Source organism: Arachis hypogaea, chromosome 6 (genome assembly GCF_003086295.3).
Source record: "Arachis hypogaea cultivar Tifrunner chromosome 6, arahy.Tifrunner.gnm2.J5K5, whole genome shotgun sequence".
Classification (NCBI taxonomy): domain Eukaryota; kingdom Viridiplantae; phylum Streptophyta; class Magnoliopsida; order Fabales; family Fabaceae; genus Arachis; species Arachis hypogaea.
The window spans coordinates 85,233,430-85,305,518 of NC_092041.1; the positions used below are offsets into that span (position 1 = coordinate 85,233,430).

Here is a 72,089-nt window from a genome sequence, read left to right on the forward strand (position 1 = left end):
GTCACTGATTCTACAAGTAAAATAAAGGGGGAAAAATAATAGATAACAGTAATCTATTCATATGAGAGTAAGTCCAATTTTGTTAATGATGTTAATTATAAAAACGAGTAAATATTATGTTTTTATATGAAATCATCCGTGATATATAGTATATATGTATGTATTATTAGAATTATCAAGTAGTTTTATTGATAACAATGCGTGCCAAAGATAATTCATTAATTCACACTTGATTATGGGTCTCATATGTATGTTAGTCTCATCAACGTAAGTTCATTAAGAAGAGGTATTGGTGAAGTTTGAGCTCTAAAAAATAGAGTCAAAGATTTATTTTTTAGTAAGATAGTGGTGTTATAACTTGAGAGATTTAAGAGTTTTATCAAGTGGGAGTGTTTATTTATTTCATTGATAATTTGATTCTTCACACTGAGTGTTTCGATGAGGGGGAAAAAAGACATTGAGGAGCCTTATTTCTTTTTAGTTAAAAAGGAATGAAACATCGTTGTCGACATCCACCAGCAGCAAGAAATTAAAGGGTTCTCTTTTTCTGAGTCTCAAAGCATTTGCAATGCCTCATCTACTGGTGCAGGTCTCCAACTAAAGTGGCCACTGGCCACTGTTAATGACAGCAAATGCAACGAACCCTACAAGACCCATATTTTTCACTTTGAATGGAAGATCCTAACTCTATCAATTCGGCTTTGGTGCATGTGACACTGCCATTGTTTGTTGCGGGACAAGATTTCTCTTCGCTTCGACGCAAATGCCCTTATATACAGTTGCGCTTTTGCGTTTTCAAAAGTGATGTGTTTGTTGGATCTCGTCCCTATCTATGAATCTATCTACCATCATTACTTTGACGTTCAACTTTGATTCTTTTACTTAGTATCTCCTTTTTTTTTTCTAATTTAATATAAAAAATTATTGAACACAAAAAACTTATTCATCATATATTTATATATACAATATATTATAATTTATTTTTAATATATATTTTATATAAATAATTAATTTAGTGATTAATTTTTTATCTGTACTTATACCATGATGATTTTTATACTTACAAACTGTTACGGCCTGACCCAGGCCACTTGCGGGCCAACCCGACCCAAAGATGACCCGACCCGAACGGTCGGGCACATACAGTTCACTGCGCGACCCGGACACGTGTCCCTGGCAGCTCCCCACTACAGTTGGGAGGAAGCTTTGAGGAAGGTGGGCCTGTCCTTGAAGGGCCCACCTCTGACACGGTATAAATGGGGAAGGACCTGCCCTTCCCCCAAGGTACGTCACTTTGTCCACCTATCATATTCCCCGCCTGCACACTAGCTGACTAGAGCGTCGGAGTGTCTTTGCAGGTGGCATCCCCTCCTTCCTTCCACAACGAGAGCTCGGCTACCCGGCTGATCTAGACTTGGCACGACCGCGATTGAAGCGTTATCCCCCTCAAATAACCACCTGATCTGTCCGGCAACCGACCACCGAACATTGGCGCCGTCTGTGGGGACCGCCTAGATGGACGTTGTGCCGGGCCCCGGGGACCAAGGCCGAGGAGCCGGAGCAGAAGGGGCGGCCTCCGTCGCCTCACTAAGAGGACGGCGAAGGTCCCCCCGACAACACACTGAACCACACACAAGGACGCGACCCTTCGGGGGAACGGGCGGCGACAGCGCCATAATAATGCAGGAGCTACGTCACAGGGTCCAGAACCTGGAGCGGCAACTAGCCGACCAGGAGCGCGACGGACGAACCACTAATCCCAGCTACACCCCATCCCCTGAGAGCCAAGAGAGAGACTCCCACCGAAGCCATCTGCGACGCGCCTCCGCATCCCGAACGGAAGCGGAGAGCACCCGCGAAGAGTCCCCCATCCCGAGAAGACGAAATGACACGATCATCTACTCCCGAGGCAAAGAAACGTGCCGCAGAGCACGAGATCGGGAAGACAGGGAAGGGAGGTCCGAGAGGAAACGACAACCCGTGATAATGGGCGCCACTCCATTCCACCGGTCCATCCTCGAAGTCCGGTTGCCGAAGCACTTCGACAAACCAACGGACATGAGGTATGATGGAACTCAAGACTCTCTGGAACACCTCACGACATTCGAAGCAAGGATGAATTTAGAGGGAGTGGGGGACGAGGTGAGGTGCCGAGCCTTCCCGGTGACCCTGGCAGGACCCGCGATCAGATGGTTTAACGGCCTCCCGTAGGGGTCCATCTACGGGTTTTCGGACATCAGTCGTGCATTCTTGGCCCAGTTTACAACACGAATAGCAAAGGCAAAACACCCGATCAACCTCCTGGGGGTAACCCAGAGACAAGGAGAGCCGACCAGAAAATACCTGGATCGGTTCAACGACGAATGCTTGGAAATCGACGGCTTAACCGATTCGGTGGCCAGCCTTTGCCTGACGAACGGCCTCCTCAACGAGAACTTTCGAAAACACCTTACCACGAAACTAGTTTGGACGATGCACGAGATCCAAACGGTAGCCAAGGAGTATATAAACGATGAGGAAATCAGCCAAGTCGTGGCTGCCAATAAACGGCAGTCCGGCTACAGCCAACCTCGGCAACAAGGCAACGGAGAAAGACTAAAAGAACAATCCAGGGAAGGAGCTCCAAACAAGGCACCCAGGCCATTCCCCCGGGTCGGGAAATTCACCAACTACACTCCGCTCACTTTCCCCATCACGGAAGTTTATCAGCAAATAGCCGAGAAAGGAATCCTGCCGAAGCCCTGGCCACTCAAGGACCGTACGGGAGGAAACAAGAACTTCTATTGTGACTACCACAAAGGCTATGGTCACCAAACACAGGATTGCTTTGACCTGAAGGATGCACTAGAACAAGCAATAAGGGAAGGTAAACTAGCAGAATTCTCCCATCTTATCAGGGAGCCGAGGAGGCGTTATCGTGACCAAGACGAAGAAGGCAAAACCCGTTCGGCAAAGCGGCGACAAGAGCCAGAAGACAAAGATCACGGACTCACTGTGATCAACGTGGTGACGGCCAAAAACGCCGCGCCGAGGTCACGATCCGTGCACAAAAAAGACACTAAGGTCTTGGCGGTCTCCTCCTCGTTGGCGCGAAACTCTAGGAAGCCCCCCTCCATTTCTTTCGGCCCGGAAGACCAATGGTTCAACGACGCCCCAGAAAATCCACCCATGGTCATCACGGCCAGAGTGGGAACCGGTCTCATCAAACGAATCCTTGTCGACACGGGGGCTGACTCGAACATCATGTTTCGCAACGTATTCGACGCACTGGGGCTAAGGGACGCCGACCTGACGACTCACCAGCATGGGGTCATTGGGTTGGGCGACCACTTCATCAAACCTGATGGGGTAATATCCATGCCGATCTCAGTGGGACAGATTCAAGGCCGAAGATCGGCGATGGCCGAGTTCGTGATCCTCCGAGATTCCACCGCTTACAATATCATCTTGGGAAGGAAGACGATTAATGATGTTGAAGCAATAATCAACACGAAGCTGCTGGTCATGAAGTTCGTTACTGATGACGGCTCTATTGGGTCCATAAGAGGAGACCTTGAGACGGCAGTCGCTTGCGACAATGCCAGCCTCTCCTTAAGGAAGAAATCCAAAGAGGCGTCCGGCGTGTTCCTAGCTGACCTGGACGCCAGAATAGACGACAAAACTAGACCGAAACCAGAAGGGGACTTGGAAAAATTCAGGATCGGTGACACGGAGGAAAAATTCACGTTCATCAACAAGAACCTCCCGCATGAGTTGAAGGAGCCCTTGGTCGAAATGATAAGGGCCAATAGGGATTTGTTTGCCTGGACACCGGCCGACATGCCGGGCATAGACCCTAAAATTATGTCACACCACCTGGCCGTCAAGTCGGAAGCACGCCTAGTAGCCCAACGGAGGAGGAAGATGTCGCGCGAGAGGGCGGAGGAGGTGGCCAGGCAGACGGCCAGCCTCCTAGAGGCAGGTTTCATACAAGAAATAGACTACTCGACATAGCTCTCGAATGTAGTTCTAGTTAAAAAGCACAACGGCAAATGGAGAATGTGCGTAGATTACTCTGACCTTAACAAGGCATGCCCTAAGGACTGTTTCCCCCTCCCCAACATAGACGCGCTCGTCGATGCTGCGGCGGGCTACCGTTATCTGAGCTTCATGGACGCCTACTCCGGCTACAACCAGATACCGATGCACCGCCCAGACGAAGACAAGACGGCGTTCATAACGCCAGGAGGAACCTTCTGCTATAAGGTCATGCCATTCGGCCTAAAAAACACAGGGACAACATACCAAAGGCTGATGAATAGGATATTCCACGACCTCATAGGCAAAACAGTGGAAGTCTATGTGGACGACATCCTCGCGAAAACAACGCGACCCGACGACCTCCTAAATGACTTGGCAGGTGTATTCGCGTCTCTCCGACGACACGGCATGAGGCTGAATCCCCTCAAATGTGCCTTCGCCATGGAAGCTGGAAAGTTCCTAGGATTCATGATAACTCAGAGAGGGGTAGAAGCTAACCCAGAGAAATGCCAAGCAATACTCCAGATGAAGAGCCCAGGTTGTATCAAGGACGTCCAAAGGTTAGCGGGGTGGCTGACCTCGCTATCCCGGTTTCTCGGAGCGTCGGCAACAAAGGCCCTACCGTTCTTTAACCTCATGAGGAAAGGGATAGCATTTGAATGGACACCCGCATGCGAGGAAGCCTTTATGCACTTCAAGGAAATCCTGGCGGCACCCCCAGTGCTCGGGAAGCCAAAGGACGGGGAGCCGTTATATCTATACCTCGCCATAACAGGAGAAGCCCTGGCCGCAGTCCTGGTGCGAGAAGAAGGGAGGGCTCAACAACCAATCTACTTCGTTAGTAGAGCCCTCCAAGGGGCGGAATTAAGGTACAGCAAACTGGAAAAACTAGCTCGAGCACTCTTGACCTCCTCACGGAGGTTAAAGCAATACTTCCAAGGTCACCAGGTTGTCGTAAGAACGGACCAGGGAATCCGGCAAGTACTTCAAAAACCCGATTTGGCGGGAAGGATGATGACTTGGTCCATTGAACTTTCCCAATACGACATACAATACGAACCCCGGCAAGCCATCAAGGCACAAGCGATGGCAGATTTTCTAGTAGAAGTAACGGGAGATCCAACCGAGGAGACGAGCACACGGTGGAAGCTCCACGTGGACGAAGCCTCCAACCAGACTTCCGGGGGCGCCGGGATCATCCTGGAAAGCCCGGTTGGAGTCGTATACGAGTAGTCGATCAGGTTCGAATTCCCCGTTTCAAACAACCAAGCAGAATACAAAGCCCTCATAGGGGGCTTAACCCTAGCAGCAGAAGTCGGAGCAAGAAGGCTGGATATATGCAGCGATTCGTAGGTCATCACCTCCCAAGTAAACGGGAACTATCAAGCCAGAGACTCATTATTACAAAAGTACTTGGAAAAAGTCAAGAACTTAAGCCAAAAGTTTGAGGAGGTCACGGTCCACCACGTTTCCAGGGAGAGGAACACACGGGCAGATCTCCTATCGAAGTTGGCCAGCACAAAACCGGGAGAAGGCAACTGGTCCCTCATCCAAGGCATGACGAGGGAGTCGGCGGTCACCCTGCATCTGTCAAGGCTGGGCTCTTCATGGCTAGACCCCATCACAAGCTTCCTTGAAAATGGCAAACTCCCTGAAGACGAAAAGGACGCCGCGAAATTGAGAAGGGAAGCAGCCAAATACGCGGTCATTCAAGGACAGCTATTCAAGAAAGGGCTCAACCAGCCCCTACTGAAGTGTTTACACCCCGACCAAACGGACTACGTCCTCAGAGAAGTCCATGAAGGCTGCTGCAGACACCACATAGGAGGCAAAGCCCTAGCAAGAAAGTTAATCCGAGCTGGATACTATTGGCCGACAATGATGGCAGACTCTAAAGAATTTGTCAGAAAATGTGTCAAGTGTCAAGAGAACGCCAATTTCCACAGAGCACCGGCCTCCGAGTTAAGCCTGTTAACGTCCTCCCGACCATTCTCGCAGTGGGGAGTCGACCTCTTGGGGCCCTTCCCAGTCGGTCCCGGGCAAGTCAAGTATCTCATAGTTGCCATCGATTACTACACCAAATGGATAGAAGCCGAGCCGCTGGCCAGCATATCCTCATCCAATTGCAAGAAATTCATGTGGAGGCAGGTGATAACGCGATTCGGGATTCCAGAAGTCGTTATCTCGGACAATGGCACACAGTTTACCGACAAGAAGTTCACGGAATTCCTCATCGGCTTGGGTATAAGACAGAAGTTCTCCTCGGTAGAGCACCCCCAAACAAACGGACAGGTGGAATCCGCGAACAAGATTATCCTGTTAGGGCTAAAGAAGCGATTGGATAATAAAAAAGGTGCTTGGGCCGACGAACTAGCCTCGGTCCTATGGTCTTACCGAACAACCGAACAGTCTTCCACTAAGGAAACTCCTTTCTGACTGACATACGGGTTAGACGCGGTAATACCCGTGGAGATCGGGGAACCGAGCCCCCGTCTACTTTTGAAAGGAGTGGAAGAAGCCGTGGAGAAGGACCTAATAGATGAAGCAAGAGAAATGGCCCATTTGACGGAATCAGCGCTGAAACAAAGAATGGCCCTGCGCTACAACACCAAAGTGCTCAAAAGGGAGTTCGAGCCAAACGATCTCGTCCTAAGGCGTAACGACATCGGCTTACCGACCCCTGGAGTAGGCAAACTAGCGGCAAATTGGGAAGGTCCCTATAGAATCAAAAAAGTGATGGGCAAAGGCGCTTTCAAGTTAGAAAGGCTCAATGGCAAGGAAGTCCCATGAACATGGAACGCAGACAACCTGAGAAGATTCTACTCCTAGCACATGAGGCGACGTACCGACCAATCGAGCTAAGTATTAATTCGTGGATTTGCACTTTTCCTTATGTCCTATGGGCCTTTTATGCAATTACCAAATAAGATATACTTGTGCAAATTTCCTGTCTTTTGTTTCGTTCGCCTTTTCTGGACAACCCACTACGCAAGCGAATTCATCACAAACCGACAACGATGCGCGGCCCCGGGACTGATCACCCCGGGAGCCCATCAATAACAACAATAGTAAAACAGCTACACCAAAAAGCCACGACCCGGCCCAACCGGGATATCATCAATACGGCAAAACGAACAACAGCCACAAGTCAATAACGGTTAATATAAACGATAACACGACCAGGCAAATAAGAAAGTATTAACTACAATAGAACGCGCAAGCAACTCAAAGAGTCAATTGTTCACCAAAGCCAAAACAAAACGGCTAAACCAGAGTTATATAACAGAAAAAGAGAATTCACTTCTTGGGTACGTCAACAATTTTGCCATCCTTGATCACCTTGAAGACACCGATCGCAGACGTGTCAAAGTCAGGAGCAACAACTTTGACCTGAGCTTTAAGAGCCTCCTCGGTTGCTAGGATCGCACCTTTCCCCTGCTTGACGACGTCTTTATACTTTGTTTTTAACGCTGCCAACTCAGCCTCCACAGCTTGCTTTTCCTTCTCCATCTCGGCCACCCATTTTTGTGCTGCGCCGACCTGACTCTCTAAAGCCATTTCGCGATCGACAAGACGTGAAACCGTGGCGTCCGACTCCTCCAACTTCTTCACGGCGGTAGTGGCTTTCTTCTCGGCAGCAGTAGCTTTCTTCTCGACGGCATCAAGCTTCTCATTTGATTGGGTCAGCTACTCCCGGAGAGTCTCAACTTCACTTTTAAGCTCGTTGTTAGCCTTCCCAGCAGATTCCAACCTTCTACGGAGGGACTCCATCCCAGATAGCTCGAACTCGGCCTTCCGAGCTATCACTGCGCCGCGTAAAAGGGTACGGTACATCCACCTCGCCTGCCCGGCGAGGGATGACTCATGAAAATGCTCCTCAGTACCAGGAATCAGCTGGGAATCTATGAAGTTTCCGGCATCAAAATTCCTCTCCATGACAGTAAGAACCCCCTCAGGACTGGACGACGTCTTTCTTTTCCTCTTGAGGCTAGGAACCTCTTCCACCTCGTCGTCGGCATCCAGGTTAGATGTTGAACCCCCGGTGCCGATCACCTCACGGAAGGGAGAAACACGAACCGCCTTGTCACCTTGAGCCGAGGTGCCGGTCTCGCCGACCTCGACCCCTTGTTCCGAAGCGGCCTTGTCCTCTGGGGGAACGGCAGATTTCTCAGCAGCAGACTTCTCATTACCTCCCTCGTCGTCACTTGCACACAGGAAGGTTTGAAACAAGTTAGGGAGACCCGTTATCTCGGCAGACATTCCCACTGAAAAGAAAAAGAAGTCGGTTAGTGACAATAAGATATTAAGGAAAGCAAGAAGCTGACACAAGACAAGCAAAGGCTTCTCACAAATATAATTGCGACCGGCCTCCCGATCACCCATGAGGAGGTGAGGATTCACATGATTCCTCCCAAAGATTTCCATCAACACGTCGGCAATATTTCTATCCACCGCCGACATGCCCTTATAGGTTACTTTAACGAAAGCATTGGACCCTACCCCGAAGCTCCAATAGGTCGGGATAAGGTGTGCCCCCTCCAACGACAACCAAAAGGGATGACGACCTTTGACAGGGCGGACCTTGAAATATTTATCCTTAAATCCATGATAGGAGTCCTCAAATAAATCAAAAATCCTCCGACCTTGGGCAGACCGGAAGGACATGAACCCCTTTTTATGTTTCCCCTCCTTCGAAGGGTTTGTAAGATTGAAAAAGAAAAGAAAGACATCTACAGACACCGGCAGCTCAAGGTATTCACAAACCATCTCGAAACAGCGAATCGAAGCCCAGCTGTTCGGATGCAACTGCGACGGCGAAACAGAAACCCGACCTAGAAGCGCCATCTGAAAGGCGGAGAATGGAATACGAACCCCGACTTGGGTAAACATGGATTTATAGAACCAAATCCAATCGGCGACCCAGGGATGGTTGAAATTAAGCTCATATAAGCGCTCATGAGGAGCCGGGACGAAGACGTCATAATTGGCTTCCTCATCGGTCCCTCCGCATAAGTACTCGGCTTGACGGAACTCGGTGAGCTCTTCCTCGCCCATTTGGTTAGGAGAATCCCTTACGTCGGAAACGACCCAGGTGTAGGGATCATACGCCGTGGGAGAAGGGGAAGCCCGGGAGGTCGTGCGAGCCATACCTACATGGGGGGACCATCCAGTCAGTCTAAACGGTCGGGTGCTCGGGGCGAATACAGATACTAACCCCACTACTCCCCAACTAAGACCAAACGCAGTTAAAAATGTAAAAACCCCAAACAAATCCTATCCTGGAATGGTACTCCTCCCCTAACACGCCTAACCAACTTCGAGAGACCACATCACAATAAAAATCAAGCAGGACAACAGAAATGATAAACAAGCACAAACAACAAGCATGTAAGAACAAAGCAGAAAAGAGAAAGATCCAAGAACTACCTGAATTAGTCGAAAAAAGCTAAAAAAGATGAAGGGAGGATGCACAAGGGCACTGCAACAGCACTTTGAAACTTTTTGAAGAAGGGAACAGGAAAATAGGAAGAATGGGAGAGTGCAGAAGTATAAGAGATAAAGAAACAAAACCAACTGTTTAAAACTGCCTCCCAGAAAGCGCGAAAAACCTGGGGGCAAAATAGTCTTTGCAAACAGGGTTTTCCCCTCTTTTATGAGCATTCAATGCCCGGCGCGAAAGACGAGGCGACAGAACGGTTGTTGGGCAACCAAGAGACGCGCGCATAGGGGGCACGTCCCTCCCACGAGCGACCGACCTGACGAGGGGCGTGAACATTACACGCCATTGATAGCTCCCACGACTACCACTGGCGCGTGGGGGCACTGTTACGGCCTGGCCCAGGCTACTTGCGGGCCAACCCGACCCAAAGATGACCCGACCCGAACGGTTGGGCACATACGGTTCACTGCGTGACCCGGACACGCGTCCCTGGCAGCTCCCCACTACAGCTGGGAGGAAGCTTCGAGGAAGGTGGGCCTGTCCTTGAAGGGCCCACCTCTGACACGGTATAAATGGGGAAGGACCTGCCCTTCCCCCAAGGTACGTCACTTTGTCCACCTATCATATTCCCCGCCTGCACACTAGCTGACTAGAGCGTCGGAGTGTCTTTGCAGGTGGCATCCCCTCCTTCCTTCCACAACGAGAGCTCGGCTACTCGGCTGATCTAGACCTGGCACAACCGCGATTGAAGCGTTATTCCCCCTCAAATAACCACCTGATCTGTCCGGCAACCGACCATCGAACACAAACTTAGATTAAAAAAAAACTTAATTGATTAAATTTGAACAATATTATATTGAGAAAAAGTGTTCCTCTCTATCTCTCAATCTCTCTGTGTTAGTCTTTTCTTTTCATACTTTTTTTTGTTTAGTGTTAGGTTTGGCTTAGTAAAATTAGTAAAATTTTTTAGGTGTTTGATAAATTAAAAAGTTTATATATTTATTATGCTTTTAGTTTTAAAAATTAGGAATGTTTCTAAAAAAAATTAAGAGAGAATTTTTAAAAGTTGGCTTATACTTGTCAAAATTAAAAAGTTTAACATAACTTTGTACTTTAATCAATATCCAAATTTAATTTTTATATTAATGTCTATTATAGTATTTTTAAATTTAAAAATTACTCTACCAAAGACACTTGTCATTACTTGTGCTTATTAAAAGTTAATTTTAATTTAGTTTACCAAACATAAATACTACTGTTACGTGTATAAATAGAAGAACAGCACACATAGCAGGTCACGCAAAACAAAAGCGAGATGGAATGGTGAATGCAAGCATTTCAATTGAGAAAAAGTTAGTTACGAAAAAGGTACATGTGGAGAATGACCCGCTGCATCAAGGACCAATAAGAAGTGAGAGAATTAGAATTACAAATACTCGCTTGGAAGGCCATGAGAGGGCATTGTGATGTGGTACTCTTTTTTCCTTGATATTTTTATTGTGTGTTGCTCTCTCTCAACTCCTTTTCTCTTCGTAATTATATTCCTTCTTTTTTATTCTCTTCATATATCTAGCACTCACAATTGACTTTATGACTTGACTTCACAACTATTCCCTTAGTTCTACAATTTCTGTTAATATATTTTTCTTATTCTGTTTTTTTCTCCAATTACTTCTCAATTATATGTTACTGTTACTTTGACTGAGAATTTTGAATATTCATTATACCACATTACCAATTCACATTAATATATATACGTATATTTCATCCTCCTTACAATTGGTGCTTTCATTCCACATGGCTGTCGCGATAACACTCGCATGAAGAGTTTGGAGGCTGAGGTCAAGAATTTGTTTCACATGATCGAAGCGACACGCGATGAGAATAGAGCCGAACGTGCTCTCGCTAATGAGGTGGCGAAAATCAAATTTGATGAGATCCCGTTATCATTGACTCAGCTTCTACAGGATCGGGCTTACAACCGTTCCCTTTCGCAAGAGCACACCTATGGTTTGAACTCGGAGGCTGACTGGCAACCTCGTGTGGGGTTGAATCAGAGGGTGAATTTTGATCTTCCCAAATTTGATGGCTCAAATGCATTGGGGTGGATCTTCTCCATAGATCAGTACTTCAATTTTTTTAGGATACTAGAGGAAGAGCAAATTGGCATCACTGCATATCACATGGTGGGACTAGCGATCCCTTGGTTCCAAATGTCTCAGCGCACAGTTCAGTTACGTTCATGGAATCAACTGAAGAGAGCTCTAAAGCTGAAATTTGGGTCTTTTCTCTTTGAGTCACTCAGGGAACTCTTATTCAAATGACAACAAACGACTACAGTAGGCGAGTACTATGTTGAATTTGTCTCTGGCCAATCGTACTAGTATACAGCCACCTGAGGCCTTGGGCAATTGTTTCATTAGTGGATTACGACAGGAGATTCACCATGAGGTTAAGGCTCAGTGCCCGCGATTATTGATGCTCGCACTCACCTTAGCCCGCCTCTACGAGGATAAGTTTGTGACAGTGTGGTACACGAAATTGTGATCATCAACAATGGCGCCAAAGACTTGGTAGCGCTCTTAAACGTGAATCACACTTTGTCACAACTTCGCACAACTAACCAGCAAGTACACTGGGTCGTCCAAGTAATACCTTACGTGAGTAAAGGTCGATCCCACGGAGATTGTTGGTATGAAGAAAGCTATGGTCATCTTGTAAATCTCAGTTAGGCAGATTCAAATGGTTATAATGGTTTTTGAATTTAATAATAAAATAAAGCATAAAATAAAGGTAAAAATACTTATATAATTCATTGGTGGGAATTTCAGATAAGTGTATGAAGATGCTGTGTTCCTTCTGAATCTCTGCTTTCTTACTGCTTTCATCCAATCCTTCCTGCTCCTTTCCATGGCAAGCTGTATGTAGGGCATCACCGTTGTCAATGGCTACATCTCATCCTCTCAGTGAAAATGGTCCAAATGCTCTGTCATAGCACGGCTAATCATCTGTTGGTTCTCGATCATGTCAGAATAGAATCCATTGATTCTTTTGCGTTTGTCATCACGCCCAACAATCGCGAGTTTGAAGCTTGTCACAGTCATTCAATCCCTGAATCCTACTCGGAATACCACAGACAAGGTTTAGACTTTCCAGATTCTCATGAATGCCGCCAACAATTCTAGCTTATTCTACGAAGATTTTGATTAAGGAATCCAAGAGATATGCGCCCGGTCTAAGGTAGAACGGAAGTGGTTGTCAAACACGCGTTCATAAGGACGGATGATGATGAGTGTCACGGATCATCACATCCATCAGGTTGAAGTGCAGCGAATATCTTAGAATAAGAATAAGCATGAATTGAATAGAAGATTGTAGTAATTGCATTAAAACATGAGGTACAGCAAAGCTCTACACCCTTAATCTATGGTGTGTAGAAACTCCACCGTTGAAAATACATAAGTGATGGTCCAGGCATGGCCAAATGGCCAGCCCTCAAAATGTGATCAAAAGACCGAATGGTCAAAAGACTAGACAATAAAAAAGGAGGACCCCTTGTACAATAGTAAAATGTCCTATTTATACTAGACTAGCTACTAGGGTTTACAAAATTAAGTAATTGATGCAGAAATCCACTTCCGGGGCCCACTTGGTGTGTGCTTGGACTGAGCTTGAGCTTTACACGTGTAGAGGCTTCTCTTGGAGTTAAATGCCAAGTTGTAACGTGTTTTTGGCGTTTAACTCTAGTTCGTGACGTGTTTCTGGTGTTTGACTCCAGAATGCAGCATGGAACTGGCGTTGAGCGCCAGTTTGCATCGTCTAATCTCGAATAAAGTATGGACTATTATATATTGCTGGAAATCTCTGGATGTCTACTTTCTAACGCTGTTGAGAGCGCACCATTTGGAGTTCTGTAGCTCTAGAAAATTTATTTCGAGTGTAGGGAGGTCAGAATCTAACAGCATCAGCAGTCCTTTGTCAGCCTTCTATCAGAGTTTTGCTCAGGTCCCTCAATTTCAGCCAAAAAATATCTGAAATCACAGAAAAACACACAAACTCATAGTAAAGTCTAGAAATGTGAATTTAGCATAAAAACTAATGAAAACATCCCTAAAAGTAGCTAGATCCTACTAAAAACTACCTAAAAACAATGCCAAAAAGTGTATAAATTATGCGCTCATCACAACACCAAACTTAAATTGTTGCTTGTCCCCAAGCAACTGAAAATCAATTAGGATAAAAAGAAGAGAATACACTATAAATCTCAAAATATCAATGAAAATTAGTTCTAATTAGATGAGCGGGACTTGTAGCTTTTTGCTTCTGAACAGTTTTGGCATCTCACTTTTTCCTTTGAAGTTTAGAATGATTGACATCTATAGGAACTTAGAATTTCAGATAGTGTTATTGATTCTCCTAGTTAAGTATGTTGATTCTTGAACACAGCTACTTTTATGAGTCTTGGCCGTGGCCCTAAGCACTTTGTTTTCTAGTATTACCACCGAATACATAAATGTCACAGACACATGACTGGGTGAACCTTTTCAGATTGTGACTCAGCTTTGCTAAAGTCCCCAGTTAGAGGTGTCTAGAGCTCTTAAGCACACTCTTTTTGCTTTGGATCACGACTTTAACCACTCAGTCTCAAGCTTTTTACTTGGACCTGCATGCCACAAGCACATGGTTAGGGACAGCTTGATTTAGCCGCTTAGGCCTGGATTTATTTCCTTGGGCCCTCCTATCCATTGATGCTCAAAGCCTTAGATCCTTTTTACCCTTGCCTTTTGGTTTTAAGGGCTATTGGCTTTTTCTGCTTGCTTTTTCTTTTTCTTTCTATTTTTTTTCCGCCACTTTTTTTTTCGCAAGCTTTGTTCTTTACTGCTTTTTCTTGCTTCAAGAATCAATTTTATGATTTTTCAGATCATCAATAACATTTCTCTTTGTTCATCATTCTTTCAAGAGCCAACAATTTTAACATTTATAAACAACAAGATAAAAAATATGCACTGTTCAAGCATTCATCCAAAAAACAAAAAGTATTGTCACCACATCAATATAATTAAACTAATTTCAAGGACAATTTCGAAATTCATGTACTTCTTGTTCTTTTGAATTTAGAAACATTTTTCATTTAAGAGGGGTGAAGGATTTATGGAATTATTCATAGCCTTAAGACATAGTTACTAGACACTAATGATCATGTAATAAAGACACAAACATAGACAAACTTATAGCATAAAAATCGAAAAACAGAGAAATAAGAACAAGAAATGAGTCCACCTTAGTGATGGTGGTGTCTTCTTCTTGATGGACCAATGATGTCCTTGAGCTCTTCTATGTCTCTTCCTTGCCTTTGTTGCTCCTCCCTCATTGCTCTTTGATCTTCTCTAATCTCATGGAGAATGATGGAGTGCTCTTGATTTTCCACCCTTAATTGATCCATGTTATAACTCAAGTCTTCTAGAGAAGTGTTGAGTTGTTCCCGATAGTTATTTGGAGGAAAATACATCCCTTGAGGCATCTCAAGGATTTCTTGATGATGAGCTTCTTCATGCATCTCTTGAGATCCATGGATGGCCTCTTTTGTTTGCTCCATCATTTTCTTAGTGATGGGCTTAACCTCTTCAATGAGGATGTCTCCTTCTATGATAACTCTAGATGAGTAGCATAGATGGCAAATAAGATGAGGAAAAGCTAGCCTTGCCATGGTGGAGGACTTTTTGGCTATTTTGTAGAATTCAAGAGAGATGACTTCATGAACTTCTACTTCCTCTCCAATCATGATGCTATGGATCATGATGGCCCGACCCACAGTAACTTCAGATCGGTTGCTAGTGGGGATGATGGAGCGTTGGATGAACTCCAACCATCCTCTAGCCATAGGCTTAAAGTCCAGTCTTCTCAATTGAACCGGCTTGCCTCTTGAGTCTCTTTTCCATTGAGCTCCTTCCACACATATGTCCATAAGGACTTGGTCCAACCTTTGATCAAAGTTGACCCTTCTAGTGTAGGGGCGTGCATTTTCTTGCATCATAGGCAAGTTGAACGCCAACCTTATATTTTCCAGACTGAAATCTAAGTGTTTCTCCCGAACCATTGTAAGATAATTCTTTGGATTCGGGTTCACACTTTGATCATGGTTCCTAGTGATCCATGCATTGGCATAGAACTCTTGAACCATTAAGATTCTGACTTGTTGAATGGGGTTGGTCAGAACTTCCCAACCTCTTCTTTGGATCTCATGTCGGATCTCCGATACTCATTTTTCTTGAGCTTGAAAGGGACCTCAGGGATCACCTTTTTCTTGGCCACAACATCATAGAAGTGGTCTTGATGGGCTTTAGAGATGAATCTCTCCATCTCCCATGACTCGGAGGTGGAAGCTTTTGTCTTCCCTTTCCCTTTTCTAGAGGTTTCTCCGGCCTTAGGTGCCATAAGTGGTTATGGAAAAAAAAGCTATGCTTTTGCCACACCAAGCTTAGAATATTGCTCGCCCTCGAGCAAAAGAAGAAAGAAAGGAAGAAGAAGAAGAAAATATGGAAAAAAGGGAGAAGTGTGTGGTTTCGGCTAAGGTGAAGAAGAGAAGGTTGTGGTGTGTGAAAATGAAGAAGGATAGATGGGTTTATATAGTGAAGGGAGAGGGAGTGGGTTCGGCCATTTAGGTTGGGTTTGGGTGGGAAAGAGATTTTGAATTTTGAAGGTAGGTGGGGTTTATGGGGAAGAGTGGATGGATGTGAGTGGTGAAGAGGTGATGGGGAAGAGAGATTGAGGTGATTGGTGAAGGGTTTTGGGGAAGAGTATTTGTTGGATTGTGTGAAAAAGAGAGAGAGGGTGAGTTGAGGTAGGTAGAGATCCTGTGGGGTCCACAAATCCTGAGGTGATCCTGTGGAGTCCACAGATCCTGAGGTGCCAAGGATTTACATCCCTGCACCAATGAGGCGTGTAAAATGCCATCTGCATGCAATCCTGACATTTAACGCCAGATTGATGCTTGTTTCTGGCATTAAACGCCAGCTCTATGCTTGTTTTGGGCGTTCAACGCCAGTCTGCAGCATGTTTCTGGCGTTGAACGCCAGCTTTCCTCAGTGTGCAATCCTGCCGTTTAAACACCAGATTGCTGCATGTTTCTGGCGTTCAATGCCAGAAACATGCTCTGTTCTGACGTTGAACGCCAGCCAAATGCTCCTTACTGGCGTTTAAACGCCAGTAAGCCTTTCCTCCAGGGTATGCTGTTTCTTCTGCTGTTTTTGATTTTGTTTTTAATTTTAGTATTGGTTTTGTGACTCCACATGATCATGAACCCAATAAAACATAAAAGAACAATAAAAATAAAAATAAAATTAGATAAATAAAAATTGGGTTGCCTCCCAATAAGTGCTTCTTTAATGTTAATAGCTTGACAGTGTGCTCCCATGGAGCTTCACAGGTGATCAAGTCAATGTTGTAGACTCCCAACACCAAACTTAGAGTTTGGATGTGGGGGTTTCTCAACACCAAACTTAGAGTTTGGTTGTGGCCTCCCAACACCAAACTTAGAGTTTGATTGTGGGGGCTTTGTTTGACTCTGTACTGAGAGAAACTTTTTATGCTTCCTCTCCATGGTTGCAGAAGAAGATCCTTGAGTTTTAAACACAAGGTAGTCCCCATTTAATTGAAGGACTAGGTCTCCTCTGTCAACATCAATCACAGTTCCTGCTGTGGCTAAGAAGGGTCTTCCAAGGATGATGCATTCATCCCCCTCCTTCCTAGTGTCTAAGATTATGAAATCAGCAGGGATGTAAAGGCCTTTAACCTTTACTAACACGTCCTCTACTAATCCATAAGCTTGTCTTACTGACTTATCTGCCATCTGTAATGAGAATGTGGCAGCCTGTACCTCAATGATTCCCAACTTCTCCATTACAGAGAGTGGCATAAGATTTATCCCTGACCCCAGGTCACAAAGAGCCTTGTTAAAGGTCATGGTGCCTATCGTACAGGATATTAAGAATTTACCAGGATCTTATTACATTTGAGGTAAAGTTTGCTGAACTCATGTATCTAGTTCACTAATGAGCAAGGGAGGTTCATCTCCCCAAGTCTCATTACCAAATAACTTGGCATTCAGCTTCATGATAGCTCCTAGATATTGAGCAACTTGCTCTCCAGTTACATCTTCATCCTCTTCAGAGGAAGAATAGTCTTCAGAGCTTATGAATGGCAGAAGGAGGTTTAATGGGATTTCTATGGTCTCTGTATGAGCCTCAGATTCCCTTAGGTCCTCAATAAGGAACTTCTTCTTGTCTGGGAGACGTCCCATGAGGTCTTTCTCATTGGGATTCACGTCCTCCCCTTCCTCCTTGGATTCGGCCATATTGACAATAACAATGGCCTTGCACTCTCTTTTTGGATTCTCTTCTATATTGCTTGGAAAAGTACTAGGAGTATTCAATGACTTTCTTACTCAGCTGGCCCACTTGTGCCTCCAGGTTTCTAATGGAGGACCTTGTTTCACTCATGAAACTTAAAGTGGCCTTAGACAGATCAGAGACTATGTTTGCTAAGCTAGAGGTATTTTGCTTAGAATTCTCTGTCTGTTACTGAGAAGATGATGGAAAAGGCTTGCTATTGCTGAGCCTGTTTTTTCCACCATTATTAAAGCCTTGTTGGGGCTTTTGTTGATCCTTCCATGAGAAATTTGGATGATTTCTCCATGAAGAATTATAGGTGTTTCCATAAGGTTCACCCATGTAATTTACCTTTGCCATTGCAGGGTTCTCAGGATCATAAGCTTCTTCTTCAGAAGATGCCTCTTTAGTACTATTGGATGCATTTTGCCATCCATTCAGACTTTGAGAAATTATGTTAACTTGCTGAGTCAACATTTTGTTCTGAGGCAATATGGCATTCAGAGCATCAATCTCAAGAACTCCCTTCCTCTGAGGCATCCCATTATTCACAGAATTCCTCTCAGAAGTGTACATGAACTGGTTATTTGCAACCATGTCAATAAGTTCTTAAGCTTCTGCAGGAATTTTCTTTAGGTGAATGGATCCACCTACAGAATGGTCCAGTGACATCTTGGAGAACTTAGATAGACCATAATAGAATATATCCAGAATGGTCCACTCTGAAAGCATGTCAGAAGGACACCTTTTGGTCATCTATTTGTATCTTTCCCAAGCTTCATAGAGGGATTCACCATCTTTTGTTTGAAGGTCTGAACATCTACTCTAAGCTTGCTCAACTTTTGAGGAGGAAAGAACTTAGCCAAGAAGGCCGTGACCAGCTTGTCCCAAGAGTCCAGGCTATCTTTAGGTTGTGAATCCAACCATGTTCTAGCTTTGTCTCTTATAGTAAAAGGGAAAAGCATGAGCCTGTAGACTTCAGGATCTACTCCATTGGTCTTAACAGTCTCACAGATCTGCAAGAATTCAGTTAAAAACTGATAGGGATCTTCTGATGAAAGTCCATGAAACTTGCAGTTCTGTTGCATTAGAACAACTAGTTGAGGTTTCAGCTCAAAATTTTTTGCTCCAATGGAAGGAATTGAGATGCTTCTTCCATCAAATTTGGAAGTAGGTGTAGTATAGTCACCAAGCATCCTCCTTGCATTATTGTTGTTGGTTTCGGCTGCCATATCCTTTTCTTGTTCGAAAATTTCAGTAAGGATGTCTCTGGATTGTTGTATTTTAGCTTCTCTTAGTTTCCTCTTCAGAGTCCTTTCAGGTTCAGGGTCAGCTTCAACAAGAATGTCTTTTTCCTTGTTCCTGCTCATATGAGAAATAAGAGAACAGAAAAGGAAGAGGAATCCTCTATGTCACAGTATAGAGATTCCTTTATGTTAGTAGAAGAAGGAAGGAATAGAAGAAGGAAAAGGTAAGAATCCAAACACAAGGGGGAGGATAGGTTCAAATTTTTGAGTAGAGGAGAAGTGTTAGTAGATGAATAAATAAATAGAAGGAGATGAGAGGGAGTGAATTTCGAAAATAAATTTTGAAAAAGGGTTAGTGATTTTCGAAAATTAAGATAAGAAATAAAATTAAAATTAAAATTTTGAAACAATTAGTTAATTAAAAAGAATTTTGAAAAAGAGGGAGGTATTTTCAAAAATTAGAGATGAAAAAGTAGTTAGGTGGTTTTTGAAAAAGATAAGAAACAAACAAAAAAGTTAATTAGTTAGTTGAAAAAGATTTGAAAATCAATTTTGAAAAGATAAGAAGTTAGAAAAGATATTTTGAAATCAAATTTTTGAAAAAGATATTTTAAAAAGATATGATTGAAAAAGATATTTTGAAAAAGGTTTGATTTTTAAGATTAAAATTGATTACTTGACTAACAAGAAACTAAAAGATATGACTCTAGAATTTAAAGATTGAACCTTTCTTAACAAGAAAGTAACAAACTTCAAATTTTCGAATCAATCACATTAATTGTTAGCAAAGTTTTCAATTTTTGAAATAAAGATAAGAAAAATATTTTGAAAATAATTTTAAATTTTTTTCGAAAAATAATAAGAAAAATGAAAAAGATTTGATTTTTTTGAAAAAGTTTTTGAGAAGATAAGATTTTTAAAATTGAAATCTTGACTTGACTAACAAGGAACAACTAATTTTAAAAATTTTTGACTAAGTCAACTCAAAGATTTCGAATTTTTTGAGTAAAATAAAGAAAAGATATTTTTTATTTTTGAATTTTTAATGAGGAGAGAGAAAAACACAAATATGACCCAAAACATGAAAATTTTGGATCAAAACACTTAATGCATGCAAGAACACTATGAATGTCAAGATGAACACCAAGAACACTTTGAAGATCAAGATGAATATCAAGACTTATTTTTGAAAATTTTCAAGGAAAGAAAAACATGCAAGACATCAAACTTAGAAATTTTCAATGCTTAGACACTATGAATGCAAAAATGCATATGAGAAACAGCAAAAAACACCAAACAAGAAAATATCAAGATCAAACAAGAAGACTTATCAAGAACAACTTGAAGATCATGAACAACACATGCATGAATTTTCGAAAAATGCATAGATTTTAAAAATATGCAATTGACACCAAACTTAAAAATTGACACTAGACTCAAACAAGAAGCACAAAATATTTTTTATTTTTATGATTTTATGATTTTTTGGATTTTTTGTAATTTTTCGAAAATTATTTTTTTGGAAAAACGAAAAAGAAGAAAAAAATTGAAAGATTTTTGAAAACTTTTTGAAAAGAAAATTACCTAATCTGAGCAACAAGATGAACCGTTAGTTGTCCAAACTCGAACAATCCCCGGCAACGGCGACAAAAACTTGGTGCACGAAATTGTGATCATCAACAATGGCGCCAAAGACTTGGTAGCGCTCTCAAACGTGAATCACACTTTGTCACAACTTCACACAACTAACCAGCAAGTGCACTGGGTCATCCAAGTAATACCTTACGTGAGTAAGGGTCGATCCCACGGAGATTGTTGGTATGAAGCAAGCTATGGTCATCTTGTAAATCTCAGTTAGGCGGATTCAAATGGTTATAATGGTTTTCGAATTTAATAATAAAATAAAGCATAAAATAAAGGTAAAAATACTTATGTAATTCATTGGTGAAAATTTCAGATAAGTGTATGAAGATGCTGTGTTCCTTCTGAATCTCTGCTTTCCTACTGCTTTCATCCAATCCTTCCTTCTCCTTTCCATGGCAAGCTGTATGTAGGGCATCACCGTTGTCAATGGCTACATCCCATCCTCTCAGTGAAAATGGTCCAAATGCTCTGTCATAGCACGGCTAATCATCTGTCGATTCTCGATCATGTCGGAATAGAATCCATTGATTCTTTTGCGTTTGTCATCACGCCCAACAATCGCGAGTTTGAAGCTCGTCACAGTCATTCAATCCCTGAATCCTACTCAGAATACCACAGACAAGGTTTAGACTTTCCAGATTCTCATGAATGCCGCCAACAATTCTAGCTTATACCACGAAGATTCTGATTAAGGAATCCAAGAGATATGCGCCCGGTCTAAGGTAGAACGGAAGTGGTTGTCAAACACGCGTTTATAAGGACGGATGATGATGAGTGTCACGGATTATCACATCCATCAGGTTGAAGATCAGCGAATATCTTAGAATAAGAATAAGCATGAATTGAATATAAAATAGTAGTAATTGCATTAAAACTCGAGGTACAGCAAAGCTCCACACCCTTAATTGATGGTGTGTAGAAACTCCACCGTTGAAAATACATAAGTGATGGTCCAGGCATGGCCGAATGGCCAGCCCCCAAAATGTGATCAAAAGACCGAATGGTCAAAAGACTAGACAATCAAAAAGGAGGACCCCTTGTACAATAGTAAAATGCCCTATTTATACTAGACTAGCTACTAGGGTTTACAAAATTAAGTAATTGATGCAGAAATCCACTTTCGGGGCCCACTTGGCATGTGCTTGGGCTGAGCTTGAGCTTTACACGTGTAGAGGCTTCTCTTGGAGTTAAACGCCAAGTTGTAACGTGTTTTGGCGTTTAACTCTGGTTCGTGACGTGTTTCTGGCATTTGACTCCAAAATGTAGCATGGAACTGGCGTTGAGCGCCAGTTTGCGTCATCTAATCTCGAATAAAGTATGGACTATTATATATTGCTGGAAAGCTCTGGATGTCTACTTTCCAACGCCGTTAAGAGCGCGCCATTTGGTGTTCTGTAGCTCCATAAAATCCATTTTTAGTGTAGAGAGGTCAGAATCCAACAACATCAGCAGTCCTTTGTCAGCGTTCTATCAGAGTTTTGCTCAGGTCCCTTAATTTCAGCCAGCAGAAAAATACACAAACTCATAGTAAAGTCCAGAAATGTGAATTTAGCATAAAAACTAATGAAAACATCTCTAAAAGTAGCTAGATCCTACTAAAAACTACCTAAAAATAATGCCAAAAAGCGTATAAATTATCTGCTCATCACAGTGCCGAGAGCCACTACGGGACATGCCAACTATCACGCATCCATGGCAGCTCCAACTCTGGCTTTGTCTTGGGCTTCAGCACGTAGTACCTTGTCACTGCTGTTACCATCTCCGCCGTAGCATCCGATATAATCACCTACCAAATCCCCTATTCTCCATCTAAGTCTCGCAGAGATGCAGAGTAAGCGTGACAAAGGGTTATGTTACTATTGCAATGAAAGGTTTTCGACTTCTCATCGTTGCTCAAATCGTCAGCTCATGATTTTATAATTGGAGCAAGATGAGGATCCTCCAGCTGCAAACATGCTGGTAGAGGTTCCAACTTTCGATGATACTATGGCGTAGTTGGAACAACAAGTATTGGAGCATCACCTTTCCTATAATGCTATGCACAACACTACTGACCCTGCTACTATTAGAATGATAGCTTCAATTAATGGACTTTTGATTCATGTGCTTTTAGATGGGGGGAAGCTCTGATAGCTTTATTCAACCCCGAATAGCAAACTTTCTGAACCTGGTTGTCGAACCTGCTTCAGGATTTAAGGTGATCGTGGGTAACTTCGACATCAAGACAGTGGAGGGGCGAATCCCTTCCTTGGAGGTGGATTTTCGCGGCTATACAATACTAGAAAATTAGTTATTACAGACAGATATTTTTGACGGATTTTATCCCATGAAAATACAGACGGAATTTTAGAGAGATTTTTTTGTCGGCAAACAAAAAAATGAATTAGCATAAATGACAGACAGAAAATAAAATCCGTCGATAATTCTGTCGGAAAAATTAATTTTTTTGTGGGAAATGGTTACAGACGAAAAATACGTCTGTAATTAAATGGACAAAAATGCTGCGTTTTATTAAATTATTACAAACAAAAAATCCATCTGTAATTTAAAATTTTTCGTCGAAAATATTGAGTTAAACGTCCCCGCCCTATCAAGCTCTATTCACACCACACATTATCAAATGAGCTTCTCCTCTCTTCGTCAAGGCGTCAATGAGTTACTTCTTCTCTCCGCCACTGTCGCCGCCGCTCGCATAGCACGAGCTCCTCCGGCGCCGTTCGCATCGCATGAGCCCCTCCAGCGCTGCTCGCATCGCACGAGCCCCTTTGGCGCCACTCGCATCGCGTTGCCCCCTTTGTCACCATAGTCGCAGAGCCCTCTCCACCGCTCTCGTCGCGCGTCTGCTCCCTTCATCGCCATCGTCGCAGTGCTCTCTCCGCCACACAGGTTATCTTTTCAACAACTATTGTATCCATGTATTCAAGTATCCATGTTTTCTGTGACATACATTCCTAGCTAGGTTTTCCGATCTGTGATAGCTTGATCTGATCTATGAATTTCTTTTTCTTTTTCTTTTGACATAATCTTTTCTTATTCCAACTCATAAACCAATTCAAGTTTTCCTAAATCACAAAAAACTACCTACCAAAATCTGAACTAGAATTAACCCATAGAAGGTGGAATCAGAGCCTAACAGCAGTGGTGCAGGTTCTTGTAGTGATGGTACAGGTTCATGAGTTTATATTCTAGTAGTGGTGGTGCATCTTCTAGTAGTGGTGATCATCAACATCAACATCAACATCATCATCATCAAGTAGTTGAAGAGGTTTCAGTGCAAAGGGTGAAGAAGGAGGAGGTTAATGCAAAGATATCAGCATGGCAGAACAACAAGATTGCAAAGATTAACAACAGATTCAAGAGAGAAGATGTTGTCATCGAAGGCTGTGAGAGTGAGCAAGTTTAGAAGGCTACTTCTTGCATGAAGGAAGTTGAGGTAATTAACTTTTTTCTCAAGGTCTTATTTGCATGTTGATGCGCTTCTTTTTCCTTTTTTATCTTTTGTTTTTTTTTTCCATAAAAATCAGTTCTTTAAATTATCATCAAATTATATAATAATATTCCATCTTTTCAGAAAGGTCTCTTGTTTCTTGAAGCTTCGCTATGGAATATGCCAGGGAATTTTCCTGTTGCAGCATCCAGGTGATGCCACAATTACGAAGCTGTGTTTTGAGACGTTGTATGTTGACGTTAGGATTTTTGCTAGTAAAGAATTTTATAAAATCGCGTTATAGATATAGTTTCTAAACCAACAAAAATCCCTTTGTGCAAACGTTTTGGTTGTCACAAGTAACAAACCTCTAAATAAATTGATAACCGAAGTATTTAAACCTCGGGTCATCTTCTCAAAGAATTGCAGTGAGGTATGACTTATTATTGGCTATGAAAAAGGTAAAATTTTGGGGGTTTTGAGAATGAGGAGCAGATATGATAAATGGCAAGTAAAATAAACAAATGACTATAAAATAAACTCTTGGCAAGGTATGAGAAATTGGAAGTCTTATCCTAGTTATCCTTATCAATGATGACGAAAATTGAATCTTAACTCCACTTAGTTAACCTCTGCTGTTGCACAGGAAAGTCAAGTGGCTAATTAGTTTGATCTCCAAATCCTAGTTAATTCCTAGAAAAAGATTGGGATTATAGAAGTTCAAGCTAATTGGCAAAGATAGCGATTATCGATCACGTTGAGTTTGATAACTCAAGAGTTACTGATTTCCAACCCAAGCCAAGAATGTAAAAAGCTGAATTAAAATCATAAATCTGAAAACATCTCAATAATGTATAATCCTAACATGAAAAGTTCATAAGCCAATTGGGCAACATAAATCCAATACCAATAAAAGGATTAAAGTATCTCAAAGTAGAAGAGAAACATAAATTAAAGAACATTGAACCTGTGATGAAGAAGTAATATTCCTAATTTCTAAAAATCCTAATCCTAAATTTCTAAGAGAGAGGAGAGAACCTCTCTCTCTAAAAACTACATCTAAAACTATGAAAAGTGAATTATAAAAACTTGATTATGAATGAATGGATTCCCCCACTTTATAGCCTCTAATCTATGTTTTCTGGGCCGCAAACTGGGTCGAAAACAGCCCAGAAATCGCTGGAGAAGAAATCTGCCACGCTTATTTTCGTAACTGCGACGCGTCCGCGTGGATGACGCGTTCGTGTCGCCTAGCGTCAGGGAAACTATGGCATATTATATATCAAATCGAAGCCCCGGATGTTAGCTTTCCAACGCAACTAGAACCGTGTCGTTTGGACCTCTATAGCTCAAGTTATGACCGTTTTAGTGCGAGAGGGTCAGGCTGACAACTTTGCAGTTCCTTCAATTTCTTGTATTCCTTCCGCTTTTGCATGCTTCCTTTCCATCCTCCAAGTCATTCCTGCCCTATAATCCCTGAAATTACTGAACACACATATCACGGCATCTAATGGTAATAAGAGAGGATTAATATTAGCAAATATAAGACCAAAGAAGCATGTTTTCAATCATAGCACAAATTCCGGAAGGAAAACGTAAAACATGCGATTAGTATGAATAGATGGGTAAAGAGTTGATAAAACCACTCAATTGAGCACAAGATGAACCATGAAATAATGGTTTATCATATGTCCTGAAGAATGAGTTCAATTTCCTAGATTCGAGTCTTTTCCTTTACTACTTGAAGTAATTGAAGACAATCGGCTTCTACTATAATGGTGGCACTCTCCATCTCACTGGTAAGCTATTTTTCCTTTTAGTTTCTATTACTTGGTGGTTCTTTTTCTCATATATGTTGTTATAGTCATATTTATCTTTGTGCACTTAAGTCTTTGTAGTAAGTTAAATTTAAGAGGTGAATTTTTCTTTGATAGTGATTTGGATACGAGTTAAAATATACTAGTACTACAATAAATTTATCAAAGCTTACATTGTCTTGAAGTACACCATTGATTGCTATATAGTTAAGTTTGACAGCAAGATGGACTTGTTTTGCCTAAAATGTTTCCACGCTTGGCTACATGCCTCTTTGAAACTTGTGATAAATATTGTGTAGGAGGGATTGACTAATAATCTAGTTAGACTAGATATGCTATTTCAAAAGGGAGTGGAGTCTGAAATTGAGATACAGATATTTTTTACTGGATCCCTTCAATTTCAGTTTTAAGAGAATTTCTGTGATTCACTCCTATTGGAGAAGAAAAGAAGTTTTAGGATCATTTATTTCTATTAATAGTTTATTGTTATACTTAGATTTTAACAAGAACTAATTGAATGGTGGAAAATTAGTTGCACTTTTAATAAGAATAAGTTTATCACAAAAAAAAGAATAAAAAATAAAGTTGTGTGTTCTGCCAGATTTGTTGGACTTGAGGAAACTAACAATTAGATACATTTGATTCACTAGCAACTTTGTCATTTATTTATAATATTTAGTCATAAAACCTTTCCAACGGTCCTTGTATTATTGAATATTTGAATTGTAAGATATGTTCAATGATGTGTTATTTATTTTGGTCTCTTCAAAGATTTATCCCAGCTGAATTTCAAGCAGACCCTACCAAGATTCAAATATATGACCTGAGGATGGCTGCAATTTATACGCACCCAAACTCAGAATTTGCCAGATGGTTAAGGCCGAACGTATTCTATATACCTGCATTTGCTGTAATTTCTTCTTGAAGATTTTGTTCCCTTCTCTTGTTCAGTCAGGCTTAAATGCTCCTCCTAGTGACAAGGTTACCATATTTGGTGATGGGAACACAAAAGGTCTGTTTGATCGAAGACGATTGCTAATTTCTTATCACGTAATTTTTATTCTTTCTGTTTGATGCTTATTCATGAAGGGTTTCTTTTTAGGCATATTTGTTAAGGAAAATGATGTCGCTGCCTTCACTATTAGCACAGTTGATGAACCCCGTACCTTGAACAAAGTGTTGTACTTGAAACCCTTAGAAAATGTTTATTCTCTGAATGAACTAGTCGAGATGTGGGAAACTAAAATTAGGAAGAAGCTTCAGAAATCACACGTCTTAGAAGAAGAGCTGATCAAGAAAATTGAAGGTAATACTTTGACTTCAGATTGATTGTGACTATGTTGCTGCTTCTTGTCACTTTTGTCAATTAAGCATCAAGATTCTAGATGGCATGAAAAATCATCTCATGTTAAGACTGACAGATATGAAGTTTCTACTTAGATATAGAGAAATGTAAGGAAAACTTCTAATTCAATGCATTAGGTGAGTGTTTGATGTGTCTTGCAACCCTAGTTCAATTTCTCTTGACTAGTTTTGCTAGTTTTATGAGTACCAAAATGGCAAAACAAAAATATTTAGTAGTGCTTTGTGTTTGTTGGAATATGATTAGATGCTTGGTATCTATTTGATGTATAGCTCATGATCCTTTTTGAGAACTAACCTTTCTCGTACATGTTAATAGATCTAAAATCTACACTTCATAGATAAATATTTTTATTACCCTTTTTTCTTGTATGTTTTCTTCTCTCTATCTTAATAATATTCTTTGATCCTAAAAAAGTAAAATCCAACTAAAAATTGTGCAAATTATTTTGTTTCGCAGGTACTTCTTATCCTGCCAACTTTGAACAACTTTTCATATATTCTGCTTTCATAAAGAGAGATCACACATACTGAGTCTTGTGAATGGCACAAAACTGTATCCACAACTGAAATATACCACAATCAGTGAATTCTTAGACACACTAGTTTAGTTTGAGGCATTTTTTATTGTAGATTTTTTTCTAATCCTGTGTTATTGATTTGATCTGATTTCGTTTGGTTATATTTGCAGCTCTGATTTTTTGGCATAGATTGTTCTAGAGGTACCTTTATGAGTGAAGTTATCTTTTGATTCAGGTGAACATTGTTGCAAAAAGTTATTGGGGTGATGCAAGTTATTTTGTGTTTTGTGTACCTTTATGAATAAAGATTAATGTACCTCCAGATACCCTATAGTAGTGCTTTGTGTTTGTTGAAGAGAAGGTTATATATATAGATATTAGATTAGATAGGAACAATGAAAAAGTACATGCTTTTACAATAAAAACAAGTTATTGGTACTTAAACAAAGTATGTCAGGAATTGCATATTAAATAATAGGCATTTGGGAATGTATTATACCAGGGGAAATATAAATAAATAAATAAATAAATAAAGAAAAAAGAGGCTAGCTAGTATAATACTAGTATGCTTTTCATATAAATGCTAAAGTTAAATTCAACTTTTCACTTCAAAGTTGAAAAAAAAATTAATGGAGTTGATGATTCAAGTCTCTGATTTTTACTTAGTATATATGACTCATAAGCATCTAAGCTCTGCTTTTCATATAAATGCTTTGTGAGTTGTATATATTAAGGGATAAGGACCCCAATTTCTTCTTCTTTAGTGTATGTACATATCTCTATTCTCTTTACCAATATATATATAATAAGAAGCAAAGTGTACACTACTTGTAGTACATGAAAACTTGATAAAAAGGATGTTACTAAAAAATATGTTATCATAGGATAATAATAATTTCTATTAAGAAATATATAGTAGTGGAACATTGAAACGTGTTGGCAGGCTAGCAAATTAAGAGATCCAGATTAGTGGATAGAGAAATGAACAAAGAAAGTTGCTTTTACAAATTTGTCTCATCACAAATTTAGTTTTTTATTAGGAGCAATTGTTGTTGTTGTTGCATTATATTGCTCTCACGGGGATACAGAAATTGTTGAGTTCTGATCAGTGCATATAGGTAGCTAATTTCATATCTACACCGTGATGTCATACAAATCATATAAATCATTGAGAAACTGTGTTGATCTTTTTCTCCACATCTATTGCAGTGCTCAAATATATTCTCGACAAAAGATAAGATATACGGTAATTGATTCTTTTGACTTCACATGGCATTTGGAACAGTCAATCACTATGTGCAGGACTTATTTTTATCCCATCAAGAATACCTATTTTTTTTTCAAAAATCATGATCTTTAATATTATTCATTTTTCTTATAAATAAATAGTATCTTTGATGAAAGAAAACTGATGTTGAGGTATTGAAGAAGATCGTTGAATTCTTGAAGTTGTAATTTCTATATCCATATGATGTAATTTTGGTTAATCTGTAATTTCTGTTGATCCTTCTTGGTGCTGTGGTGGTTGTGATTGAGATCTGGAATTTAATTCTTCGAGTGCTGGAGTGTTGCAAGGGCTTCGAGAAGCCGTCGCTGATTCAGTTACGTGCAAGGCCTTTCTTGTTAGATGGTCGTGATCTCATCGGAATCACTGCAACTAGTTCAGGTGTGTTGTTTTGAATGACTTGTGATGAAAATTTAATGAATTTGGAGTGTGATTTTGATGAGCTTACTTCATTGTACATATACTAAATGCTATTGTTGGAGTTCCCCGAAGTTGAATTTAGACATAATTTGTGTATCATCTAATTCTTGTTGGCTCTGCTTTATATAACCCCCATTTTTAGTGTGACAACTATCATTTCACTTTCCTTTTGTATTTGTGTATTTCTATAATGCTTCTATTCTTATGTTAAGTAGATGCTTATATTATTGTTTGTTTGTCTAAGGTGCTTGTTGAAGCAGATCATATGCTTGACATGGGTTTCGAACAAGTAGTCCGCTCTATACTGGGTTAGACATGCTCTGGTATGAGGCTTACAGTTTAATTGTTCCTAGTTTTCTTAATATTAACTTTCTTCTTTCAATTTTAGTTTTTGAACTTTACCTTAAATTTTGTCACTTGATGCACTAGATTTAGAGTTTCAAAATTTTCTTCAACAATGAGTTGTGTAAATGTATTTTATTACCACAATTTGTTCCCAGCTTATTTATTGAAGGAATTCTAATAATTTGCAGTTCGCCAAATGGTGATGTTTAGCACTACTTGGCCCTTACCATTTCATCAGTTAGCACAGGAGTTTATGGATCCCAACCCTGTAAAGGTCTGTATCTAGATTTTAGAAGTGGCTTTCAACTAGTTTTTTATTTAGTTGTTGTGGAAACTGATTTTTGAACTTGTGACAGGTTGTTATAGGTTCAGAAGACTTAGCTGCGAATCATGATGTCATGCAGATAGTTGAGGTCTGTATTGACCAAATCTAGTCTACATTTGTTTGTTTTAAATGCCTTTGTTGACTAGTGGAAAAATCTTGTTGCATTCATAGGTCTTGGATGATCGTGCGCGTGATAAGCGGCTGGTTGCTTTACTAGAAAAATACCACAAATCTCAGAGGTCTCTCTCCATTATAATTAATCCTTAAAACTAAAGATATCTTCCCAGGAAGCAGTGAATAGTTAATACATTGGATCAAGTTGTTGCTATCCTTAATTCCTAACATTGTCCAGTGTTCATTTGGTTTTCAATGAACATATACATGTATTTTTGTAGCTTAAAAAGGACGAGTTATCATGAAGCATATTGATAGTTAATATCTTTAGACTTAACTATTTTGTTCTACATGTTGATAAGAGTGTGTATCTTTTTATCAAGAACCGAGTATTGAAATTGTTATCAACTATAGTTTTCCTTTAACTACAGAAGATTATGTTCATAGAATTGGTCGGACTGGATGAGCTGGTAAAAAGGGTGTTGCCCATACATTCTTCACACAGCAGAATAAGGTGGTATCCATGCCCGATGTATTTGAGGTTCTTTATTTGCCTGTCATGCTGTTTCTCAACTTTTTTTTTGCCACTATGAATGGAAATATTCAGGGTCTTGCTGGAGAGCTTGTGAATGTATTAAGAGAAGCTGGACAAATTGTGCCAGATGCCCTTTTAAAATTTGGCACGCATGTAAAGAAAAGGTATATTTTCTTCACTTCTCTCTATGCACCTGATCAGGTTTCGTTTCTGATGGTTTGTGACTGTTGCGACAAATTTTTCTTTAGATTGAAATCCTTTAGAATTTGTGCAAGATATTCTATTGATGTTTAAACTATCATTTTCTGTTATATTAGGAGTCCAAGTGAAGTTAAGTAGTTCTAGTACAGTTCCACTACCACCGCCACCCCCCACCGCCACCACCCTCAATCTCTTCGGATGAGGACTATGATAATGATGAGGATGAAGATGAAACTGAAGACTATAGCTGATAGTTTTTGTATAGATGAACAATATACTAGGAATTATAGTTGATGATCAATACACTTTGTTTATGTTTTGAATTATATTTACTTGCTTGTTTATAGTACTTTTCTTTTAGTTTGATAATACGATGAATTTGTTTATTTTTTGAAATATTATAAATATTCGAATATAAATTAGATAAAAATTTGTTTTAAATTTATATTTATTTTGTATGAAAACAAATTTATTTTGTAATTCGAAAAATCTAAAAAAATTCTATTTTACCTTACTGACGGATTTACAGACGGATTTTCTGTTTGTATTCAAAGTGTGAGATGATTTTCCAAGGTTTAAATTACAGACAGAAAATCTGTCAGAAAATCTGTCTATAATTACCGATGGAAAATTCGTCGAAAAATCCGTTTGTAATTACTGACGGAAAGTCTGTCGAAAAATTCATCTGTAATTACTGACGGAAAATCAGTCGAAAAGTTCGACGTGTCAGGAAAATGGATGGAGAATTTACAAAGAAAAAATCAGTCAGTAACTGGTAAAAATCTGCCAGTAAATAATTTCTGACGAGTCTTTTACAGAGGGACAAAATACGTCGGTAATTTCGTCGGTAACTGGTGCACGAATTTGCAATCCGTACAACTAACCAGCAAGTGCACTGGGTCGTCCAAGTAATACCTTACGTGAGTAAGGGTCGATCCCACGGAGATTATTGGTTTGAAGCAAGCTATGTTTATTTTATTAATCTTAGTCAGGATGCCAATAAGATTATTTGGATTTAATTGTAAGAAGTAAAAGTGTTTGGAATAAGTAATTGTTACTTTATTAATGGAGGATATGTTGGAGTTTTGGAGATGCTTTGTCCTCTGAATTTCTGCAATGTAATATTCAACTCAATTGTTTGTAAAGTTCCATCCATGGCAAGCTGTATGTAGGGTGTCACCATTGTCAGTGGCTACTTCCCATCCTCTCAGTGAAAACGGTCCAGATGCTCTGTCACAGCACGGCTAATCAGCTGTTGGTTCTCGATCATGTTGGAATAGGATCCATTGATCCTTTTGCGTTTGTCATCACACCCAGCAATCGCGAGTTTGAAGCGCGTCACAGTCATTCAATCCTTGAATCCTACTCGGAATACCACAGACAAGGTTTAGACTTTTCGGATCCTCAAGAGTGGCCGCCATCAGTTCTAGCTTATACCACGAAGATTCTGATTAAGGAAGCTAAGAGATGCTCATTCAATCTGATGTAGAACGGAGGTGTTTGTCAGGCACACGTTCATGGATTGAGGAAGGTGATGAGTATCACGGATCATCACCTCCTTCACAATTAAGCGCGAATGAACATCTTAGATAGGAACACACACACGTTTGAATGGAGAAATAGAAATAATTGCATTAATTCATTGAGACGCTGCATAGCTCCTCACCCCCAACAATGGAGTTTAGAGACTCATGCCGTCAAAGTGTATAAAATTCAGATCTGAAAATGTCATGAGATACAAATTAAGTCTCTAAAAGTTGTTTAAATAGTAAACTAATAACTTAGGTTTACAGAAAATGAGTAAACTATGATAGATAGTGCAGAAATCCATTTCTGGGGCCCACTTGGTGTGTGCTGGGGCTGAGACTTAAGCTTCTCACGTGCCTGGGCTGTTTTGGGCGTTCAACGCCAGGTTGTAACCTGTTTCTGGCGTTGAACTCAAACTTGTAACTTGTTTCTGGCGCTGGACGCCAGACTGCAACATGGAACTGACGTTGAATACCAGTTTACGTCATCTATCTTCGTGCAAAGTATGAACTATTATATATTGCTGGAAAGTCCTGGATGTCTAATTTCCAACCCAATTGAGAGCGCGTCAATTGGACTCCTGTAGCTCCAAAAATTCTATTCCGAGTGCAGGGGGGTCAGGATCCAACAGCATCAGCAGTCCTTTTTCAGCCTAACTCATATTTTTGCTCAGCTCCCTCAATTTCAGCCAGAAAATACCTGAAATCACAGAAAAACACACAAACTCATAGTAAAGTCCAGAAATATGATATTTGCCTAAAAACTAATAATATTCTACTAAAAACTAATTAAAACATGCTAAAATCTACATGAAATTACCTCCAAAAAGCGTATAAAATATCCGCTCATCACAACACCAAACTTAAACTGTTGCTTGTCCCCAAGCAACTAGATGATCAAAATAGGATAAAAAGAATTTAAGGAGTAATAAAATCTCCAAGTTTTAAGTGAAGCTCAGATTCTAATTTAGATAAGCGGGGCTAGTAGCTTTTTGTTTCTGAACAGTTTTGGCATCTTCCTTTATCCTTTGAAATTCAGAATGATTGGCATCCATAGGAACTCAGAATTCAGATAGTATTATTGATTCTCCTAGTGTAGTATGTTGATTCTTGAACACAGTTACTTTATGAGTCTTGGCCGTGGCCCTAAGCACTTTGTTTTCCTCTATTACCACCGGATACATAAATGCTACAGACACATGACTGGGTGAACCTTTTCAGATTGTGACTCAGCTTTGCTAAAGTCCGCAGTTAGAGGTGTCCAGAGCTCTTAAGCACTCTCTTTTTGCTTTGGATCACGACTTTAACCACTCAGTCTCAAGCTTTTCACTTAGACCTGCATGCCACAAGCACATGGTTAGGGACAGCTTGATTTAGCCGCTTAGGCCTGGAATTACTTCCTTGGGCCCTCCTATCCACTGATGCTCAAAGCCTTGGATCCTTTTCACCCTTGCCTTTTGGTTTTAAGGGCTATTGGCTTTTTCTTTTTCTTGATCCAATGATTTCTTGTACAAGTTTTTTTTTTCACTGCTTTTTCTTGCTTCAAGAATCAAATTCATGACTTTTCAGATCATCAATGATATTTTTTGTGTTCCTCATTCTTTCAGGAGCTAACATTCGTAAAATTCAGGATAAAATATGCACTGTTCAAACATTCATTCAGAGAACAAAAAGTATTGCCACCACATATAATTAATTATAATTTTTATTATTAAGAACTCGAAAAATATAAATTACTTCTTTATTCTAAAAATCTACTATTTTATTCATGTCTGATGATGATGAGAAAAATAATTTATAACTTAATTGGAAATAAAACCAGAATAGATATGCTAATTACTACTACTACTACTGTATAACTTCTAAGGTAAATTTCTATAATAACACTATCACAGAGTTAAATCTAAAATTAGAACTCAACAACATGTGTTTTGGGAAATGGATGTTCCTCTGATCTGTGGGGTGCTTGGTCCTTCAAGGATTAATTTCTGGCGCTTCAGCTCCCTTAAATCACGCCCTTGCTCTTCTTGTTCCTTAAGCAGTTTGCAAAGCATGCTACTTTGATTGTTCTGTTCTTCCTTTATTTGGTTCATAGCTTCTTGCAATTTGGAAATAGATGCCTCAAGATGTTCCCAATATTCGAATTGAGGAAGTTCTGGGAGGACTTCTTGTGCTCTCCTCTTGATTGGATCATCCTGCAGCTGTTGTCTTTCCATTGATATTTTAGTGATTGGCCTCTCAACTGAGATATACTCTGTTATTCCCATTTTCACTCCGGCATCTCTGTAGAGCATAGAAATTAAGCTTGGATAGGCCAATCTGGCATCCTTGGAATTCTTGTTTGCTATTTTGTATAGTTCACACGAGATCAGTTGATGGACTTCTACTTCTTTTCCCAACATGATGCAGTGAATCATCACTGCTCTTTTAACAGTAACTTCAGAACGGTTGCTGGTGGCAATATAGAACGCCCAATGAAATCCAGCCAGCCTCTGGCAGCTGGTTTGAGATCTTCTCTTTTGAGTTGATTTGGGATGCCAGTGGTGCTGGTGGTCCACCTGGCTTCAGGGATGCATATATCCTCTAGAATCTTGTCCAGGCCTTTGTTTACCCTCATCATTCTCCGATTAAAGGAGTCTGGGTCATCCTTCAATTGAGGAAGCTTAAAGATCTCCCTGATTTTGTCAGGATGGGTGTGAACAATCTTTCCTCTGACTAAGGTCCGATGATCATAGAGGGCAGCTCCAATTATTCTTTCCCTGTCTGTCTGCCATAGATTTGCATAGAACTCCTGAACCATATTCCTTCCCACTTTCGTTTCAGGATTAGCTAGGATTTCCCAGTTCCTGTTTTGAATTTGTTCTTGGATCTCCGGATATTCATCTTCTTTCAGATCGAACTTGACTTCCAGGATCACTGATCTTAGACTCATTATTTTGTAGTAATGGTCTGAATGTTCTTTAGTTAAGAACTTCCCTTGATTCCAAAGTGGCTTTGAAATATTCCCTTTCTTACCTCTTGGGTTGGGTTGTTTTCCTTTAGAGGCCATGATCAAAGTGAGTATGTTTTTGTGATCACGGATAAGCACACCAAACTTAGAGGTTTGCTTGTCCTCAAGCAAAAGAAAAGAGAGAAGAGGGATAGAAGGAGAGCAGGTGTGGAATGGTGGATGATGAGAGGGGCGCCGAAAGTGGATATAAAGGGAGGGGGTGGGTTTTCGAAAATAAGAAAAAGATATAAGATAAAAGATATGATTTATAAAAGATAAATATGATAAGAAAAGGATATAATTTAAAAAGATGATATTTAAAAATAAATCTTTAATTTGAAAAAGATTTTAAAAGATAATTAAGTTTTTTTTTTAAAAAAATTGGAAAAAGAGTTGGATTGGATTGGAAAAAGGTTTATGTTTATGTATGAAGCTATATTATTTTTGAAAAAGGGATTTTAGAAATTAGGGTTCTTAGAAAACTATTTTGATTTGAAGGAGGACATTTTGAAACATATTTATGCAAGAAATCATGATTTGAAACATAAAAATTTGGAAAATTTGTAAAGAAAAACGAATTTTACCTCCTCCCCACCATCCTGGCGTTTAACGCCCAATTGCTGCTTCTCCTGGGCGTTCAACGCCCAGCTGTTGCTTCTTTCTGGCGTTGAACACCAGGCAGTCCTTTGTCACTGGGCGTTTTTCTAAACGCCCAAGATGCTATAATTCTGGCGTTAAACGCACAGAAGGAGCTTCTTTTTGGCGTTCAACGCCCAGAAGATGCTCCTTTCTAGTGTTCAACGCCCAGATGGATATCCTTACTGGCGTTGAACGCCCAGTGGATGCTTCTTTTGGGCGTTCAACGCCCAAAACATTTCTTACTGGCTTTTTCACGCTAGTGAGCTTCCAAATTCCCCTGTAACTCTGTGAATTCAATCAATTGCTTTTTTACCTTGAAGATACTTTGACATATACCTATAAAAATCAATTAATTAACAAAAACAAATAAAATTAAATTTTGTGAATGGCTGGGTTGCCTCCCAGCAAGCGCTTCTTTAATGTCGTTAGCTGGACTATTACTGAGCTTTAATTAAGTCTCAGATTTGAGCATTCTTGCTCAAAATTGCTTTCAAGATAATGTTTAACTCTCTATCCATTAACAATGAACTTTTTGTTAGAGTCATTATCCTGAAGCTCTACTGGTGGACAAAATTGTGATTCATATGTTATTGCATTTTGTAAAATTCATTGCTTTTTCTTTCCCTGGCAATGGCGCCAAAAACATGATGCCAATACCATGGTTTACAACTATGTGTGGTCAAAACTCCGTTCAACTTAACCAGCAAGTGTACTGGGTCATCCAAGTAATACCTTACGTGAGTAAGGGTCGATCCCACAGAGATTGTTGGTATGAAGCAAGCTATGGTCACCTTGTAAATCTCAGTTAGGCAGATTAAATGGTTTATGATAAGTTTGAAAATAAATAATAAACAGAAAATAAAATAGTAAATAGTTACTCATATAATTCCATGGTGAGAATTTCAGATAGGCATATGGAGATGTTGTGCTCCTCTTGAATCTCTACTTTCTTATTACATTCATCCAATCCTTCTTACTCCTTTCCATGCCAAGCTGTATGTAGGGCATCACCGTTGTCAATGGCTACATCCCATCCTCTTAGTGAAAATGGTCCTATGCTCTGTCACAGCATGGCTAATCATCTGTCGGTTCTCAATCAGGTTGGAATAGAATCCCTTGATTCTTTTGCGTCTGTCACTAACGCCCAGCCTTCAGGAGTTTGAAGCTCGTCACAGTCATTCAATCCCGGAATCCTACTCGGAATACCACAAACAAGGTTAGACTTTCCGGATTCCCATGAATGCCGCCATCTATCTAGCTTATACCATGAAGATTCTGTTGGGGAATCTAAGAGATATGCGCCCGGCCTAAGGTAGAACGGAAGTGGTTGTCAGTCACGCGCGTTCATAGGTGAGAATGATGATGAGTGTCACGGATCATCACATTCATCAAGTTGTTGTGCAACGTATATCTTGGAATAAGAATGAAAGAGAATTGAATAGAAAATAATAGTAATTGTATTAAAACTTGAGGTACAACAGAGCTCCACACCCTTAATCTATGGTGTGTAGAAACTCCACCGTTGAAAATACATAAGTGAAAGGTTCAGGCATGGCCGAATGGCCAGCCCCCCAAAACCTGATCAATAGCCTCCTAAGATGAAGAATAAAATAAAACTGAGACCAAAGATGTCTAATACAATAGTAAATTATCCTATTTATACTAGACTAGCTACTAGGGTTTACATGAGTAAGTAATTGATGCATAAATCCACTTCCGGGGCCCACTTGGTGTGTGTTTGGGCTGAGCTTGATCTATCCACGAGATGAGGCTTCTTCTGGAGTTGAACGCCAAGTTGTAACGTGTTTTGGGCGTTCAACTCCGGGTCGTGACGTGTTTTTGGCGTTTTACTCCAAACAGCAACATGGAACTGGCGTTGAGCGCCAGTTTATGTCATCAATTCCCGAATAAAGTATGAACTATTATATATTTCTGGAAAGCTCTGGATGTCTAATTTCCAACGCCGTTGAGAGCGCGCCATTTGGAGCTCTGTAGCTCCAGAAAATTTGTTTCGAGTGCAGGGAGGTCAGATTCCAACAACATCAGCAGTCCTTTGTCAGCCTCCTTATCAGAGTTTTGCTCAGGTCCCTCAATTTCCGCCAGAAATTACCTGAAATCACAGAAAAACACACAAACTCATAGTAAAGTCTAGAAATGTAAATTTAACATAAAAACTAATGAAAATATCCCTAAAAGTAGCTTGAACTTACTAAAAACTACCTAAAAACAATGCCAAAAAGCGTATAAATTATCCGCTCATCACAACACCAAACTTAAATTGTTGCTTGTCCCCAAGCAACTGAAAATCAAATAGGATAAAAAGAAGAGAATATACTATAAATTCCAAAATCTCAATGAATATTAATTCTAATTAGATGAGCAGGACTTGTAGCTTTTTGCCTCTGAACAGTTTTGGCATCTCACTTTTTCCTTTGAAGTTTAGAATGATTGGCATCTCTAGGAACTTTGAATTTCAGATAGTGTTATTGATTCTCCTAGTTAAGTATGTTGATTCTTGAACACAGCTACTTTTATGAGTCTTGGCCGTGGCCCTAAGCACTTTGTTTTCCAGTATTACCACCGGATACATAAATGCCACAGACACATGACTCGGTGAACCTTTTCAGATTGTGACTCAGCTTTGCTAGAGTCCCCAGTTAGAGGTGTCTAGAGCTCTTAAGCACACTCTTTTACTTTGGATCACGACTTTAACCACTCAGTCTCAAGCTTTTCACTTGGACCTGCATGACACAAGCACATGGTTAGGGACAGCTTGATTTAGCCGCTTAGGCCTGGATTTTATTTCCTTGGGCCCTCCTATCCATTGATGCTCAAAGCCTTGGATCCTTTTTACCCTTGCCTTTTGGTTTTAAGGGCTATTGGCTTTTTCTGCTTGCTTTTTCTTTTTCTTTCTATTTTTTTCGCCATTTTTTTCGCAAGCTTTTTACTTTTCACTACTTTTTCTTGCTTCAAGAATCAATTTTCATGATTTTTCAGATTGTCAATAACATTTCTCTTTGTTCATCATTCTTTCAAGAGCCAACAGTTTTAACATTCATAAACAACAAGATCAAAAATATGCACTGTTCAAGCATTCATTCAGAAAACAGAAAGTATTGTCACCACATCAATATAATTGAACTAAATTCAAGGATAAATTCGAAATTCATGTACTTCTTGTTCTTTTGATTAAAAACATTTTTCATTTAAGAGAGGTGAAGGATTAATGGAATTATTCATAACTTTAAGACATAGTTACTAAACACTAATGATCATGAAGTAGAGACACAAAACATAAATGAACACAACATAAAAACCGAAAAGCAGAAAGAAATAAGAACAAGGAATGAATCCACCTTAGTGGTGTCTTCTTCTTGAAGGACCAACAATGCCCTTAAGCTCTTCTATGTCCCTTCCTTGCCTTTGTTGCTCCTCCCTCATTGCTCTTTGATCTTCTCTTATTTCATGGAGAATGATGGAGTGCTCATGATGTTCCACCCTTAATTGTTCCACATTGTAGCTCAAATCTTCTAAGGAAGTGTTGAGTTGTTCCCAATAGTTGGTGGGAAGTGTGATATGGGGAAGAGTGTTATAGGATTAGGAGGTAAGGTGGGAATATGTTAGGTGGGGATCCTGTGGGGTCCACAAATCTTGAGGTGATCCTGTGGGGTCCACAGATCCTGAGGTGTCAAGGAATTACATCCCTGCACCAAATAGGCATGCAGAATGCCTTTGCATAACATTCTGGCGTTTAAACGCCGAGGTGATGCACGTTCTGGGCGTTCAACGCCCATGTGTAGCATGTTCTGGTATAGCATGTTTCTGGCGTTGAACGCCAGTTCCATGCTTGTTACTGGCGTTCAACGCCAGCTTTCCTCAAGGCACATTCCTGGCGTTCAAACGCCAGAATGTTGCTTGTTTCTGGCATTCAGCACCAGATTCATGCTCTGTTCTGGCATTGAACGCCAGCCAGATGCTTCTTACTGGCGTTGAACGCCAGTCTGTCCTCCCTCCAAGGTGCGATTTTTCTTCTACTGTTTTTTATTCTGTTTTTAATTTTTATATTTTTTTCGTGACTCCACATGATCATGCACCTAATAAAACACAAAATAACAATAAAATAAAAATAAAATTAGATAAATAAAAATTGGGTTGCCTCCCAACAAGTGCTCTTTTAATGTCATTAGCTTGACAGTGGGCTCTCATGGAGCCACAAGATGATCAGGTCAATGTTGTATAGTCCCAATTCCAAACTTAGAGTTTGGATATGGGGTCTTAACACCAAACTTAGAGTTTGGTTGTGGCCTCCTAACACTAAACTTAGAGTTTGACTGTGGGGGCTCTTCTTGACTCTGAACTGAGAGAAGCTCTTCATGCTTACTCTCTTTTGTTATAGAGGGATGGCCATGTGCCTTAAACACAAGGTAGTCCCCATTCAATTGAAGGACTAATTCACCTCTGTTGACATCTATCACAGCTCCTGCTGTAGCTAGGAAAGGTCTTCCAAGGATGATGTATTCATCCTCTTCCTTCCTAGTGTCTATGATTATGAAATCAGCAGGGATGTAAAGGCCTTCAACCTTTACTAACACGTCCTGTACTATTCCATAAGCTTGTCTCAATGACTTGTCTGCCAATTGTAATGAGAACAAGGCAGGTTGTACCTCAATGATCCCCAGCTTCTCCATTACGGAGAGTGGCATAAGATTTATCCCTGACCCCAGATCACATAGAGCTTTTTCAAAGGTCAATGTGCCTATGGTACAAGGTATTAAGAACTTGCCAGGATCTTGTCTCTTTTGAGGTAAAATTTTCTGAATCCAGGTGTCTAGTTCACCAATGAGCAAGGGAGGTTCACTTTCCCAAGTTTCATTACCAAACAACTTGGCATTCAGCTTCATGATAGCTCCTAAATATTGAGCAACTTGCTCTTCAGTCACATCTTCATCCTCTTCAGAGGAAGAATAGTCTTCAGAGCTCATGAATGGCAGAAGGAGATTTAATGGAATCTCTATGGTCTCTATATGAGCCTCAGATTCCTTTGGATCCTTAATAGGAAACCCCTTCTTGCTTGAGAGACGTCCCAGGTGGTCTTCCTCACTAGGATTTTCGTCCTTCTCCTCCCTTGTGCATTTGGCCATATTGATCACATCAATGGCCTTGCACTCTCCTTTTGGATTTTCTTCTGTATTGCTTGGGAGAATACTGGGAGGAGTTTCAATGACTTTCTTACTCAGCTGGCCACTTGTGCCTCCAGATTTCTGATGGAGGATCTTGTTTCACTCATAAAACTGAAATTGGCTTTTGACAGATCAGAAACTGGATTGGCTAAATTAGAAGTGTTTTGTTCAGAATTCTCTGTCTGTTGCTGAGAAGATGATGGAAAAGGCTTGCTATTGCTCAGCCTATTACGTCCACCATTGTTAAAGCCTTGTTGAGGCTTTTGTTGATCCTTCCATGAGAAATTTGGATGATTTCTCCATGATGAATTATAGGTGTTTCCATAAGGTTCACCCATGTAATTAACCTCTGCCATTGCAGGGTTCTCAGGATCATAAGCTTCTTCAGAAGCTGCCTCTTTAGTACTGTTGGATGCATTTTGCCATCCATTTAGACTTTGAGAGATCATGTTGACTTGCTGAGTCAACACTTTGTTCTGAGCCAATATGGCATTCAGAGCATCAATTTCAAGAACTCCCTTCCTCTGAGGTGTCCCATTATTCACGGAATTCCTCTCAGAAGTGTACATGAATTGGTTATTTGCAACCATGTCAATAAGTTCTTGAGCTTTTGCAGGTGATTTCTTTAGGTGAATGGATCCACCTGCAGAATGGTCCAATGACATTTTTGAAAACTCAGATAGACCATAATAGAATATATCTAATATGGTCCTTTCTGAAAAGATGTCAGATTGACACCTTTTGGTTAACTGCTTGTATCTTTCCCAAGCTTCATAGAGGGATTCACCATCTTTTTGTTTGAAGGTCTGAACATCCACTCTAAGCTTGCTCAACTTTTGAGGAGGAAAGAATTTATCCAAGAAGGCCGTGACCAGCTTATCCCAGGAGTCCAGGCTATCCTTAGGTTGTGAATCCAACCATATTCTAGCTCTGTCTCTTACAGCAAAAGGGAAAAGCATAAGCCTGTAGACTTCAGGATCAACTCCATTCGTCTTAACAGTCTCACAAATCTGCAAGAACTCAGTTAAAAACTGGTAAGGATCTTCAGATGGAAGTCCATAAAACTTGCAGTTCTGTTGCATTAAAGCAACTAGTTGAGGCTTAAGCTCAAAATTATTGGCTCCAATGGCAGGAATGGAGATGCTTCTTCCATCAAATTTGGACGTTGGCTTTGTGAAGTCACCAAGCATTCTCCTTGCATTGTTGTTGTTGGGTTCGGCTGCCATCTCCTTCTCTTGTTCTAATGTTTCTGAAAGGTTACCTTTAGATTGTTGTAATTTAGCTTCTCTTAGTTTCTTCTTTAGAGTCCTTTCAGGTTCGGGATCAATTTCAACAAGAGTGCCTTTTTCCTTGTTCCTGCTCATATGAAAGAGAAGAAAACAATAAAAGAAGAGGAATCCTCTATGTCACAGTATAGAGATTCCTTTATGTTAGTAGAAGAAGAAAAAAGGGGGGAAGAGTGAAGAAGAATGGGTTCGGATTTTTAGATGAAGAGATGTAAAGAGAAGTGTTAGTAAATAAATAATTAAATAGAATAAGAAAACAGAGGGAGAATTTCGAAAATAATTTTGAAAAAGAGGTTAGTATTTTTGAAAATTAAAGATAAGATAAGATTAAAACTAAAATTTAAAACAAAAAGAGTTTTTGAAAAAGAGATGAGATATTTTCGGAAATTAGAGAGGGAAAATTGGTTAGGTGGTTTTGAAAAAGATAAGAAACAAACACAAAGTCAAAGAGTTAGTTGAAAAAGATATTAAAATCAAATTTGAAAAGATAAGAAGATAAGTTAGATAAGATATTTTAAAATCAAATTTTTGAAAAAGATAAAATTTTGAAAAAGATATGATAAAAAGATAAGATAAGAAGATGTGATAAAAAGATATGTTTGAAAAAGATTTAAAAAAAATTTAAAATTACTTGCTTCACTAACAAGAAACTACAAGATAAGATTCTAGAACTTAAAGATTGAACCTTTCTTAACAAGAAAGTAACAAACTTCAAATTTTTGAATCAATCACATTAATTGTTAGTGAGTTTTCGAAAATTTGATATAAAGATAAGAAAAAGATTTTGAAAATAATTTGAAAAAGAATTTAAAAAGATAAGATTTTTAAAATTGAAATTTTGACTTGACTTGTAAGAAACAACTAATTTTAAAAATTTTTGACTAAGTCAACCCAAAATTTCGAAAATTTGGAGAAAAAAAAAAGGAAAAGATATATTTTTTATTTTTGAATTTTTGATTATGAGAGAGAAAAACATAAAAATGACCCAAAACATGAAAATTTTGGATCAAACACATGATGCATGCAAGAACACTATGAATGTCAAGATGAACACCAAGAACATATTTTTGAAAAATTTTTAATGCAAAGAAAACATGCAAGACACCAAACTTAGAAATCTTTAATGAATGGACTCTAACAAACGAAAAATGCATATGAAAAACAACAAACAACACAAAGCAAGAAAACATCAAGATCAAACAAGAAGACTTGTCAAGAACAAATTGAAGATCATGAAGAACACCATGAATGCATGAATTTTCGAAAAATGCAAGAAAAATTTTTAAAGCATGCAATTGACACCAAACTTAAAAGTTGACTCAAGACTCAAACAAGAAACACAAAATTTTTTGATTTTTATGATTTTATGATTTTTTTTGGATTTTTATTAAATTTTTTCGAAAATATTTTTGGAAAAACGAAAAAGAAAATTAAATTTTGAAAAAGATTTTTGAAAAATTTTGAAAAGAAATTTACCTAATCTGAGCAACAAGATGAACCGTTAGTTGTTCATACTCGAACAATCCCCGGCAACGGCGCCAAAAACTTGGTGCTGTAGTTGCACGTAATTGTAATTCAAACAATCCCCGGCAATGGCGCCAAAAACTTAGTGGACGAAATTGTGATTCATATGTTATTGCATTTTGTAAAATTCATTGCTTTTTCTTTCCCTGGCAATGGCGCCAAAAACATGATGCCAATACCATGGTTTACAACTATGTGTGGTCACAACTCCGTTCAACTTAACCAGCAAGTGTACTGGGTCATCCAAGTAATACCTTACGTGAGTAAGGGTCGATCCCACAGAGATTGTTGGTATGAAACAAGCTATGGTCACCTTGTAAATCTCAGTTAGGCAGATTAAATGGTTTATGATAAGTTTGAAAATAAATAATAAACAGAAAATAAAATAGTAAATAGTTACTCATATAATTCCATGGTGAGAATTTCAGATAGGCATATGGAGATGCTGTGCTCCTCTTGAATCTCTACTTTCTTATTACATTCATCCAATCCTTCTTACTCATTTCCATGGCAAGCTGTATGTAGGGCATCACCGTTGTCAATGGCTACATCCTATCCTCTCAGTGAAAATGGTCCTATGCTCTGTCACAGCACGGCTAATCATCTGTCGGTTCTCAATCAGGTTGGAATAGAATTCCTTGATTCTTTTGCGTCTGTCACTAACGCCCAGCCTTCAGGAGTTTGAAGCTCGTCACAGTCATTCAATCCCAGAATCCTACTCGGAATACCACAGACAAGGTTAGACTTTCTGGATTCCCATGAATGCCGTCATCTATCTAGCTTATACCACGAAGATTCTGTTGGGGAATTTAAGAGATATGCGCCCGGCCTAAGGTAGAATGGAAGTGGTTGTCAGTCACGCGCGTTCATAGGTGAGAATGATGATGAGTGTCATGGATCATCACATTCATCAAGTTGTTGTGCAACGTATATCTTGGAATAAGAATGAAAGAGAATTGAATAGAAAATATTAGTAATTGTATTAAAACTTGAGGTACAGCAGAGCTCTACACCCTTAATCTATGGTGTGTAGAAACTCCACCGTTGAAAATACATAAGTGAAAGGTTCAGGCATGGCCGAATGGCCAGCCCCCCAAAACCTGATCAATAGCCTCCTAAGATGAAGAATAAAATAAAACTGAGACCAAAGATGTCTAATACAATAGTAAATTATCCTATTTATACTAGACTAGCTACTAGGGTTTACATGAGTAAGTAATTGATGCATAAATCCACTTTCGGGGCCCACTTGGTGTGTGTTTGGGCTGAGCTTGATCTATCCACGAGCTGAGGCTTCTTCTGGAGTTGAACGCCAAGTTGTAACGTGTTTTGGGCGTTCAACTCCGGGTCGTGACGTGTTTCTGGCGTTTTACTCCAGACAGCAACATGGAACTGGCGTTGAGCGCCAGTTTACGTCATCAATTCCCAAATAAAGTATGGACTATTATATATTGCTGGAAAGCTCTGGATGTCTACTTTCCAACGCCATTGAGAGCGCGTCATTTGGAGTTCTGTAGCTCCAGAAAATCCATTTCAAGTGCAGGAAGGTCAGATTCCAACAGCATCAGCAGTCCTTTGTCAGCCTCCTTATCAGAGTTTTGCTCAGGTCCCTCAATTTTAGCCAGAAATTACCTGAAATCATAGAAAAATACACAAACTCATAGTAAAGTCTAGAAATGTAAATTTAACATAAAAACTAATTAAAATATCCCTAAAAGTAGCTTGAACTTACTAAAAACTACCTAAAAACAATGCCAAAAAGCGTATAAATTATTCGCTCATCATCTACGTATCCATATGGTGATACACTTGTAATTACATATGGACCTCTCCACCGGGATTTTAATTTCCCGGGGAATAATTTGAGCCTAGAATTAAATAGCAGAACTTTCTACCCCAGCTCAAAGACTCTGGATGACAATTTCTTATCATGCCATCTTTTTGCTTTCTCTTTGTAAATTTTTGCATTCTCGAAAGCATTGAGTCTAAATTCCTCTAGCTCATTTAACTGAAGCAATCGTTTTTCTCCAGCTAACTTGGCATCAAGGTTCAGGAATCTGGTTGCCCAGTAGGTCTTATGTTCCAGTTCCACTGGCAAGTGACATGCATTTCCATACACAAGCTGGTATGGAGAGGTCCCTATAGGGGTCTTGAATGCTGTTCTGTATGCCCACAGAGCATCATCTAAGCTTCTTGCCCAATCCTTTCTACGGTTAATTACAGTCCGTTCCAGAATTCTTTTAAGTTCTCTCTTAGAGACTTCAGCTTGCCCATTTGTCTGTGGATGATATGGAGTGGCTACCCTGTGGCTAACTCCATAACGAACCAAAACAGAGTAAAGTTGTTTATTGCAGAAATGAGTGCCCCCATCACTGATTAATACTCTAGGGGTACCAAATCTGCTGAAGATGTGTTTCTGGAGGAATTTTAACACTGTTTTAGTGTCATTAGTAGGTGTTGCAATAGCTTCCACCCATTTGGATACATAATCCACTGCCACCAGAATATAAGTGTTTGAGTATGATGGTGGGAAAGGTCACATGAAGTCAATACCCCATACATCAAACAACTCAATCTCCAAGATCCCTTGTTGAGGCATGGCATAACTGTAAGGCAGATTACCAGATCTTTGGCAACTGTCACAATTAAGTACAAACACTCGGGAATCTTTATAGAGAGTAGGCCAGTAGAAGCCACATTGGAGGACTCTTGTGGCTGTTTGCTCACTTCCAAAACGTCCTCCATACTGGGATCCATGGCAATGCCATAGAATCTTCTGCGCTTCTTCTTTAGGCACACATCTACGGATTACTCCGTCTGCACATCTCTTAAAGAGATACGGCTCATCCCAAAGATAATACTTTGCATCCGTGATCAGCTTCTTTGATTGCTGCCTACTGTATTCTTTGGGTATGAATCTCACTGCCTTGTAGTTTGCAATGTCTGCAAATCATGGCACTTCCTGGATGGCAAAGAGTTGCTCATCCAGAAAGTTTTCAGAGATCTCAGTAAGAGGGATGGACGCCCCTTCTTCTGGTTCTATTCGGGACAGGTGGTCTGCTACCTGATTCCCTGTCCCTTTTCTGTCTCTTATTTCTATATCAAACTCTTGCAGAAGCAACACCCATCTTATAAGTCTGGGTTTTGAATCCTGCTTTGTGAGTAGATATTTAAGAGCAGCATGATCAGTGTACACAATCACTTTTGATCCTACTAAATAGGATCTGAATTTGTCAATGGCGTAAACCACTGCAAGTAGCTCTTTTTCTGTAGTTGTGTAATTCTTCTGTGCGTCATTTAAAACACGACTGGCATAGTAAATGACGTACAGAAGCTTGTCATGCCTCTGTCCCAACACTGCACCAATGGCATGGTCACTGGCATCACACATTAGTTCAAATGGCAATGTCCAGTTTGGTGCAGAGATGATTGGTGTTGTGACCAATTTAGCTTTCAGAGTCTCAAATGCCTGCAGACACTCTTTATCAAAGATAAATGGCGTGTCAGCAGCTAGCAGGTTGCTCAGAGGTTTGGCAATTTTTGAAAAATCCTTTATAAACCTCCTATAGAATCCTGCATGCCCAGAAAGCTTCTGATTGCCTTAACATTGGCAGGTGGTGGTAATTTTTCAATTACCTCTACCTTAGCTTGATCCACCTCTATTCCCTTGTTCGAAATTTTGTGCCCAAGGACAATTCCTTCAGTTACCATAAAGTGGCACTTCTCCCAGTTTAAAACCAGGTTAGTCTCTTGGCATCTCTTTAGAACAACTGCTAGATGGTCAAGACAGGAGTTGAATGAGTCTCCAAATACTGAAAAGTCATCCATGAAAACTTTCAGAAATTTTTTCACCATATCAGAGAAAATTGAGAGCATGCACCTCTGAAAGGTTGCAGGTGCATTGCACAAGCCAAATGGCATCCTTCTGTATGCAAATACTCCAGATGGACATGTGAATGCTGTTTTCTCTTGATCCTGGGGATCTACTGTAATTTGATTATAACCTGAATATCCATCCAGGAAGTAGTAGTATTCATGACCTGCTAGTCTTTCTAGCATCTGGTCTATGAATGGTAAAGGAAAATGATCCTTTCTGGTGGCTGTATTGAGCCTTCTATAATCAATACACATACGCCACCCTGTAACTGTTCTTGTAGGAACCAGTTCATTTTTTTCATTATGAACCACTGTCATGCCTCCCTTCTTAGGGACGACTTGGACAGGACTTACCCAGGGGCTGTCAGAAATAGGATAAATAATCCCAGCCTCTAGTAATTTAGTGACCTCCTTCTGCACCACTTCCTTCATGGCTGGATTCAGCCGCCTTTGTGGTTGGACCACTGGCTTGGCGTCACCTTCCAATAGGATCTTGTGCATGCATCTGGCTGGGCTAATGCCCTTAAGATCACTGATGGACCACCCAAGAGTTGTCTTGTGTGTCCTTAGCACTTGAATTAGTGCTTCCTCTTCCTGTGGCTCTAAGGTAGAGCTTATGATTACAGGAAAGGTATCATCTTCTCCCAGAAATGCATATTTTAGGGATGGTGGTAATGGTTTGAGCTCGGGTTTGGGAGGTTTCTCCTCTTCCTGAGGGATTTTCAGAGGTTCTATTATTCTCTTTGATTTCTCCAAATCAGGCTGAACATCTTTAAAGATGTCCTCTAGCTCTGATTCGAGACTCTCAGCCATATTGACCTCTCTTACCAGAGAGTCAATGATATCAACACTCATGCAGTCATTTGGGGTGTTTGGATGTTGCATGGCTTTGACAACATTCAACTTGAACTCCTCCTCATTGACTCTCAGGGTTACTTCCCCTTTTTGGACATCAATGAGGGTTCGGCCAGTTGCTAGGAAAGGTCTTCCTAGAATGAGAGTTGCACTCTTGTGTTCTTCCATTTCCAGCACCACAAAGTCAATAGGAAAGGTAAATGGCCCAACCTTGACAATCATGTCTTTAATCACGCCTGATGGGTATTTAATGGAGCCATCAGCAAGTTGAAGACATATCCGGGTTGGTTTGACTTCTTCAGTCAAACCAAGCTTTGTGATAATAGATGCAGGTATTAAGTTGATACTTGCCCCAAGATCACATAGAGCCTGCTTGGTACAAGTACCCTCTAATGTGAATGGTATTATAAAACTTCCGGGATCCTTAAGCTTCTCAGGTAAGCTTTTTAGGATAACTGCACTGCATTCTTTAGTGAGGTAAACTTTTTCAGTTTCCCTCCAATCCTTCTTATGACTTAAGATCTCTTTCATGAACTTGGCATAAGAGGGTATTTGCTCAAGTGCTTCTGCAAACGGAATCTTTATTTCAAGAGTCCTGAGATAGTCTGCAAAGCGGGCAAATTGCTTATCCTGTTCCGCTTGGCGGAGTTTTTGTGGATAAGACATTTTGGCCTTGTATTCCTCAACTTTAGTTGCTGCAGGTTTATTACCTGTAGAAGTGGGTTGGGAAGCCTTTTTAGAAGGGTTGTTATCAGCACTTGTATGTGACTGATCCCCCATTGGCGTTTGAATGCCAGGGGTGGAAGCTGGAGTGGCGTTAGACGCCAGCTCCTTATCTGTTACTGGCGTCTGAATGCTAGAACTGTGCTCCCCTTGGGCGTTCAACGCCGGATTCATGCTTGTTTCTGGCGTTGAACGCCAGGAATGAGCATGGTCTGAGCGTTCAGTGCCAGCCTTATCCCTCTCTAGGCTCTGATTATCCTCAGAGGGATTTTGAGTAGCCATTTGTTCATTTCTTGGCTTCCTGCTGCTTTGAAGTGAGGTATTTAATGTTTTCCCACTTCTTAATTGAACTGCTTTGCATTCTTCTGTTATTTGTTTTGACAGTTGCTTTTCTGTTTGCTTTAACTGTACTTCCATATTCCTGTTAGCCATTCTTGTTTCCTGTAGTATTTCCTTGAATTCGGCTAGCTGCTGAGTTAGAAAGTCTAATTGCTGATTGAATTCATTAGCCTGATCTACAGGACTGAGTTCAGCAGTTACTGTTTTAGCTTCTTCTTTCATGGAAGATTCACTGCTTAGGTACAGATGCTGATTTCTGGCAACTGTATCAATAAGCTCTTGAGCTTCTTCAATTGTTTTTCTCATATGTATAGATCCACCAGCTGAGTGATCTAGAGAAATCTGAGCTTTTTCTGTAAGCCCATAGTAAAAGATGTCTAATTGCACCCACTCTGAAAACATCTCAGAGGGGTATTTTCTTAGCATCTCTCTGTATCTCTCCCAGGCATCATAAAAGGATTCATTATCTCCTTGTTTGAAGCCTTGGATGCTTAGCCTTAGCTGTGTCATCCATTTTGGAGGAAAATAGTGATTCAGGAATTTTTTTTACAGCTGTTTCCATGTGTTTATGCTGTTCTTAGGTTGGTTATTTAACCACCTCTTAACTTGATCTTTTACAGAAAATGAAAATAGTAGTAATCTGTAGACATCTTGATCTACTTCCTTATCATGCACTGTGTCAGCAATTTGTAAAAATTGTGCCAGAAACTCTGTAGGTTCTTCATGTGGAAGACCGGAATACTGGCAGCTTTGCTGCACCATGATAATGAACTGAGGATTCAACTCAAAGCTACTAACTCCAATGGAGGGTATACAGATACTACTCTCATATGAAGCAGTAGTGGGGTTAGCATATGACCCCAGAGTCCTCCTGAACCGTTCATTTCCACTTAGTTCCATGATAGAGCAAGGGAGATGGTATAGATGTTGATATTGTCTATTTTATTTAATTTATTATATAAAGAAAATTGATTTTCGAAATAATAGAATAAAATAAAATAAAAAATCGAAATAAAAATAAAATAAATAAAGAAAGAAAATTAAAAATTAAAAATTTGAAAACTTTTATGAAGATTTTCGAAAATTTGAGGAGAGAGAAAGTGGTTAGGATATTTTTGAAAAAGATATATATATATATATATATATATTTTGAATTTTGAATTTTATGATGAAAGAGAAAAACACACAAAAGACACAAGACTTAAAATTTTTAGATCTAATGCTCCTTATTTTCGAAAATGTTGGAGGGAAAACACCAAGGAACACCAAACTTAAAAATTTTAAGATCAAAACACAAGAAAGACTCAAGAACACCTTGAAGATTCACAAGAACACCAAGAACAAAAAAAAGAACACCAAACTTAAAATTTCTAGAAAACCAAGATAAATTTTTGAAAATTAAAGAAATATCAACAAGAAAACACCAAACTTAAAGTTTGGCACAAGATTAAATCAAGAAAAATTATTTTTGAAGAAAAGATTTTAAAAAGAAGATACCCAATTGCCAAGAACATAATCCAACGCTCTAACCAACTGAGCTAAAAATGTAACGTATTTTAAAGATGTATTATTTTTATAGATAAGAATAAAATTTTTTTTTGAAAACTAATGTTTTGAAAAAGCACAAGAAAAACAAGAAAAGACACAAAACAAGACAAGGAAAAACATGCAATTGATACCAAACTTAGAACAAGACACTAAACTCACGAAAATTAGAAATTGATAAAGAAAAATAATATATTTTTGAAAAATTTTTGAAAAGGGTATAAAGGACTCAGAATTTAATGACTCTATAACAACAAAAATAAATTATTCCTAATCTAAGCAACAAAATAAACCTTTAGTTGTTCAAACTCGAATAATCCCCGGCAACGGCGCCAAAAACTTGGTGCACGAATTTGCAATCCGTACAACTAACCAGCAATTGCACTGGGTCGTCCAAGTAATAGCTTACGTGAGTAAGGGTCGATCCCATGGAGATTATTGGTTTGAAGCAAGCTATGTTTATTTTATTAATCTTAGTCAGGATGCCAATAAGATTATTTGGATTTAATTGTAAGAAGTAAAAGTGTTTGGAATAAGTAATTGTTACTTTATTAATGGAGGATATGTTGGAGTTTTGGAGATGCTTTGTCCTCTGAATTTCTGCAATGTAATATTCAACTCAATTGTTTGTAAAGTTCCATCCATGACAAGCTGTATGTAGGGTGTCACCATTGTCAGTGGCTACTTCCCATCCTCTCAGTGAAAACAGTCCAGATGCTCTGTCACAGCACGGTTAATCAGCTGTTGGTTCTCGATCATGTTGGAATAGGATCCATTGATCCTTTTGCATTTGTCATCACGCCCAGCAATCGCGAGTTTGAAGCGCGTCACAGCCATTCAATCCTTGAATCCTACTCGGAATACCACAAACAAGGTTTAGACTTTCCGGATCCTCAAGAGTGGCCGCCATCAGTTCTAGCTTATACCACAAAGATTCTGATTAAGGAAGCTAAGAGATGCTCATTCAATCTGATGTAGAACGGAGGTGTTTGTCAGGCACACGTTCATTGATTGAGGAAGGTGATGAGTGTCACGGATCATCACCTCCTTCACAATTAAGCGCGAATGAACATCTTAGATAGGAACACACACACGTTTGAATGGAGAAATAGAAACAATTGCATTAATTCATTGAGACGCTGCAGAGCTCCTCACCCCCAACAATGGAGTTTAGAGACTCATGCCGTCAAAGTGTATAAAATTCAGATCTGAAAATGTCATGAGATACAAATTAAGTCTCTAAAAGTTGTTTAAATAGTAAACTAATAACCTAGGTTTACAGAAAATGAGTAAACTATGATAGATAGTGCAGAAATCCATTTTGGGGCCCACTTGGTGTGTGATGGGGCTGAGACTTAAGCTTCTCACGTGTCTGGGCTGTTTTGGGCGTTCAACGCTAGGTTGTAACCTATTTCTGGCGTTGAACTCCAACTTGTAACTTGTTTCTGGCGCTGGACGCCAGACTGCAACATGGAACTGGCGTTGAATGCCAGTTTACGTCATCTATCTTTGCGCAAAGTATGGACTATTATATATTGCTGGAAAGCCCTGGATGTCTACTTTCCAACCCAATTGAGAGCGCGTCAATTGGACTCCTGTAGCTCCAAAAATTCCATTCCGAGTTCAGGGGGGTCAGGATCCAACAGCATCAGCAGTCCTTTTTCAGCCTAACTCAGATTTTTGCTCAGCTCCCTCAATTTCAGCCAGAAAATACTTGAAATCATAGAAAAACACACAAACTCATAGTAAAGTCCAGAAATATGATTTTTTCCTAAAAACTAATAATATTCTACTAAAAACTAATTAAAACATGCTAAAATCTACATGAAACTACCCCCAAAAAGCGTATAAAATATCCGCTCATCAGTAACCAAAAATCCGTCTATAATAAAGACTAAATCTGTTTGTAAATCTGTCTGTATTAATCTATTTTTTAGTTGTGATACTATGACTGTTCTTGATGTATATGTCCTTAATGTTGCTGGGGGTGATCTAGTGTTGGGCACTACATGGTTGAAGCGTCTTCGAGGTCACAAAATCGACTATGACACGGGTTTCATTAAGTTTTTGCATGAAAAAAAGTTTCTCACAGTTTATGGTGACAAAAATCCCACACTTATACAAGCACAATATCATCACATTAGAAAATTCATGAATACTGATGCTATAGTAGAATGCTTGAGACTACAGGTCCAACATGCTAATCAAGAGGATAAAGGTGGCTTGAAATTGCCTAGGGACATGTAACCTGACTTAGCAGCCTGATTATGTTCACAAGCTACTGTATTTGATACACCTTTGGGCCTACCTCCTCCAAGATCCTATGATCATGCCATTCTATTGGTTAAGGGTGCTGAACCTGTTAAGACAAGAGCCTATAGATATTCCCACAATTAAAAGGTACAAATTGAACTTATGGTGCAAGATATGTTGAAGGAAGGCATTATACATCCTAGCAAGAGTCCATTTTGTCTCCTATTCTGTTGGTAAAAAAGAAAGATAGATCGAGGCGCTTTTGTATCAATTATCGTGCCTTGAACAGAATCACAATTAAGGACAACTTTCCTTTCCCAACGGTAGATAAATTATTGGACGAATTGTTTGGAGCTACTATGTTTTCGAAGCTGGATTTACATTCCAAATATCATCAAATTCGGGTTAGACCAGAAGATCACTTTAAGACGTCTTTTCGGACCCACTAAGGCCTCTACAAATGGTTGGTCATGCCCTTCGGTCTAACAAACGCTCCGGCTACATTTCAAAGTCTTATGAATAATGTTTTCTGTCCTTACTTGAGGAAATTTATGCTGGTTTTCTTCGATGATATTTAATATAGAGCTCAACATGGGAGGCTTATTTGCATCATTTGAAGCTGGTGTTGTAGCTTCTTCAGCAAGAATGCTTGTTTGCAAAATTCTCAAAATGTCTTTTTAGGGTGTCTACGATGGATTACTTGGGTCACACAATCTCAGGGGATGGAGTTCACATGGACCTGGATAAGGTTCGTGCAGTCAATGAGTGGCCAACACCTTCTAATCCTAAATAGCTTTGAGGATTTTTAGGATTGACGGGACATTATCAACGATTTATTCAGGGATATACTTCTTTAGTAGCCTCTTTAACTGATTTATTAAAGAAAGATGCATTTGAATGGACTTCTCTTACAGCTCAAGCCATTGAGAAACTCAAAGTGGTTATCTCTTGAAGACTATCTTGGCGTTGCCAAACTTTGATATGCCTTTTGCACTGGAAACTGATGCTTCGGGTATAGGAATAGGTCAGTACTCTCACAAGGCAAACACCCTATTACTTTTTTCTCCAAGAAGCTGTCCCTATTGATGCAAAGGCAGTCAACATATATTAGAGAGTTTTATGAAATTACTGAAGCTGTGGTACAATTTTGCCACTATTTTCTTAGTAAGAAATTTGTGATCCGAACTGATCAGAAGAGTCTCAAGTCCTTGCTAGAACAAGATTTTCATACACCTGAGCAACACAAGTGGCTCCATAAGCTACTGGATTTTGATTTTGAAATTCAGTATAAACCAGGTCTAGAGAATATCCCTACTGATGCTCTTTCGTGTTGCTATTTTGGGGCTTGGTCTACACCTAAGTTTGATTGGTTAAAGATTTTGAAGCAATAAGTTGAAGTAGATGCAGCATTACAAGAGATTCTGCGGCAATGCCATACTAATTCCCTGAGTGATCATAATTATTCTTTGAAGAATGGGGTGCTTCTTTGGCGTAACCAGGTAGTGGTGCCTGCCAATAGCAATTTAATTAAAGTAATTCTCAAGGAATATCATGATGGTGCACTAGGAGGTCATGCTGGGATAGCTAAGACAGTTGAGCGCATTTGTTCCTCTTTTTATTAGCCAAATATGCAGCGCGATATATGCCGCTATGTTCTTTCCTGCTCCATTTACTAGTGAGCTAAGGTGGATACCAATTTGTCGGCTGGGCTGCTACAACCAATACCAATTCCATCACAAGTTTGGGAGGATATAGCTATGGACTTTATTGTGGCTCTGCCTCTAACTAATGTCTACTCGGTTATCATGGTAATCATTGATCGTTTGACAAAATTCTCCCATTTTATTCCACTTAAGCATGATTTCTCTAGCAGGACAATGGCTGAAGCATTTATCAAGAATATGGTGAAGATTTATGAGTTTTCAAAGTCAATTATATCTGAAATGGACGATGTTTTCATGAGTAACTTTTGGCAACAACTATTCAAACTCCAAGGGACGACGCTGGCAATGAGCTCGGCCTACCACCCTTAATCCGATGGCCAAAGTGAAGTTCTCAATAAATCCCTTGAGATGTATTTGCATTGCTTCTGTTCCAATCAATCTCAGAGATGGCTGGAGATGCTTCCTTGGGCCTAATATTGGTATAATACATCCTTTCATAGTAACATAAAGATGACTCCATTTAAAGCCTTATTTGGCCGTAACCGCTAGCTCTTGTGCGCTATGAATTCTCCTTCGAGAATGAACCTTCACTATAGGAATTATTATTACAGCGGGACAAGCTTTTAGATTCTTTCAAGCTGCACTTGTCGCGTACACAACATTTTATGCAGCAATTTGCTAATCGTCATTGACATCAAGAAGAGTTTGTTGAAGGCAAATTGTCGCTGGTCAAGTTGCAGCCTTATTGGCAACACTCGGTGGCCTTATGAAAGAACCAAAAATTGAAAATTCGCTACTATGGTCCCTTCCCGATCAAGAAAAAGCTAAGTGTTGTCGCATATAAGTTGGACTTGCCACCGGCGGTGAAGATTAATGATGCTTTTCATATTTCCGCTTTAAAGAAGTTTCGTGGATAGTCGAACCCTCCATACTTGCCACTACCACTTCAGTCCAATGAGGTTGGTCCCGTATTATAGTCACATGCAATGCTTGAGGCACAAACAATAATTAAGGATGGTCACGAGAATTCTGAGATCTTGATTCAATGGGGTGAAGGGAAGGCATGTATCTCAACTTAGGAGAATGCTAACACTTTTATCAGAGTTTTTTCTCAATTCAACCTTGAGGACAAGGTTGTTTTCAATGGGAATGATAATGTTACGTGTATGAATAAAGGAGCAGCACTAATAGCATACCACACAAAACAAAAGCATGATGAAATGGTGACAAGCATTTCAATTAAAAAAAAGTTAGTTACAAAAAAAGGAACACGTGAAGAATGACTAGCTGAGCAAAAACCAAGAAAAGTGAGAGAATTAAAACTACAAATACTGGCTTGAAAAACTATGAAAGGGTAACATGATGGGGTACTCCTTTTCTTCTGATATTTCTGTTGTGCTTTCCTCTCTCTCAACTCTTTATTCTCTTCTTAATTTTTTTTTCATTTTTTTCGCCCAACACTAATAATTAACTATATGACTTGATTTCACAACTATTTCTTTAGTTCTACAATTTCTATTTATATATTTTTCTTATTCTATATTCTTCCTCCAATTACTTCTTAATTATATGTCGATGTTACATTAACTGAAAATTTTAAATATTTATTGTACGACATTACTAATTCACATCAATATATATACGTATATTTCATCCTCATTAAGTTAAAAAATGTAAAACGAGACACGTCAATCGTCAGGTTGAGTTTTTAAAATTATACTAAATAATATATGTACCTTCTCGCTTTCTATACAAAAGTGTCACTTCATTGTATTAATTATTAAACACTACATGCACCATGTAGTTTTTCTTTGTGGTAAACTGGTAATTATTATTATTATTATTATTATTATTATTATTATTATTATTATTATTATTATTATTATTTCTTGTCAAAAATATTATTTTTGAATTATTATCTTTCTATGATATAATACATTATTACAATACATAAATTAAAACTAATTATATTTAATAGTTGATATAACATCAATACATTAATTAAAATTAAAACTATTCAAAAGTTTATTCATGTCAGTGTATTAATTATGACCATACAAAATTATTATTGATTATAATATTTTTTATTTTTGATAAGCAATACAATAAGAAAAAGATGAATTATAACTTAATCTTAACATAGTATTTAACTAATAACCCTTTTTTACAAATGGAACACTACACCATACCTAAAGACTGTAGTGTTCTTTGTATTTTTGGATAGAATAAGTACTACACCCAAATGTATCGCTTTTTTGGACTAAATTTAAAACTTAAAAAACTACATAGTATATATTGTGTTCTTTGTATCTGAGAATAACATAAATTCCAAACTTCACAGACTTGTAATACTTTTTAAAATTGTTTATTTTTATGATTAGATTTTTTTTCTTTATATATGTGAATTAGTTGTTATTGAAGTATTTTCTTTTATTTGTTTATTTTTTTTATTTTTATTCTTTTTAAAAAAGTGAAAACAAGAATAATTATATGAAGATGAAACAAGACGAAAAAAAAAGAAAAAAAAGATAATGACAATGATAAAGAAAAAAAATGGAGTTTTGGCACGTGCATAATTTATTAGAAAAAAACAGCATTAAAAATTTTTTTGATTGACACAGAAAATTTTTTAATTGACACCAAAATTTTTTAACATGGCACATAAAATTTCTTAACTAATTAAAAATGATTAGAAATAAAAAAAAGCACCGAAATTTTTAAAAATAGCATCAAAATTTTTTCATCCTGACATTGAAATTTCTCCCAACATATTTTCTTCTTTTACTTCTTTTTCTTCATATTTTATTTCTTTTTTCTTTCTCCCAATATGTCTTCGTTCATGTTTTGTTATTGATATAATTTTTTTTTATTTTTTATGTTTTACTTTAAAAATAGAAAATTTTATCTAAATAAATATATTTTAAAGTTGAATTATATACTCCTAAATCTTAAAAAATAAACTGTCTTACAATATAACATGGAGATCAATTCAAATTATGTATTTATTATGATAAAATTTATTTGTTTTATATGACAAATTTGGTATTATTTTTATTTTATTTGTGTATTTTATATAAAAAAATCTGATGTCATTCTCATCAGCATCATTTTTGTGTGTGCTGTTTTTTTTATTTTTCTCTTTCTTGAAATTTTTAAAAATACACAAATAAATAAACAAATAAAAAAGTTGAATAAGAACAAAAATAATATAAAAAAAGAAGAAGAAAAACGATGCCAATGAAGATGATAATGGAAGAAGAGAAAGAGAAAAAAAAAACAAAAAAAAAGGAAAAAATACATATGTGATGATTTAGTTAGACTTAATTAGTTACATAAAAAATTTAATTGTCTAAAATTACTAATTACTAAATTTGTGAATTTTATTACATTACTATTGGCTATAATGATATTAACTCTAAAATCAATTTACGAGACTCTTTTTAGTATCGAAAAATAACTACTACCATGCATTAATTATATGAAGAATATATTGTTTTATATTGGTTTTTGAACTTATATTTGCGCCTCAATTTGATATTTAAAATTTTGATATATTTAATTTAATCTCCTAATTTAGTATTCATGACTTACATTAATTTTTGTTCTTATTTTTGATATGAGTAAATAATTATTTTTAATCATAAAAAATTTAAGTACTGACAAAATTAACCACAAAAAAATAAATAAACTTTCTATCTATAAATATATATTTTTTTGAGAAAAATAATTAATCATTAATTCTTTGTTCACTCTATTAAAAAAATATATTAAATTCTTTAATTATCCTTCGCTATCGTCTTCAAGCTCTTGGTTTTGATATATAAAAAAAAAGAGATAATGCCAAGAAAATAAAGTCATGGTTCTTTCTTTCCAATACATTTTAGTTGCTGCTGCTTTATAAACCAGCTAATAATTTCTTAGAAAAAAGATTGGATTTTTATTTTTCAAAAATAAAAAACATAAACAAGTAGAACAAAAAAATACAGTAAAAACAATATAAGATAGAACATAATTTGAACAAAAAGTGTTCGATTTTAAACTGAAATAAAGCTAAAAGACTAGAACACAATCATGTGTAGAGAGGTCTCTTCCCTAGGATTAGCTTGTTACTCTTTTTCTCTTTGTTGTCTTTCTCTAATTCTTATATTCTTTCTTCTTTTGTCCTAATCTTTTGAAATGCATCAAACATAGAGAAAAAGAAGAAGGAAAGAAGAAGAGAGAGAAGGTGCAGCTAACGAGCAAGGCTGTGAGCTGATGTCGCTGCTATAGTAAAGAATAGAGAGACAGAGATGAGGGGATGAGAAATAGAATGAAGAAGATACAGAAAAGAATAAAAGGAAAATTAAAGAGAAAAAAAGGACAAGGGAAAAAGGATAGGACAACAACAGAGGAGACCATGACTGCTGCTGCCGTCAAACAAGCTCTTTCTCTCCCCTATTTCTGATTTGCTTCTATTGTGTCGCCACCGGTCTTTGACAAAGAAGAGTCTTCTTTCTCTCCTAACGGCCTGATGCAAAATTCAGTGTAACTGCAAGCAGGTAGTGCAATGCTCCTCATTTGTTCAACCTGATAAGGACGCCATTGATTTGGAGAATGAAATGTGGAACAAGTTCTATGAATCTTATGGAGAAAATGCTTATGAGATTTTTGAGACTGTTTTTAGGGTGTAATTCCACCTTCCATTATTTAGGATTAATCCTGGTTCTGATTTATATTTTGGTAGGGTTCCATGATTTAGGGATTAAAAACTTGAAGTGTTGGAAATGGGATGATGATAAAAGGGTAATTTGGTACTTTTAAAACAAAAATTAACAGAATCAACTTTAAATTTAGCAATTGGATAATTTTTTCAAAAAAATTATTTTTCATGGGTATAAAATTAATTTAATGTTTTTGTAGTTAGTTTTGTCAGCATTTCAATCTTTGACTGTTAAAAATGATTATTTACTCTTTTTGGCGTACTGATATAAACTGACAGTTACTCCGCTCACTACAACGTAGGCAAGAAATAGCGGCGGTTTATTATGAAAAATGCAGCAGTTTCAAACCGCCGCAGAACTGCTTACATTACAGGCATCCTTCAAAGTTCGGGGATTAGGGTTTGGAACCGATAGTATAACCACTACTCATCCAGTATATTGTGTCAAATTATTTTGCGGTGGTTTAAAATTGCAGCAATATACACATCCAAGAATTTGTTGTTCTTCAACGCTCATAAACTGTTGCTATTTGTAGTTATCAATTTTTACAATTTTTTTGCGGCGGTTACTGACCGCCACTATCTGAAACCGCGCAATTTTCAAATTTATTTTCGTCAGTCTATAATCATCGGTAGATCCCATTCTAAACTGTCACAAAAATATTATATTTTATAGCACAAATCACCATTGTTTTTCTTAAAATACTATAGGTACTATTTTGTTACTTTTTGAAGTTTATTTTTAATATTAAAATTCTCATTATTTTTCCTTCTAAAAATCTAACATTGATAGAGAAAACTCATGAAAAAATAATTATGAATCAAATTAATATATTTATATGAATATCAATAGAGTATATCTCTAATTAAGAGTTGCATAGTCAACTTAAAAAAAATGTAGACTTTAAATAAAATAACATCCAGTCTTAATATCTATTTTTCGATTTGTTTCTCTAAGAAATTCATCTCTGCAGTGATGTCTGGTGGCAATTTTCTACCTTGCTGTTGCATTAGATATCTTAGAGTACTTTACATTGTCTGCCTCTTTATTTTCTCTAATGCTACTTTATTCTCTACTGCCTTCCTTTTCAAAATCTCAGTCGCCACCTCTGCCTGTAGTTCAAGTAGCACCATTGGGGTCTCCTTTATTTGAGCTCCATCTCCCAGCTATTGTGAATTCGGACCAAAGAGTTTGCTAGGAGTCGATCTGAAACTCACGCCAGAAAATCCTACCTGAGTGTTTTCTTCTGAGAGTTTGAGAAAGCGAATTATTTTGAGAATACTCTAGAAGATTTATCACATTACTCAATCTCCACAATTGTTTTCTACAGACATAAATAAGGAAACATAAGCAATTACGAACAAGAGCGTAATCGAATAGACTTTTAACACAATTCTGTAATTAAAACTAATAGGAAATAACATAAAGAATCTCAACGTTGTACTTAAACTAATGGCCCGAGCTTCTTCATGGATATAAAAACTATCACTTTGTTTGTGCACTAAGTTTGATAGCTCTCCTCTACTAACTCTCCTCCTTTGTAGTTCTGACTGTAACAATATAATTTATACTATCACCATATTATATTCCACCCAAATAAAGAATCTGTAGACGAAGATATAGTTCAAAAAATAAATTCAAAAATAAATTACCTCTTCTTCTTAATGCCTTGCCACACTTTTTGAAATTTCGGTATGAATGTATACTTGTTTCGATCGAGTCACAACTTTTTTTCTACATTTTTTCTATTATGCCATAAATAGATTTATTTATTTATTTATGAATTCAAATTAGATTACATGTGTGTTAGCCTTATTGCAATATGCAAGGAACTATTTCTAATGCTCTTTATTAATTTCCACGGGGTGTTCCTCAACATTTTGTTCAAGCATCTTTGTTGAGTCATAATACTCATGATACAACATGTTTTTTGTATCTTTCTAAGACTTGCCTATACTTTTTAATATTATACTTTTGATACTTTTTCTACTATCTTCATCAAAGTGGAACATTTTTTATAATGATAAGTTTAAATTGTTAGTAATTATTAAATGAAATTGATTTAATTTAACAACATATAAATTTGTACCTTTACAAAATTATTATAAACCTTATCTTTGGTGCTAATCTTTTTTCAATTTTTTTTACAGATAGAAAATTTACCATAGCCAAGATCTAGCAATCCAAGCATGCCACTTAATAGACCAGCTGCATCTCCAATTGATTACATTTTTCCGTTTAATTTGAGTATGATTTTTCTACCATTATGTGACTTCATAGCTTCCCTCGCACTTAAATGAGCTTGCATGATTGTGCCATCAGAATCTATAAAAAATAGAACCTTATATATGTAATTATTGTGGCCAATATGTGAGAAAAATAGAAAAACAGATGCTAAATCATTTTGGGTATAAAAGATTCAAGATTCGTTACCAATAATATTAATATTTCAAAATTTTGTATTCTTGTATCATTTGTGCTTTTGAGCTTCATATGCAGCAGAAAGGTTGTCAATGTATTGTTCAAAAGAATTTACCTTTGGGTCCAAGTCTTTATCCCCTGGTTTGAAATTGAACACTGGTGCGGTAATTTAACAACCACAGACTAATCGTCAAGTGCACCGGGTCGTACCAAGTAATACCTCAGGTAAGTGAGGGTCGATCCCACGAGGGTTGATGGATCAAGTAACAATGGTTGATTGATGAGCTTAGTCAGGCAAACAGAAAAGAGTGTTGGATGTTAAAAGAGCATTAAACAATCGTGCAGAAACTAAAATAGTAAAGTAAATGGTTTGGAAATAAAATATGGAGAAAACAGTTAAGGTTTCAGAGTTATCTATTTAATTTATGGCAAACTATATGTAACTAGACCCTAATTCCTTAGACCTTTTTAGTCTCCTCTAAAATTTATCAACAGCCAATTCCTTGGTCAATTAATTCCAATTAGAGGGTGATGATCAAATTCCAGTTTATATGCCACAAAAACTCTAATTACCCAAAAATAAAAGGATTATATGTCACGTATCCTGTTAAATCCAGATAATTAAAATTTAGGAGAATATGTTTTCAAGCTGTTGTTCAAGTAAAGAGCTTTTCCAAGTTATACAAGAACTCAAATAGAAAGAGGGTCATACTTCCGTTCCACCCAAATTCATAAGATGAAGAGCGAAAAGAATTCTTAAATTATAAATCCATACATGAATTAAAATAGAAAAAGCAATAAAATCAATCCATACAAATAGACAGAGCTCCTAACCTTAATAGTGGAGGTTTAGTTGCTCATGGTTCAGAGAGAAAATAAGGATTCAGGTAAAATGTACTGAGCTCCAATCTGATGGCATGAAAAGTTAACTAATGAAATCTCTTTTTATAACTAATCCTAATTAATTTTAGAAAAATATATTTTCTAAAATTAAGTAATATCTTTTCGTAATTTAAAAATCAAATTTAAATTTAAAACAAAATTAATTATAACAATCATCAAGTCTTCAATTGATGGATGGGGACCACTTGATTCCTTCACTTTGCAGCCTCTGATCTGTGCTTTTTGGGCTGAAAACTGGGTCAAAAGTAGCCCAAAAATCGCCCCCAACATTTTCTGCACGTGGCGCATGTCACGCGTTGATGAGCGGATATTTTATACGCTTTTTGGGGGTAATTTCATGTAGATTTTAGTATGTTTTAATTAGTTTTTAGTAGAACATTATTAGTTTTTAGGAAAAAATCATATTTCTAGACTTTACTATGATTTTGTGTATTTTTCTGTGATTTCAGGTATTTTCTGGCTGAAATTGAGGGAGTTGAGCAAAAATCTGAGTTAGGCTGAAAAAGGACTGCTGATGCTGTTGGATCCTGACCTCCCTGCACTCGGAATTGATTTTTTGGAGCTACATAAGTCCAATTGGCGTTCTCTCAACGGCGTTGGAAATTAGACATCCAGGGCTTTCCAGCAATATATAATAGTCCATACTTTGCGCAAAGATAGACGACGTAACTTGGCGTTGAACGCCAAGTACATGCTGCTGTCTGGAGTTAAACGCCAGAAACACGTCATGATCCGGAGTTGAACGCCCAAAACACGTTATAACTTGGAGTTCAACTCCAAGAAAAGCCTCAGCTCGTGGATAGCTTTAGTCTCAGCCCCAGCACGCACCAAGTGAACCCCAGAAGTGGATTTCTGCACCAATTATCTTAGTTTACTCATATTCTGTAAACCTAGGTTACTAGTTTACTATTTAAACAACTTTTAGAGACTTATCTTGTACCTGATGACATTTTCAGATCTGAATTTTATACACTTTGACGGCATGAGTCTCTAAACTCCATTGTTGGGGGTGAGGAGCTCTGTAGCGTCTCGATGAATTAATGCAATTGTTTTTATTTCTCCATTCAAACGTGTGTGTTCCTATCTAAGATGTTCATTCGCGCTTAATTATGAAGAAGATGATGATCCGTGACACTCATCACCTTCCTCAATCCATGAACGTGTGTCTGACAACCACCTCCGTTCTATATCAGATTGAATGAGCGTCTCTTAGATTCCTTAATCAGAATCTTCGTGGTATAAGATAGATTGATGGCGGCATTCATGAGAATCCGGAAAGTCTAAACCTTGTCCGTGGTATTCCGAGTAGGATTCTGGGATTGAATGACTGTGACAAGCTTCAAACTCCTGAAGGCTGGGCATTAGTGACAGACGCAAAAGAATCATTGGATTCTATTCCGACCTGATTGAGGACCGACAGATGATTAGCCGTGCTGTGACAGAGCATTTGGACCATTTTCACTGAGAGGATGGGAAGTAGCCACTGACAACGGTGACACCCTACATACAGCTTGCCATGGAGGGAACTTGCACTTTTCCATGGATGGAATATTACACTACAGGAATAAATCAAGACGAAGCATCTCCAAAACTCCAACATATTCTCCATTACTGCACAACAAGTAACTATTTCACACTCTTTTATTTTTTCTAATAATTCCAACTGATAATTTTAATTAATATCCTGACTAAGAATAATAAAATAAACATTGCTTGCTTCAAACCAATAATCTCCGTGGGATCGACCCTTACTCACGTAAGGTATTACTTGGACGACCCAGTGCACTTGCTGGTTAGTGGTACGAAGCTGTGTTAAATAGTCCATTAATATTGGCATACACAAATTCGTGCACCAAGTTTTTGGCGCCGTTGCCGGGGATTGTTCGAGTTTGAACAACTAAAGGTTTATTTTATTTCTTAGATTAGGAATAATTTATTTTTGTTGTTATAAAGTCATTAAATCCTGATAGGATAGTCTCTTTTCAAAAATTTCTTTTCAAAAATATTATTTTTCTTAATTAATTGTCATTTTTTTCGTGAGTTTAGTGTCTTGTTCTAAGTTTGGTGTTAATTGCATATTTTATATTTTTCTTTAAATTTTCGAACTTGTGTTCTTTGTTCTTCATTGATCTTCAAGTTGTTCTTGTTTATTTTGATTGTTTGATCTTGAGTTTTTCTTGCTTTGTGTCTTTTCTTATTTTCTTGTGCTTTTTCAAAACATTAGCTTTCAAAAAAAAATTTATACTTTTATCCATAAATATAATACATCTTTAAAATCAACACTGAAGTTGCTGCCCAATTGGCTGGAGCTTTAGTAGTTGTTCTTGATAATTGGGTATCTTCTTTGGAATCTTTTTCAAAAATAATTTTTCTTTGATTGAATCTTGTGCCAAACTCTAAGTTTGGTGTTTTCTTGTTAATTTTTCTTTAATTTTCGAAAATTTGTCTTGGTTTTCTAAAAATTTTAAGTTTGGTGTTCTTTCTTTTGTTCTTGGTGTTCTTGTGAATCTTCAAGGTGTTCTTGAGTCTTTCTTGTGTTTTAATCTTAAAATTTTTAAGTTTGGTGTTCCTTGGTGTTTTTCCTCCAAAAATTTTTGAAAATAAGGAGCATTGGATCTAAAAATTTTAAGTCTTGTGTCTTTTATGTGTTTTTCTCTTTCATAAAAAAAAATTCAAAATTCAAAAAAAATATCTTTCCTAACTAATTTTAAACTAAATTTTCAAAAATTTTATATAAAAATTCAGATTTTAATTTCAAAATATTTTCAATTTCTTTTATTTATTTTGTTTTTATTTTATTCTATAAAATAAATTTTTATAAAATAAATAATATTAACATACATATCATCTCCTTTATTCCATTATGGAACTAAGTGGAAATGAACAGTCCAAGAGGACTCTGGGGTCATATGCTAACCCCACTACTGCTTCATATGGGAGTAGTATCTGTATACCCTCCATTGGAGTTAGTAGCTTTGAGTTGAATCCTCAGCTCATTATCATGGTGCAGCAAAATTGCCAGTATTCTGGTCTTCCACATGAAGAACCTACAGAGTTTTTGGCACAATTTCTACAAATTGCTGACACAGTGCATGATAAGGAAGTAGATCAGGATATCTACAGATTATTACTGTTTCCATTTGCTGTAAAAGATCAAGCTAAGAGGTGGTTAAATAACCAGCCTAAGAACAGCATAAAAACATGGAAACAGCTGTCAGAAAAATTCCTGAATCACTATTTCCCTCTAAAAAGGATGACACAGCTAAGGCTGAGCATCCAAGGCTTCAAACAGGGAGATAATGAATCCCTTTATGATGCCTGGGAGAGATACAGAGAGATGCTAAGAAAATGCCCCTCTGAAATGTTTTCAGAGTGGGTGCAACTAGATATCTTCTACTATGGGCTTACAGAAAAAGCTCAGATTTCTTTAGACCACTCAGCTGGTGGATCTATACATATGAGAAAAACAATTGAAGAAGCTCAAGAGCTTATTGATACAGTTGCCAGAAATCAGCATATGTACCTAAGCAGTGAATCCTCCATGAAAGAAGAAGCTAAAACAGTAACTGCTGAACTCAGTCCTGTGGATCAGGCTAATGAATTCAATCAGCAATTAGACTTTCTAACTCAGCAGCTAGCCAAATTCAAGGAAATATTATAGGAAACAAGAATGGCTAACAGGAATATGGAATTACAGTTAAAGCAAACAGAAAGGCAACTGTCAAAACAAATAAAAGAAGAATGCCAAGCAGTTCAATTAAGAAGTGGGAAAACATTAAATACCTCACTTCAAAATAGCAGGAAGCCAAGAAATGAACAAATGGCTACTCAAAATCCCTCTGAGGACAATCAGAGCCTAGAGAGGAATAAGGCTGGCGCTGAACGCCCAGACCATGCTCACTTCTGGCGTTCAATGCCAGAAACAAGCATGAATCCGGCGTTGAACACCCAAGGGAAGCATAGTTCTGGCATTCAGACGCCAGTGACAGATAAGGAGATGGCGTCTAACGCCTCTCCAGCTTCCACCCCTGGCATTCAAACGCCAGTGGGAGATCAGTCACATACAAGTGCTGATAACAACCCTTCTAAAAACGCTTCCCAACCCACTTCTACAAGTAATAAACCTGCAGCAACTAAGGTTGAGGAATATAAAGCCAAAATGCCTTATCCTCAAAAACTCCGCCAAGCGGAACAGGATAAGCAATTTGCTCGCTTTGCAAACTATCTCAGGACTCTTGAAATAAAGATTCCGTTTGCAGAAGCACTTGAGCAAATACCCTCTTATGCTAAGTTCATGAAAGAGATCTTAAGTCATAAGAAGGATTGGAGGGAAACTGAAAAAGTCTACCTCACTGAAGAATGCAGTGCACTCATTCTGAAAAGCTTACCTGAGAAGCTTAAGGATCCCGGGAGCTTTATGATACCATGCACATTAGAGGGTAATTGCACCAAGCAAGCTTTATGTGATCTTGGGGCAAGTATCAACCTAATACCTGCATCTACTATCAGAAAGCTTGGTTTGACTGAAGAAATCAAACCAACCAGGATATGTCTTCAACTTGCTGATGGCTCCATTAAACACCCATCAGGCGTGATTGAAGACATGATTGTCAAGCTTGGGCCATTTGCCTTTCCTACTGACTTTGTGGTGCTGGAAATGGAGGAGCACAAGAGTGAAACTCTTATTCTAGGAAGACCTTTTCTAGCAACTGGCCGAACCCTCATTGACGTCCAAAAAGGGGAAGTAACCTTGAGAGTCAATGAGGAGGAGTTCAAGTTGAATGTTGTCAAAGCCATGCAACATCCAGACACCCCAAATGACTGTATGAGTGTTGATATTATTGACTCTCTGGTAAGAGAGGTCAATATGGCTGAGAGTCCTGAATCAGAACTATAAGACATCTTTAAAGATGTTCAGCCTGATCTGGAGGAATCAGGGAAAATAATAGAACCTCTGAAAATCCCTCAGGAAGAGGAGAAACCTCCAAAACCCGAGCTCAAACCATTACCACCATCCTTGAAATATGCATTTCTGGGAGAAGATGATACCTTCCCTGTAATCATAAGCTCTACCTTAGAGCCACAGGAAGAGGAAGCACTAATTCAAGTGCTAAGGACACACAAGACAGCTCTTGGGTGGTCCATCAGTGATCTTAAGGGCATTAGCCCAGCCAGATGCATGCACAAGATCCTATTGGAGGGTGACGCCAAACCAGTGGTCCAACCACAAAGGCGGCTGAATCCCGCCATGAAGGAAGTGGTGCAGAAGGAAGTCACTAAATTACTAGAGGCTGAGATTATTTATCCTATTTCTGACAGCCCCTGGGTAAGCCCTGTCCAAGTCGTCCCTAAGAAGGGAGGCATGACAGTGGTTCATAATGAAAAAAATGAACTGGTTCCTACAAGAACAGTTACAGGGTGGCGTATGTGTATTGATTATAGAAGGCTCAATACAGCCACCAGAAAGGATCATTTCCTTTACCATTCATAGACCAGATGCTAGAAAGACTGGCAGGTCATGAATACTACTGCTTCCTGGATGGATATTCAGGTTATAATCAAATTGCAGTAGATCCAAAAGATCAAGAGAAGACGGCATTCACATGTCCATCTGGAGTATTTGCATACAGAAGGATGCCATTTGGCCTGTGCAATGCACCTGCAACCTTTCAGAGGTGCATGCTCTCAATTTTCTCTGATATGGTGGAAAAATTTCTGGAAGTCTTCATGGATGACTTTTCAGTATTTGGAGACTCATTCAGCTCCTATCTTGACCATCTATCACTTGTTCTAAAGAGATGCCAAGAGACTAACCTGGTTTTAAACTGGGAAAAATGTCACTTTATGGTGACTGAAGGAATTGTCCTTGGGCACAAAATCTCGAACAAGGGAATAGAGGTGGATCAAGCTAAGGTAGAGGTAATTAAAAAATTACCACCACCTGCCAATGTTAAGGCAATCAGAAGCTTTCTGGGGCATGCAGGATTCTATAGGAGGTTTATAAAGGATTTTTCAAAAATCGCCAAACCTCTGAGCAACCTGCTAGCTGCTGACACGCCATTTATCTTTGATAAAGAGTGACTGTAGGCATTTGAGACTCTGAAAGCTAAATTGGTCACAGCACCAATCATCTCTGCACCAGACTGGACATTACCATTTGAATTGATGTGTGATGCCAGTGACCATGCCATTGGTGCAGTATTGGGACAGAGGCATGACAAGCTTCTGCACGTCATTTACTATGCCAGTCGTGTTTTAAATGACGCACAGAAGAATTACACAACCACAGAAAAAGAGCTGCTTGCAGTGGTTTACACCATTGACAAGTTCAGATCCTATTTGGTAGGATCAAAAGTGATTATGTACACTGATCATGCTGCTCTTAAATATCTACTCACAAAGCAGGATTCAAAACCCAGACTCATCAGATGGGTGTTGCTTCTGCAAGAGTTTGATATAGAAATAAGAGACAGAAAAGGGACAGAGAATCAAGTAGTAGATCACCTGTCCCGAATAGAGCCAGTAGAAGGGGCGTCCCTCCCTCTCACTGAGATCTCTGAAACCTTTCCGGATGAGCAACTTTTTGCCATCCAGGAAGTGCCATGGTTTGCAGATATTACAAACTACAAGGCAGTGAGATTCATACCCAAAGAGTACAGTAGGCTGCAATCAAAGAAATTGATCACAGATGCAAAGTACTATCTTTGGGATGAACCATATCTCTTCAAGAGATGTGCAGACGGAGTAATCCGTAGATGTGTGCCTAAGGAAGAAGCGCAGAAGATTCTATGGCACTGCCATGGATCACAGTATGGAGGACATTTTGGAAGTGAGCGAGCAGCCACAAGAGTCCTCCAATGTGGGTTCTACTGGCCTACTCTCTATAAAGATTCCCGAGCGTTTGTACTTAATTGTGACAGTTGCCAAAGATCTGGCAATCTGCCTCACAGTTATGCCATGCCTCAACAAGGGATCTTGGAGATTGAGTTGTTTGATGTATAGGGTATTGACTTTATGGGACTTTTCCCACCATCATACTCAAACACTTATATTCTGGTGGCAGTGGATTATGTATCCAAATGGGTGGAGGCTATTGCAACACCCACTAATGACACTAAAACAGTGTTAAAATTCCTCCAGAAACACATCTTCAGCAGATTTGGTACCCCTAGAGTATTAATCAGTGATGGGGGCAGTCATTTCTGCAATAAACAGCTTTACTCTGCTTTGGTTCGTTATGGAGTTAGCCACAGGGTAGCCACTCCATACCACCCATAGACCAATGGGCAAGCTGAAGTCTCAAATAGAGAACTCAAAAGAATCCTGGAACGGACTGTAATTAACCGTAGAAGGGATTGGGCAAGGAGCTTGGATGATGCTCTGTGGGCATACAGAACAGCATTCAAGACCCCTATAGGGACCTCTCCATACCAGCTGGTGTATGGAAAGGCATGTCACTTGCCAGTGGAACTGGAACACAAGGCCTACTGGGTAACCAGATTCCTGAACCTTGATGCCAAGTTAGCTGGAGAAAAACGTTTACTCCAGCTAAATGAGCTAGAGGAATTTAGACTCAATGCTTTCGAGAATGCAAAAATATACAAAGAGAAAGTGAAAAGATGGCATGATAAGAAATTGTCATCCAGAGTCTTTGAGCCGGGGCAGAAAGTTCTGCTATTTAATTCTAGGCTCAAATTATTCCCTGGGAAATTAAAATCCCGGTGGAGAGGTCCATATATAATTACAAGTGTATCACCATATGGATACGTAGAGCTTCAGGATAATGACTCTAACAAAAAGTTCATTGTTAATGGACAGAGAATTAAACATTATCTTGAAAGTGACTTTGAGCAAGAATGCTCAAAACTGAGACTTGATTAGAGCTCAGTGATAGTCCAGCTAAAGACAATAAAGAAGCGCTTGCTGGGAGGCAACCCAGCCATTTACAAAGTTTATTTACTAATTAAATAAATTTCCTTTTCTTTACAAGTATGTGTCCAAGTATCTTCAAAAGGTAAAATAACAATTGTTTAAGTTCACAAAGTTACAGGGGAATCTGGAAGCTCACTAGCGTGGAAAAAGCCAGTGAGAAACGTTTTGGGTGTTGAACGCCCAATAGAAGCATCCACTGGGCGTTCAACGCCAGTAAGGGTAGCCTTCTGGGCGTTGAACGCCAAAAAGAGCACCTTCTGGGCGTTGAACGCCAGAAAGAAGCACCTTCTGGGCGTTTAACGCCAGAACCACAGCATCCTGGGCGTTTAGAAAAACGCCCAGTGACAAAGGACTTCCTGGCGTTCAACGCCAGAAAGAAGCAGCAGCTGGGCGTTGAACGCCCAGGAGAAGCAACATTTGGGCGTTAAACGCCCAAAACATGCAGTGTTTGGGCGTTTAATGCCAGGATGGTAGGGAGGAGGTAAAATTCGTTTTTCTTTACAAATTTTCTAATTTTTTATGTTTCAATTCATGATTTCTTGCATAAACATGTTTCAAATTGTTGGTGGACGAAATTGTGATCACATCAATATAGTATCAATATATTTATTGCAGAATTATGGGACTTAGGATTTTTGGTACGA

General features: G+C 38.6%; 2 pseudogenes; both read left to right on the forward strand.

Annotated features, from left to right (window-relative positions):
* The first annotated feature begins 26,724 nt into the window (after nt 1–26,724).
* LOC140173701 (probable pinoresinol-lariciresinol reductase 3) lies at nt 26,725–27,955 on the forward strand (annotated as a pseudogene).
* Nucleotides 27,956–29,009: 1,054 nt separating this feature from the next.
* Nucleotides 29,010–31,341, forward strand: LOC112805680 (DEAD-box ATP-dependent RNA helicase 5-like; annotated as a pseudogene).
* Nucleotides 31,342–72,089: the final 40,748 nt, after the last annotated feature.